Genomic DNA, 72,089 nt, shown 5'->3' on the forward strand with positions numbered 1-72,089 from the left:
ATGCTTTTTGTTGCTCTCTCCACCCAAGCACTCTTGTAATTCTCATTAGGAATCTATTCTAATGAAATGCCCACTATGTTCATGCTAAATTCCGCTACACATAAGATTTTAGGCCATTAAATGTTACATTGGTATCAGAGCTCAAGGTTTCTCTTTTCTTGCTCAAGAAGGGAGGTCCTCAAGCTAGCTACAAATGGTTGGTATTATTAATTGCCTGTGAATAAGTAGAATAGGGATTTTTCAGCCTTGCAGTGCGCCTGCCTTTGTGCAGTTAACGGGGCATCACCGTCGAGAGCTATGGTCTTAATAGTGGAGTCCTACGGGGCTTGCCTACGGCTTAACCACTATTGAGCTATTAGAAGCTTGACAGGAGCCGGTGCTGTTTTGGTGTCGAAAGACCCTCTCTTCTATTCCTTGCAATTAATGGTATTCGAGCCGCGGGTACAGTAGCTTGAGTGCTTTTTCTAAAGGGGTAAAGAGGAGTAGCAACTAGGGCTTGAAGTGCCAAAGTACACCTAAAAAGTTTACACCTAAAAGTTGTTAGAATGGCTGACAATATTAAAGAGAGTGAAATTAATGTTGATAACTTTGATTTTGCTCATGAGCAAGCTACTAATGATGCTTCAATGCTTGTTAATTATCTTGTTTCTAGGCTTCAACAAGCCATGGGCAATCCATCTCTCCAAAGTGAAGTGCAACGGCAGCTCCGTGCTCACGGGATTCTCCAAGCTCATCACCATGACGAGAGAACACCTAGGAAGCCTCCTTGTGAGACTACCAAAAGAGGTCTCTCTCCGATTCGGGAAGAAGAAGAGAATCCATATGAAGGGCTCAAGAACTTACTTCTTGATGATGCATCTCCTTCCCAAAGGAGAACTCAAGAGCCTCCACCGAAGGAACGAGAAAGAAGCGAGTCTCCCGCCACCTCGGCGGAGATGGCTCCACGAAGACGGCGGGCTAAACGCTCTCCATCACCACCAAAGCGGAGAAGACCATCACACTCTTCTCCACGCCATAATTCAAAGAGGGATGATAAAAAGCAAGAGAAGAAAAAGGCGAGAAAGAGGACACCCTCTTCTCCATCTTCTTCATCCTCTTCCTCTTATGAAAGCTATGGTGAAGACGACAAAGATCAAGACAAGAAAAAGGCGAGAAAGAGGTCACCCTCTTCTCCACCTTCTTCAAATTCTTCATCTTCTGAAGAAAGTGATGGTGCAACTTTTGAACCATCAAAAAGAAGAGGCCATAGGAAATCCTATGCCGCATGGAAGAGGTCATCCAAGCTGAAGAAATTCAAAGAGGGAGGGAAGAGCATCTCTTTCCTTACCTATGATGGCACCTTTGGTGCTACAGACAAAGTTTTGGCCTTTATCCAGCAATTCGATGCGGCGTTTGGAGATGAGGGCTTCACGGAGTCCTCTAAGCTACGCCATGTAGCTATGCACTTTCAAAAGTCCGCGAGACAATGGTGGTCTAGCCTACGAGCCAACGGTGAAGCTCCACGAACATGGAAGGCTTTAAGAGCTTCCATTATGAAGCAGTTTTTGGCCACCGATGCCAAAGACAAAGTACTCACCGAATGGCGAAGCTTAAAGCTCTCTCCCAATGAATCCATCCACAAATATGTAGACAAGTTTTGGGACCTACAACTCAAAGCCACTGTCTTCAAAAAGTTGGATTTTGGAGAGCAAAAGCAACAATTTTGTGCGGGCTTAACCGAAGAAATGGCAGAGTATGTCAACTCCCAAAGGCCACGTACCATATCGGCGGTAATACACCATACTATGGTGGCCTCGCGAATCAATTTCCAAACGGGGGGTAAAAGAAATAATAAGCCCCCGGAAAACAAGGGTTCCAATGAGCCTAAGGGGAAGGACAATGTCCAAAAGTCTCCTAAGGGCAATTCCAACAAAGCTAAAGAGAAGGGAGTTTACAAAGGAAAGAATAAACTCTCTCCTGAAGAGCTTGAGCGTTATCGTAAAGATAACCGGTGTTTCAAGTGCGGTGAACAAGGGCATGCGTACCGCGCTTGTCCCCAAAAGAACAACCGCCAAGATCCTCCTAGAGCTTCTTTGGTTGAAATCCAAGAGGAGGAGATTCATCAAACTCACCACAAAGGATCTCCTCTATGCCATGCTTGGGGAAAGGTAAGAGAACATGATGCTTTTATTCTCTTTGACCCTGGTTCTACTCACAATTTCATATCTATGGAGTTAGCCACCAAGCTAGGCATACAATCCTACGAGATGGGAGATATCCTACCCGCAGACAGTGCCTTCAAGGGGCAAGAAGCTTCAGTCACTCCCTTAATCGGGAAATTGAGGCTTCATGTCCAAGGCTATGTGGACAAAGAGGACTTCTTTATCTCTCCTCTCAAGCATGAGGATGTAATCCTAGGGGCACCATGGTTTGACCGCCTGGCTGCCCATGTTAAATTTCCTGAAAGGAGAATCTCCTTTAAGTTCAGGGAAAAGGACATGTATATAGATGCTAGGGAGATGGGTAACACCATCCCCATTGTACATACACCAGCTTTCAACAAGTCAATAAAGAGCTCTATTTCCGTGTACATGATTTTTGTTAAAGATTCTCAAAATGAACCTAATGCTTTAGCAAAAGAAAATAAAAGCAACCAAAAGGAATTAGAGTTATCCAATTTTCTCAAGGGGTTTCAAGATGTCTTTATTGATGACATCCCTTGTGAGCTACCTCCTAAACGAGGTAATGACGACCATGCAATTGAACTTCTTCCAGGAAGTTCACCGCCTAACAAACCTCCTTATAGAGTTTCTCAAGCTCAACAAGAGGAGATTATGCGGCAAGTGCATGACTTAGTTGAGAAGGGCATGGTTAGGCCTAGCTCATCTCCATTTTGCTCACCTGTGCTATTAGTGCAAAAGAAAGACGGCACATATCGTATGTGTGTCGACTATAGAGCACTAAATAGGATCACTATCAAGAATAGGTTTCCCGTTCCACGGGTAGAAGACCTATTTGATAAGCTACAAGGATCGACCTACTTCAGTAGGATTGACCTAAAAAGTGGCTACCATCAAATAAGGATAGTTGATCAAGACATTGTAAAGACCGCATTTCGTACTACATTTGGTCTTTACGAATACATTGTCATGCCTTTTGGCTTGACTAATGCACCAGCCACATTCAACCGCTTGATGGAGAAGCTGTTCAGGCCTCATCGAACCTTCACTGGAGTGTTCTTTGATGATATTATCATCTACTCTAATTCATTGGAGGAACACAAGCAACACCTCCAGGTAATATTTCAAGTTTTAAGAGAGAATAAACTTTATGTTAATCGAAAGAAAAGTGAATTTTTCTTGCAAGAGATTCAATATTTAGGTCACATTATCTCTAGAGATGGAATCCAAATGGATCCATCCAAGTTAGAGGTAATAAAAGGATGGCCTAAACCAAGGAATCTTCATGAACTAAGAAGCTTTATAGGTATGTGTGCATACTATAGACGCTTCATAGAAAAGTTCTCACAAATTGCGGGACCATTACATGACCTAACAAAGAAAAATGTTAAGTATACGTGGTCTGCTAAGGAGAACAATGCTTTCGAAAAGCTTAAAGAAAAGCTTATCTCTCAACCTGTGCTTACACTACCGGATCTCTCAAAACCATTTGAGGTCCAATGTGATGCTTGTGGTGATTGCCTTGGGGCTGTTCTGCTCCAAGAAGGGCACGCCATAGGCTATGAGAGTCGAAGGCTCGACCCTGTTGAGCAAGCTCTAGGCATATACGAAAAAGAACTCCTTGCAGTTCTACATGCCTTAGACTCATGGAAGCACTATTTATTGGGGACTCCTTTCATTCTGCGAACGGATCACCAAAGTCTTAAGTACTTCATGACGCAGACCAAGCTCTCCGACAAACAAATGAGGTGGGCAAATTTCCTTTCGCAATTTCATTTTCATATTGCTCACATTGCTGGCAAGCATAATCAAGTAACCGATGCACTCTCAAGACGCCCGAGAGTGAATGCGGTTTCCATAGCAACTCACAATGATCTATCTTTAATGATAGATGAGTATGCTATTGATCCCGATTTTAGAGATGTGATTTCAGCCCTTGCATTAGGGAAGAAAGAAGAACCATTTACTTTACAAGATGGTTATCTTCTCTATGGCAATAGACTATGCGTTACTAACTCACTACGTGAGAAAGTAATGTATGAATCTCATGCTCCCCCATATGCAGGGCATAGAGGGATTCAGTCTACCCTAAAGGGAATTGAAACATATTTCTATTGGCCTACCATGAAAGTGAACATACACGAGTATGTTTCCAAATGTGTGGTATGTCAAAAGACAAAATTTGATAGAGGGAAGCAACTTGGATTGCTTCAACCCTTGCCAATCCCTAATTCACCGTGGGAGAGCATATCCATGGATTTTATCTTTGGATTGCCTAAGTCTATCCATGGGAATACGGGAATATGGACGATATTAGACAGGTTTAGTAAACAAGCTCATTTTATACCTGTCAAAAAGACTATCAAAGCCCATCAAATGGCAACCCTCTTCATTTCACAAATTTTCAAGTACCATGGCTTGCCAATGTCCATAGTGTCGGATAGAGATCCTAGAATGACCAGTAATTTCTGGAAGGGTCTCTTTGAGAATTTAGGAACAAGGCTAAACTTCTCTTCGGCCTATCACCCACAAACTGATGGCCAAAGTGAAATAGCTAACCTAACTATTCTTGATCTACTAAAAGCCTATGTAACGGAAGTAGATCAAAGATCCCAATGGGAGAAGTACTTACCCTTAGTAGAGTATGCTTACAATAACACTGTACATACTTCTACAGGAAAAGCACCTTTCGAGGTAATTGAGGGAAGATCAAAAAGTCCCTTGCTACTTAAGGTACATGGGAAGATCTTCGCTGCAGATGAGTATAGCCGAGACCTACAAGAATCTTTCCAAAAGATTAAGGAGGCTATCTCTATCTCACAGCAAAGGCAAAAGGCTGCTGCTGACAAGCACAGAAGAGCCCAAGCCTTTAAAGAAAACGATTGGGTCTTGTTAAAGTTTCCTAAGGCTCGATTAAGGCACACGACGGGCAAGAATCCTACGGGCCACCAAAAGTACTATGCTAAACTAGCAAAAAGGTATTATGGTCCCTTCCAGATTCTTAGGCCAATCAATGAGATGGCCTATCAACTTAAGTTGCCCAATCATTGGCTCATACACAATGCTTTTCATGTGAGCCTCTTAAAGCCTTACAAAGGAGAGCCACCTCAAGAACCAACTATTGAAGACCCACCGGAGATCGAGGACCACGAGGAGGTGCTGCAGCCGGAGTCCATTCTCCGACATGAAGACAAGGTATTAAGAGGCGGTAAGACTATCCGACGATATCTTATTAAGTTTAAGAATTATCCTTTTGAAGATGCTAGATGGATGCAAGGCATACAATTAAAGGATAACCTAAACCTTGTCAATGCTTACAATGCTTCCCAAGAGTAAGCAAATGTACAAAATGTTAAAAATGAATAAAAATTTTTGTCTTATAAGACTCTCTTTTTCTTTATTTGTGCACAAAAATGAAGTAGTATGCATGCTTAGATCAAGTTTGCGGGGACGACGTCTCCCAAACACCAAAGTAGAGCTTGTCACTCTACTATGGAAGACTGATAGGACTAATGTGCAGACATGCTTGCGGCAGCCTCAGGCTCTCAAGCGCCAAATGGACTAGTCATCCATTATGGAATGATGTCGTAGGGTAACATAGGGATCCTCTACCCGCTAAGAAAAGGACTCATGCATATGCTTTATCTTCTCTACACCATAGTCGAGGACGACTATGATTTCAAGAGAAAGGTAATGTCATAATAATCAATATCTAATTCTCCTAAATGATTTTCTCATATTAAACTGATCATTTAATGTGGGGAAGTGCCAAGGGAGAAAAAGCTAGAATATTGGTTAAGTTAGCAGACCGGCCACAGTAGGGATCCAAAGGAGGGAAAATAGGGATCCAAAGGGGGGCCATCTGCAAAAGAGCCATGTGAAACAATGGGCCAAAAAGACCCTAAGGTTCAGCCCATTAAGACTTCCAAAATGCTAAGGTTCCAAAATTCAAAGGTTGTGTCCAAAGGTCAACCCTAGGGAAAATTGGATGCTTAGTGTGTGCCCAAAAAGTCTTTCTACATCCCTACATGGGAGGGGGCGAGCCCCAAAGCTAGGGGATGAGAGAGAAAGCCACACACACACACACAGGCTCCCTTTACACAAAGGGAATGAGGGACACATGTCAGCTCCCTAGGCCAGATGCCCACAAGGTGTGCCCAATTCCTATTGGAAGACCCTTGAAGTGGACCAATGAGAATTAAGCTAGAGTAAATCTAGTTTAATTAATTTAAAAACATTTAATAAAAGAAACCAATGAGAATTAAGTCCCTAGAAGACTATTGGGCAGTCTCCCAAGGGGTCCAATGAGCATTCAGGAGCCCCATGGCTTGCCTGATTCCTATTGGCCAGGAGGCAAAGGGGTCCAATGAGAGTTTAGTTTAATTATTTAATTACCTAAAGCTCTCACAAAAGGGGAAAGGGGGACACATGTCTAAAGGCTATCACTTATGCTGCTTAATCCCTATTGGCTTGACCTGGGGAGGTCCAATGAGGCAAAAGCCAGACTTATTTAGCAGCTAGGGCTCGCCCAAGAGAGAGGGGGGGCTGATTTTTGCTTGGCATTCACACACACACTCTCACACTTGACCATGTGTGAAGGGAAAATACTCTATCTCCTCCCAAGCTTTAATGGAGAGCTCATCACCTACTCCAAGCTTGTGAGATAGAAGCCTACATCAACACTCTCTTGGCATGTGGATGCAAATCCAACCAAGAGCCAAGCTTCAATGCATGCTCATCTTCTCTACCAAGCTAATTACTAAGCTAAGCTATGCTAATATGAGTGATTATGTGAGGAGATGTACTTCTTTCTCGTAAGATACTTCTTTTTCCTCTCAATCTACTCTCATACCCTGCTAGCTCTCACCATCTTCGAAGGTGTGTGAGGTCTTGGGTCTGAGAACGGGGATAATTCAAGTTGTGTTTGATTAAGTGTTTTGCTTGGTGTATGAAGCTTCCATCTTCATTGCACTAGCTAGTCTTGAAGGAACACAAAGAATTGTATTGTACAATGTCTCTCTTGATGGGAGAAACCATAATACAAAGCCTTTTGGAGGGGGGACCGGCTCCATGCAAATCCGGTCCTCAACTGTTGTCAATAGCTTAATTGCTCTCTCTTTTGAAAGTATTGTCGATGCTATCTAACTAGGTGTTATGCTTTTTGTTGCTCTCTCCACCCAAGCACTCTTGTAATTCTCATTAGGAATCTATTCTAATGAAATGCCCACTATGTTCATGCTAAATTCCGCTACACATAAGATTTTAGGCCATTAAATGTTACAGATGGAGAGAGGTGAACAGGTCAGGAGTGTGAGGTACGCTCATCACAAGAACTGGACCCTGTTATGTGCATTACATAATACACATAAACAATTGGAGCATGAATATGAACAACCCAACTTGTGTGAGGTATGCTGAACACAAGTCCTGGACGTTGTTGTAATGCTGATTTATAGTTTAATCAATCCAACCCCTAATGAAGTGTGTGGAATGCACAACACAACCATCCAACGAACAATTTAAAAATCTCAGATTGTGGCCTAACATCATACATATTTACATCTAAGACAACACCAAGTCATCTATTGATGAGTGGCGTATCTATGGATTAGAAAGTACAAGGGCAAGGCGTGTCATGCTAAGATGAAGAGGGCATAGGTATGCATCTCTCCACTCTTAGGTAGACGAACGTATCCCTCATATTTTTATGTAGTAAGAACGATGGTGTGACTTATTCCAATCCCTGATGAAGTGTGCGGAGCTCACAACACAAACAACAGCGAACAACTTAACAATCTCAGATGCATGCCAAATATTGTATGTATCTACATCCAAGACAACACCAAGTCATCTAGTGATGAACAATGACGTGTCTTTGGAGTTCAAAACACAAGAGTAAACAATGCATCACACAGATATGAAGAGGGCATAAACTATGTATCTCTCCACTCTCTGTTTGATGAGCATAACTCTTGCATTTCTACGTGGTACAAACGATGATTTGAGGTGATCTAAAATTAAGAAATCTATATAGGTCACTCTGAAGTGAGAGGTGTAGCATCATGCCTACTACACTCCACGAGTCAACCACTAAATTCTAACTCAACCGTGTGGTGAGAGATAGACTATTGTACCACACGAGTGAGAACATAAGTCTGTCCTAAAAGCCTTCTCTGCAGTGAGCCAAGTGGCTGCACAACACAAGAAAAGTGACTTGTTTCTACTCACTTCTGGAGTGAGCCGGATGGCTACACACCACGTAGTGGCCTATAACCTGCAAGCCAGCTCTATGGTGACAGAAAAACAATTGCACCACACGAGTCTGGCACAACACACAAAAACAAGTTAGAACAAATGGTAACAACTTTAAAATTATACCTCAAGCTCTAATTGTCTGTTGCTCTTTCTCTTGCAGTTGCTGGTTTTGATCGAAACCAGTGATGGTTCTTATATAACTATATTTTTTTATAAAAAAGGATTTTGATCTAAAGATATGTTGATAAAAAAGAAATAAAATGCCTATTCGGTGATTATTCAAGATTTTGGTGTATAATGATATTTTGTACGTATATTCTTTCGATATGGGTGTATAAATGCAATGCAGGTATCAAAGTCCCTGACCTCTTTTGCTCAGATCACTCTCACGAATGTTGCCACATGGTCTCTAGGGTCTCTTTTCCTTGAATATTTCTTGTTAACCCACTTTTGGACTTGAGAGGGTCTAACACTTATGTGGTCTGGTTTTTAACTAGCTGTGAATCACTTGGAAGAACGCAAGGCCCGCTACTGTTGCTCGCCCCCCCCCCCCCCCCTTTTGCTGTTGCGCCATCGCTCTCCTCCCCCTCCCTCCCTCCCCCCGCTGCCCCTTCGCTGCCCCCCCCACCCCCTTCAGCCCCTACGCACTGCCTCCCAACCCACCTGCTGCCCCCCCCCTATCTGCGCGCGCTGCCCCATTAGCTGCTGCAGCCCGCTGCCCCCCCCTCTCTGCGCGCTGCCCCTTAGCTGCCGCAGCCCACTGCCCTCCTCTCGCTCTGCCTTCCCCGCTCCATCCCCCCCGCTCGCTGCTGCTTGTGCACCCGCACATTGCACAGCTGCCCTCTTCGCCCTCGCTGTCTCCTCATCACCCCCCCCCCCCCCCCCCCCCCCCCCCCCCCCCCCATCCTCTTCGCTCCCGAAGGCCCTCTGCACCTGGCTCGGCAGCACTTTCTCTTCGAAAAAGTGCCCGGCTGACTTGTTTGCAGGTTTCTTCTTCGCCGCCCGCTTCTTCGACTCAGCAGTAGACACAGATGGAGGCTCCAGCTTCACCTCAGAGGGACTCGCCTGAAGCCCCTTCGCCCGACCCCGCTGAGCCCACCATTCGACTTGCTCTTACGCCGGTAGAGCAAGCGAGCCTTGCCACAGAGGTAGAACGCTTGCAGGCAACTTATGTCATCTGCAAGGTTCTCGGCACTCGTCCCAGCAGAGGAGAGCTGCGAGACCTTCTCCAGGCCCGCCTCCTCGCAGAGGTGGGCAAGATCCTAGATGTTCAGATTCTCGGACGGGGGTACTACCAGATTGAGTTTGAGACTTCCGAGATGGCCTCCAGGGTCATAGCTATGAGTCCATTGGCCATCCGAGCATCACGCGCCCACTTTCGACAGTGGCGACATGGTTTTGACCCGTCTTCGGATGTGCTAGTAGAGGAGGCGGACATCCCCATCTCAGTCTGCTTTCCGGGTTTACGGAGGGAGTACCTTCCACTTCTCTCCAGGATTGGCTCCGCCATCGGAACTGTCCTGGAGACACCTCATACGGCAGCATCAGTAGCTGCCAAGGCGGCTGGCATCCCTTCAGTTCGAGTTTTGGTCAAAGATACCCACACGCTCCCGAAGGTCATCCTTCTGCCTCGGGTGAGTGGGGGTTGGTTTAGACAGAGTGTGGAGTACTCGGGTCTCCCGAACTAGTGCTTCATTTGCAGACAGATGGGCCACCTAGCGAAGGCCTGTCCACGGAGGAGACCAAGACCCGCACCCCAGCCTCAGCCCCAGCCTGCCAAGGCTGGGCCGCAGCCACAGCCAGCGACACAGAGCACAGATTCAGCGCCACCCTCCGAGCCTGGGGCTCCAGCGGAGGAGGGGTGGCAGCAGGCCCGTGGCCGTCGACGCCAGGGGCCACAGCGACAGCCTGGCACTCAGAGTGGCCCCCAGGTGCCTACTCAGCAGCAGTGGGTTCCCACGGGGAACCGCTTTGGTCCTCTTGAGCAGGAGGAGCCCCCTACGCCAGCCACCACCTCCGCTTCACCCTCGCCAGCCGCTCCGCCTTCCGATCTCCCCTCCTCCTCCTCATGCCCTCCCCCGCCCTCTGCTACCGCTCACTCCCCACCTCGCCCCCCCCATGTCTCTGCCGCCCCACCCCGCTTCTCCTTTCCCCCGCCCCCCCCAGCCCCTTCTCCCCCTCCTCCTGCTTCAGTACCACAGTCGGCTCAGGAGACTGGACCCTTGCCGGCGGCCAGGAGATCTCTTGGCAGCGCCTTCGCCACGACTCGCCTAGCGAGAGAGGGTCAGCCCTTCATGCAGCCCCCACTGCAGATTCAGACATCTCCTCTTGTAGCTATCCCTCGTGGTTTGACGAGCTTTGACCTCCGACGATGCTGGGATTTCTTCGATTACGGGTTTACTCGTTTTCTTGGCGATTCCGCAGCAGACCACGAGGCAGCATGCTTCAGAGTCCACGCTTTGTTCCTCGCCGCTAGGGGGACAGAGGCCTTGGACTCAGCAGTTGGTTTCTCCTTCCCCCTCTATGGCAGGACTGAGATAGAGTGGTCCCTCGACTCAGTGGTGGGATGGTTGCATACACAGGTTCTCGAGTTCTCTCACCACATGGGAGAACTTGGCGTTACAGATTTGCTGCAGACTTTGTGGCCACTGGCCAAGTTTGCGGTGACACCCCCAGATTCAGCATGATGTAGACACATTGTGGTGTACTTTTTTGCTGATACGCAGTGTTTGCCTTGCTATGTATTCATTCATGAGGACTCCTGGACAGAGGAGGTTGCTTTACGCACGGCTCGCTCTACTTGGGCTTGGACCAGGCACTCACTGCAGTCTCGCCTATCTAGAGGACGCTCGGATGCGGATTACTCCCCATCCAAGCCTGCTTCGAAGATAGCTCGTCTTGCTGCTGCGGCAGCATCTGTTCTCTCTCGCTCCCCATGAGGATCGTCTCGTGGAACGTGCAGGGACTATGTGGGCCCCAGTTTCAGCGACAGCGGGGCCGATTGCGTCAGGAGCTTCAGCGTTGCCTTGTGGGAGGAGAGATTGATCTCCTTATGCTTCAAGAGCACCATTTGTCTGAGAGCCGCATTCGGCGATGTGGTCAGATTTTGCGTGGACGCTATGATACCTTTTGGTCAGCTGCTTTTGGACCTGGAGGCATCCAGGGTGGGGTATGTATGACTATTGCGGACTCATTACAGCAGGCCATTGTGGGCAGAGGGATTATTGTACCAGGCAGGGCTCAGTGGATTACTATGCAGGTTCAGGGTAGCCTTGTGGGTTTCCTGAACATCTATGTGCCCAATGTGGCGAGTGCTCGTGCAGAGTTTTGGTCACAGATTGTTGAGTCTTTGCCACAGGTTGACCAGTGGTGTGTAGGAGGGGACTTCAACATATTGGAGGACCCTTATGACAGGATCGGAGGCAGCCATGCTACTTTGCATGGAGTCGAGTTAGCAGCTTGGGAGAGGTTTTGTATGACGTTGAGGGTCTCGGATACATGGCAGCATTCTGGCTTTGTGAGGCCTCCAGAGAGTCTTGCCTTCTCTAGATCGGACCGCAGAGTGGGAGGAGTGAATCTATCGCGCATAGATCGCTTCTACACTAGTGACCACTTCAGTGACTTGGGGGGATCAGCGGGCATCCTGGCAGGGACATCCTTCTCGGACCATGCACCAGTGATCCTCACAGTGGCAGACAGACAGAGGAGTGGGAGCACGATGCTTCGCATCCCAGAGCGGGTCTTGTTGGACTCAGCACTCAGAGAGAGGGTCGAGGCTCTATGGACAGAGGGCATGGACAGCCAGGATCCTCCTACAGACAGAGTGGCCTCAGGCCTAGCTCAGCTTAGCCACTTCTTTCTCCAGGAGTCTTTGGCTCGACGGGCTGCAGCGAGAGAGGAGGAGCAACGTCTCAGACGAGGCATTGCTTCACTACAGAGGATGCAGGATCAGCATCCAGACAGTCCATGGTTGGAGGCGCAGCTACAGCAGGCTCGACAGGAGCTTGCTTGCACAGAGGAGAGGCGCCATGAGTTTGCCTTCCACCGACAAGCATCTTAGTGGACTCAGGTGGGTGACAGAGTGACAGGTGCTTTTTTTGAGACAGTGGGACCTCATCACTCGCATGCCAAGGTAAATCAGTTGAGGAGACCCGATGGGTCAGTTGTTTGTGAGCCAGAGGATATGCGTGCAGTTGCTACTGTCTTTTACCGTGAGCTACTGTCGGCTGAGCCCGAGTCAGAGAGACAGGATGCATGCAGGGAGCAGGTTTGGGCACAGATGCCTTGTCTTGTGACTGAGGAGATGCGGCAGAGGCTTGAGTTACCTCTTCAGCTTGAGGAGCTGCACACGGCTCTTAGGGCCCTCCCTCGTGGTAGCTGTCCAGGTGAGGATGGGCTGACTTTCAGCTTCTTCTTGGAGTACTGGGACCTGCTTGGCCCAGATCTTTGTAGTGCCTTTCAGTACATTCTGCACACAGGAGTGATGCCGGATAGCATGAGTGAGGGCCTGATTTACCTCATTCCAAAGGAGGGTGGCTCCTTGGATGAGATTCGACAGTGGCGCCCCATCACCATTCTCAACTCAGCCTACAAAATTCTTGCCAAGGCTCTGAGTTTGAGGATTCAGCCACTTTTGGAGAGCCTTATACATGGGACTCAGACAGGTTTTGTCAAGGAACGCAGTATCCTTGACAACATCTTCACTTTTTGGGAGGCTTCTGCCCTTGCACGGCTCCGTGGGGAGGACCTTGTGATTCTTCTTCTCGATTTTGAGAAGGCATACGACAGAGTTGACTGGGACTTTCTAGAGGGCACGCTACGCAGGATGGGCTTCTCAGAGGCTTGGATCAGAGGGGTGTCAGCTTTGTACAGACAGGCCCAAAGTCAGGTGCTTTTGGCAGGAGGTAGAGGTGAGCGCTTCATGCTCACACGATTGGTCAGACAGGGTTGTCCTCTTGCCCCCTTTCTCTTTCTGTTCTATGCGGAGGCGATGAGCAGATTTTTGGTGTCACAACAGGTTGGTTTGAGGGGCTTAGCACTCCCTATACGGGGAGATGAGCTTCTGGACGCTGAGTTTGCCGACAACTCAGCCTTGTACTTAGAGGGCCAGGAGGCCAATTTACACAGATGTGGGCAGGCTTTGGAGACCCTCTGCTATGCATCGGGCGCACTGATCAACTGGAGAAAGATAGTGGCTTTCTCAGTTGGTAGTGCTCCTGTGCCAGATTGGATGCCAGGAGAGGGTTTCAGGTAGATTCCTCCAGGGACTACAGTTCGGTACTTGGGTTGTCAGGTTGGTTTGGATTTGTCCCCCGAGCAACAGATTGCTCCTCTTCTCCTGTCCATCAGGAGAAAGCTGTTACATTGGAGCTCAGCACGACTTTCGCTGGCTGGTAGAGTAGTAGTTGCCAACCGGGTGTTGTTGGCGACTATGTGGTACATCACTTCTTGTTGGATCTTCTCGAGTTCTTGCATCAGCCAGGTAGAGAGGCTGATCAGGAACTTCCTTTGGTCTGGTCGCGACACTCAGATTGCCCGAGCCAAGGTGGCTTGGTCGGTCATCACACTTCCTTGTTCTCAAGGAGGGCTTGGGATCATTGATCCAGCACAGCAGAGCAGAGCCCTCCATGGGAAGTTCGTCGTCAGAGGACTTCTTCCAGGCGAGGAGCCCTGGAAGGAGTTCTTGTTGCAGAGGCTTCGTGCCAGGGTGCCTCAGTCAGGAGGCCCTTGGCAACCTTCGACCAGATGGATCTTTACAGAGTTGCGCCGAGTTGGTTTGAGCAGGAGACTGGAGGACCGATTTGCTGTGAGTTTGCTTCGTTCTTGGGAGCTATTGCGGCGTGGCCTAGAGCAGCGACAGCCGACGTGCACGGAGGAGCGCCTACGGCAGCCCCTCGTCTGGAACCCCATGGTTAGCACTCAGAGAGGCCACTTGGTTGGGAGTAGGCCTCATGTTTCTTGGGGTCCCATGGCAGCAGGTCCAGCGCGCTCTCTAGGTGACTAGCTAGAGTTCACAGGTTTGTCAGAGGAGGTGCAGGTTGTCCAGCTACAGGGCATGAGAGGGGTTCAGAGCATGTGTCAGGACATCTCAGAGTCAGTTCCAGCTGATTGGCTCACGCCTCTCGAGCCAGTAGCACCCCGGTGGATGGGAGCCTTCACACGACTGGAGGTTCTCATTTCAGTCAGGGCTTGCTCAGAGACTGTCCCAGCCCTGTTCTTCGAGCTTCAAGGTGGGGGACGATTACAGAGAGTTGCAGTAGAGGCCCTGCAGGTAGCAGAGTGTTTTTTCCAGAGGATCCGAGTTGTGGGCATCTGTGGGAGGACTTGCGTCATAGACCCTGACCCAGCAGCTCTTGAGACAGGACACTGGAGGCTATGGGCTTGGGAGTGCTGTCCACTGGCACGAGTACAGTGGGATCCTAGTGAGTGGCTATGGAGGGACCCATTCTCTTCTGCAGACCGCTCAGGAGTCCCTTTCTTTCAGTACACTATTCGGCTTGGACGTCATATACTTGCAGCACAGAGAGAGGCCCGCCCCGCTGCAGCACGTCATTGGCAGGAGGAGGGTCTCACAGTTGAGTTCTTGGCAGCTTTTTGGCAGAGGCTGTGGGACTCCAGACAGCCGAGGCGCGTCACCTTGTTCTAGTGGTTGGTTGCACACAGAGCCACAGCAGTAGGGAGCTGGCTTGTACATAGTGGTCTCTCGGCCGCATGTACAGCCTGTGACCAGTTGGTGGAGAGTCAACGACACTGTCTTTGGGACTGTCCCTCGGCCCAGCAGGTGTGGCTACGAGTTCTTCGGCTGATGCCTGCCCTCTCCACGGCTCGACAGTACACTTGGGGGGCGGCGGCTTGGTCCACCCTCACGGGCCCGGCACTTCAGTTTGAGCTATGTTCCACCAGCAGGATGATAGTGATACAGGGGGGTCGACCTACACTCCAGCCTGCTACAGACCTTACTCCACAGGAGTGGAGCAGTGAGAGAGCGGAGTGTTGGGAGCTCATCAGCGGCCTAGCTCTCTGGTTCATCTGGCCGGCCCATTGTTTCCGCATCTTTAAGGCTCGCCTTGTACCACCAGCAGAGACTGTTCGTGACTTTTGGCTAGAGCTGATCCATACTCTCAGAGGACAGCTTGAGGGACTACAGGGCAGCTCCGACCGCATGCGGGAGCGCTGCGAGGCTTTCCTTCGTCTCTGGCGCCCTGGGCCGTTTTACTCCATGGTCCAGGGGGTGCTCAGATGGCACTACTGTCCACCTGTGTGGCTTTTCCCTCCTCCCATCTCTTGATTTAGCCCCACTGTATATATGCTGTTTTTTCATTGGGAGAGTCTCCCCATCATGTTTGTTGTAGCCCTCTCTTGCAGAAGTGGATGTAGCCCTATGGGCAGCTTTCATTAACTAATAGAAGGATATTTTTCTCGAAAAAAACACTTATGTGGTCTACCAGCCTTACTGTAAAATCTCCTCATCCCTATCCTCTTTCAGGTCCTCGTTCATATCTCGATCTGGTGTCAAATGCTTCTCCCAACCCATATCCTCTATAGGTTCTATCAATAGGTGGTTCCACTGTAAATCTTCTTTCCATCTTGATCCTCTCCATATAGGGGAATCCTGCCATGGTCAACATCATTATTGGTCCTTTTCCCTCCTTGGGATAAGGGTAAGAATAAGTGGGCGTTGGTGATACTATGGGAGTCACATATGGTCCTATTGTGATAGGGACTTGTACTCTATAGAATTCATGTTTCCTCGTCACTGTGAGTTGCAACCAAGATTGCAAAGTTTCATGGTTTGGGTTCAGATATGAAGGAAAAATTGGCGTTTCAACCACTCTAGCTTGACTAGATGGAAACCATACAGTATCTTCCACTTCTTCAAAGGGATTTGTAGACTTGTTAGGGGTAGGGTTTTGAGTTGCAACTGGATTTGTTGGAATCACTCTTGTTCCTATCATTCTCTCTACTTTCATTTTTTCTATCGGCATATACTCTCGTCCATACTTGTCAACATATATTATGAGACTCCCTTCACCTGATTCGTACAAAACAAGTATAAAGTCTTTTTCGTGCTTAACTTAAAAGTGTAGGGTGCTAAACACCTAAAATATGTTTTGGCCCTACCATTTTTGTACTCGTAGATTCCTATCACTCCTTGGTTTTTCATTAATTTAGTCACCTTATTGTCAAACACCAGGATGGCGTTAGGAAGATCTATCCAAGGAGGCATTTCTGTCATCTCAGAAACCTTCTTCCCTTTTGCAACATTGTCCTTGTATTTGTTATAGTTCTCAGGGTCCATAACAATGAGGTAATGTATTCCCTCATCATCACGGAATCTGTCTCCATTATCATACACTAGAAGGGCTTCCACTCCATCGACTGCTTTTTCCTCTATACATATGCTTTTACATCCCCTTGCATCAGCATATACCAGAGCTCCATGGGCATTTGGTCCTTCCAAGTAAAGGGTTGTATACCTTGTGGTCTAAGTGGGATTCCTAGAGTTGATACCACTTTCCGCTTGGTTCTATTGGTTAAAGTGATGTTTTGGTCATCCATGAGGTAAAAAGATTTCTCCAAAGAGGTGTCACTCTCACTACCATCCTCTATAGCTGGTGCTAGTGGATCAATCCTTGCCTGGTTCACACTCTCCTCAGTTGACACTAAGCTATCTTGATCTGCTACCACGCTCTTCTCTCCTTGGATGCACCTTCCTGATCTCAAATTCATCAAACTCTATGCTAAAACGACTATCAATCCAAACCTCTTACCTCAGAATCCTACTTGCAATTTCTCCTTTGTCTGTTCTCTCTTTGTAGTTGCTTTTCAGAATGGTGGAGTACTTGGCACTCCCAAATGACTATCAACTTGAGGGATTCTTGGTTCTAGGTGTCTACACAAAACTTCAGATTCTACAAATCTTGGTTCTGTGTGTCCTAGTCTTTGATCCGTCAAGGCAAGTGGAATGCTATGATCACAGAGAAGACTCCTAGATTAGCAGATTCCCAATTGAAGCATTAAAATTTCATGTAGACATCATACTTGTATGATGCCTAAAGTCTTAGTTTTTACATTAACTTGACCCCCAAGATTATTCTAGGATGCTTGACACCCTGCTGAGCTCTGTCGTTAGGTTTGGACTCTAAAATTTCTCTTGAGAAACTATACGCGTCTTTTAGTCCATAATGGAATGAGTTTTATCCTAGAGGTCCTTCACTACACCCTAAACTTCCAGAAAGCCTCAATTCTCAATTCTAACATTCATCTTCTACATTCCATTTCAGATCTTTATAAGCCTCTATGTTGCTTAAATTTCAATGTAATTTTGCTTATTTGCTTTCTTTTGGGGTGCACTATGTAATCATGTTAGTGTATAACGTGAGTTCGAAAGGAGGGGTTTTAAAATGCAAAAATTTAGGCAATTTAGCAAAGATACATTAAAATAAGGGGCTTTTATATTCAATTTTGAAAAATTTTCCTAAACTAAGGGGTCATTTTATTCATTTAGACATGTTAAAAGAGGTTTTTTTTAAAATACCCCATGAACGCACGTTATATATGGGGTATTGATGAATGGTGAACCCCCCAAGTTTGTTTTGGAGTGGTTCTTAATCAAAATGACTTATTGAGATGAGACCTTTTTGCTCAAGATCTGGCCTTTAGACATTATACACGTATAATGTCTCTTTGCTCAGAATGGAGTTCTGTTTTTGTCCCAAGTACCCCTTGATGTTTACAACATTCATGCGTGATCATAGCAATATTTGGATAACTAATTTACACAATATCCTCACTTTTGTCAAGGAATTTCTTGAAAAGAGTAAAACTCTCTCAATACTCGAGCTCTATATTCTCAATTGAAGTGAAACTTGGTTTATGTGTTGCACTCAACTTGCAGACTGTGGGTAAGCTATCAAAAGTTTAATTTACCTGCTAATTCTACCCTAGAGACATTATACATGTATAATGTCTACTGGTGAATTTTTGTACAAAACTCATGCACAAGCATCCCCTAGTCTCTAGTATTGCTTTTTACCAATCTCCCATGCAAAAATATGCACAAATTCACAAGTTTACCAAGTTTTTTCTTTTGACTCACAATTTTTGTCTTTAGGGGACTAAATGTTGGCCAAGGCTCTAATCTCAAGGTGTCATTAGGGTATAACACCCCTTTTGAACACTTTGGACCAGTTTGTTTTGTCAAATTTGGTCTCTGACTAGGGCCTAGACATTATACGCGTATAATGTTTGCTGATGAAAAATTGCACCTTTCTCATCCAGATCTCTTGCATATGTGTTCTTTTATCCCAGCAACACTCATCCATGCCAAATTGTCTACTAAAGCTTGTTTATTGCATTTATTTCCAAAAATATACTTTTCTAAGATTGTAAATGCAACCCATCATGAAAGCAAAAATTTCAGAGATGGACAACTCTAGATCATAATCACTTGTCCTATTTACAAGTACTCCTCCAAAACAAGTATAAGGACTTGTATTTATGAGTGGAGAAAACACTTCACCGTCTCTTTTGGACTTGTTAACTCTTGTATCTTCTCACAATTCACTCATAATCCAACCAATACTAACTAAGACTAATACTACCTATGAAAAAAAATCCCGGGCAAGACACACGCTCCCTAGCACTCCCCTAAGATCCAAAGAGTCCCACTCCTCGATTCTTCCTAAAGTGAAATAAAACATTACTCTGATAACCGGAGGTACTTTTACCTCATAGGACTTGTCTAAGGACACCTACCTAGGGCTCTCATCCCCAACCGCGGTGCCAATGTTGTCGGGCAGACACATTGCTCGCAATCGCTAGCAAAGCAAGAGCTAGGATAAACAACAAGCTGTCAACCAAGAACAAAGCTTCACCCATAGGTGCATGAAACAATTAGATGGTTCTCAATCACCTACTCGACCTTCTAAGACAATCACTACCAAAGGAAATCAACCGAAACACATTAAAAACACGCAATCACTACCTTTCTTATCGTCGAATCGTCACAAAACTCAAGGACTTACCTCTACACACCTCGAAGACACTAGCCTATGGTCTCTAGCCCAAATTACTACCCATGAACACCCAATGCAGAAATCACGTATAAAAACATGCCAAAATTTACAAGTCACTGATTCTCAACATGCTTATGTCTAAGGCGTAGCTCATCCCGTAAAGGTCACGATGACATATAGCAATCACTAAACGGATGCACGGTTGGAGAGAAAGTCACCTCGAAGCTCGTGGAAGAGCTCTTCGTAAAGAGACAGCCACTGCACAAGCTTGATGTTGAAGTGTATCTCTCGCTGTTGCTAACACAATGGTGAAGTCGCCTTCGCAATGTAGGCACCATAGAGCACCGTAGAACACGTAGGGAGAAGAACAAGACCTCGCTCTCTCTCTACACACAACACGTAGTCACGTGTACTCAGTGGAGCTCAAAATTTGATTCCTTCAAAAATTGTATTAGGTTTACAAAAATTGGCTTTTATACCTTAGCTTTGGAGGTTCGAACTCACCAAGATTACATCCTACCATCTACCGTGGGGTTAGAGATTCCTCATACTTACTAAATTACTATATGGAAACTCAATCAAGTCTCAAAATAATTACAACGAGTTTGTCAGAATAAGTTTTACAAAATTTGGGCTCTTCCTATGTGCTAGCCATAATCGTTAACAATGATTGGCTCTAATATGTATGGAGCCTTTCTTTACCACAATGGTGAAGTCAAATTTCAAGAATGTTATGCACCATCTCACAATTCTACTAGTGCTACATGGATTCTTTGCTAAATAGAGTAGGGCATGGTGGCCTACAAAGAATGTAAACTTGTTGGCCAATGGATAATGCCAAAATTTCTTCACAAGAGCTATCATCCCTAACCATTTTTTTCAGTGATGGTTTTGCTTTTATCTACAATATTTCTTGGAATTAGTGTTGTAGGAAAACACACACAGTTTGTAGAAGAGGAAGGAAGCTCAAGGCACACAACATAGAGTGTATTACTTAGTGTGCAATGGAAAGATAAAATAGCCCTAGAGTGATGGCTATATATACAATGCACGTAGGAAAAACCCTCCTAGTGAGGGAAAAAATGCCCCATGCAGTCCTAAGTGTGTTCACACACATCACTACCACACATATACAATAACAAATTCCCCTTTGGGAGAGACGTTGTGAACGAGAGTACATAGAGTATATGAAAGTGCCATGCCCTGAGGACATGATCCATCCACAAAGAGGAGTAAGCCCAAAGCTTTGCAAAAGATTTGAACTTCTCACAAGACAATGCCTTTGTGAAAAGATCTGCAAGGTTGTCCTGTGTTGGCAGATGAGCCAAGCTGATCTCTCCTGCTGAGAGCCTCTCCCTAACATAGTGGGATAATGCACCTCAATGTGCTTTGTGCGAGCATGGAAAATTGGGTTCGTCACAACTACCAATGCACTCTGATTGTTAGTGTAGATAGTGTTGGCAATTCCTGTCCAACACCCAAATCAAGCATAAGGTGTCTGAGCCATACAAACTCAACCGTAGCTGTGAAGATTTCCCTGTACTACTCAGGTTGACAACTAGAGGTGTCCATAGTAGGTTCCTTCTTGCTCAACGATGATATGCATGAACTACCGAGCATGAAACAAAAAACACTTGTGGACATTCATGTGTTAAAACAACTAGCCCAATTTGAGTCCAAAAAAGCATGCAAATCTGGCGGCAATGATCCCTCCTTGGGATAAAACAAGTCAAGATGTAAAGTGCCACTCAAGTAGCACAAAATACTCTTGACAGCCTGCCAATGCTTATACCCCTGGCTATGCATGAATTTGCTGACATGTGAGACTGCAAACTGAATATCTCACCTCATGTTGCATACATAAATAAGGCAACCAATATCAATTTAGTAAAGAGTAACATTGGCAGGATCACCAACATCATGAAGACTCTATTTCAAACATGTTTCCATGGGAGTGGCAATATGTTTGAAATCCTCAAGTTCAAACTTACATAGTAATATCTCTATGTAACTTGTATGACACAAGGAAACACCACCATCACACTGCTTAAACTGTATACCCAAGTAATGATGCAACAATCGCAAATCTTTCATCTTGAAATTAGCATTCAAATCAGCCTTAAGCTCAGCAATATGTCTCTCATTTGGTCTATTGATTCGCAAATCATCCACATAGAGAACGACAATGAGAAGTACATCACCCTCACACTTTACATACAATGTGCTTTCTGTTGGACTGCTACGAAAGCCTCGTTTGACCAAATGAGTGTCAGCCTTCTCATACCAAGCATGAGGAGATTTCTTCAACCAATACAAAGCTTTCTTACATTTGCACACTTTATCTTCCTACCCTTTAATAACAAAACCACAAGGTTGCGTTATATAAACTTCCGCAAATATGTCACCATTCAAGAAAGCAGTAACAATGTGACCGATGTACATGCCAACCAAAATGAGCTGCTAATGTACATAGAAAACACACAGTAGTCACACAGTAAGTGGGAGCAAAAGTCTCTTCATAATCTATGCATTTTTGCTGTGCATAACCCTTTGCAGCAAATCGAGCCTTATAGCGATCAATCTCACCATCCGGCTTGGGTTTCAACTTGTAAACCCACTTCGTACTAATGGATTTTTACCAGGAGGCAACTCACATAAAGTCCATGTGTATTTTCTATGAGTGCATCATATTTTCTGTGAGTGCATCATATTTTGTTGCATGGCAGCCATCCAATTTTTTGAATTTTATGCTAATTCAAAAGACAAAGGCTCGTCAACATCACATAAGCTAGACACAACTAAAGCATAACAATCTGATGCATAAGATGCATGGTGAGAACCTGAATGAGTACAACTAGACAAAGGTGCATCCAATTTATTGTCACGCAAAGTATGCACCAACCATTTTGGCATACCTCTAGCTTGCTCATTCTCACACCTTTCCTCATGAAGTACATCATGTACATCTGCATCAGTAATAGGACGATCTGTAACTTTTTCAGAAACCCCCATAGGATGTACATTTGCTTCATTGGAATTTACATTCAAACTTCCACCACTAAAAATAGGAAACAAAGTGCCATAAATGTCTTGTGAGCTTACATTACTATCTCTAGTACAGAACAACATGGGCTGATCAGAATCTTCCACAAACACAACATTCCATGAGACCCAGATAAGCTTTGTTTGCGGATGATACAACCTGTAACCTTTTCTTTCAGCACTATAACCAACTTATCATCCAATTTTATGCGCTGCTCTTGTGGCACCAAAGGATATGCCAAACAACCAAAAACATGCATGTGCTAATATGCTTTCTATCCTTCCATGCTTCATATGGATTCATAGATTGTTTATCTTTTGGAGGATACCTGTTCAGTACGTAAGTGGCACACATGATGGCCTCAAGCCAAAATGACTGCAGAAAAACTTGGCTTTTGACCATAGATTGTGCCATTTTCATACGTGGCCTGTTTTTCCTCTCAGTAACACCATTTTGCTCAGGCATAAACGACATTGTACATTGGTGTTTTATCCCATGACTAGTCAGAAATGCATTAAATTTATGAGACATATACTCCCCCCCTCGATTTGAACGGAGGGTTCCCATACTACATTTTGAGACATTTTCATCCATAGCCAGAAATTGTTTGAAGCAAATAAACAATTCGGACTTTGCTTTAAGCGGATACACCCATGCATGCCTGCAGTAATAATCAATGAAGTCACAAAGTGAAGGTAATTTCCCAAGAAAGAAGTTTGCATGGACCCACAAACATCACTATGCACAAGATGCAACCTGCATGTGGCCCTAACTGAACCATCCTTTAGAAACTTTGAACCCTTCATCTTACCCAAAATACAGCCTTCAAAAACATGTTTGACTGGTGCTTCAAGAGGCGGCAAAGAAGAAACCATATTAGATTTTTGCAAACGTAGCAAACTGGCCAAATTTAGATGTTCAAAATGTGCATGCCAAAGTTTTGCATCTGAAATAGCCTTAGAACCCACAATTGCATTTGCAGAATCCTGCCCACACTTGTCATACAAAGTGAACTTATATAGCCTACAACATAAAACGCCTAATGCATCAATCTCATCATCAAAACTAAGATCATGAACTATACATCTGTCATCCACAAATTTCACAACAAGAGCAAGTCTAGCAAGTGCAGATACAGAAAAAATATTCTTCTTGATCCCAAGTACATAAAGTGCATCAACAAGTGTGAAAGAACTGCCATTTGCAGTAGTAAGCACAATCTTTCCAACTCCCTAAACCGGATAAGAGGCATTGTTGGCACAAGTAACTGAATTCCCATGAGGGATAGACTCAAGAGAGGTAAACAAATCACGATGTGAGGTAATGTGCTTTGTAGCACCAGTGTCAAAATGCCACACATATGAATCTGCAACAAACCATGCATTATGGACAACAGGATTATAGGTACACTGCACTAAAAACCCATTATGCATCAGCATCAGCCTCACAGTATCCTTTCAACAAAAGACTCAACAATAGCTGCACTTGTAGTGGAACCAACCTCTTTCTTCTTAGCCTCTTTTGCCTTCAATTTTAGACACTCCTTGATCAAGTGATCATTAGCTTTATAGTAATGGCAACACATCTTCTATTTTTCATTCTCACCAAAATTCCCAAACAAATTGCTTCTAGCAAAAGCATTAGAATAGGTGATTTACCACTCATAGAACAACCATGAGAAGTGGCTAAATTGATGTTACCACCTTTTCTTTGAGTAGCAATAAAGGCCTGCTCAACTGCACATTGTTTAGCCCTGTTTTTTTCTAGAAAGTGACTCTTGCAACAACAATGTGCATAATGCATCAAATTTGACAACTTCTAGGTTTCCTTAGGACATAAGTCTCCAAGTATTTGCAAAAGTATGGTAAGAATCTGGCAAAGCATTACGAACAGTGTGCACAAGGGAACTGACAGAAATGACTTCGCCTGCAGAAATAAGTTACTCATTGAAATCCTTGACACTAGCAAGGAAAGTGTCCATCTGATCTTCCTGAAGCATAATCTTTGACTCGTACTCTTTATGCAGCAATGCAATTTTAGCCTCATTGCGACTTGCATAAAGAACAGCTCGAATATTCAAGCCTGTTTTGCAGATTTTGTTGAACGAATTTGAGGAGAAATAGTGCGTTTCAAAGACAACACAATCAAAGAATGAGACTGGGCATCTTTTATATCCCAATGAGCTTGCTCAGCCGTAGGCAAACCAAATCTAATAGAAGAAATCCTGCCACCAAAACCTATAACATTCTCAACATCGTCTGCATCCTTAGAACCAGAACATATCAATATCCTACACAATATTTGAAATGCTCTTTGACACAAGGACATGTTGCATCATATAAGCCCACATAGGGTAACTGTCCCCATCCATCTATCCTCAACAACAAACATCTTGAACACATCTTTGTTGTTGTCAATCATGAAAAATGTTGCACTTGATGTGAAAACTGCCCAAAACGAGAAAAAATCAAGTGGGAACAACACGTGCTTTGTAGCACAACCCATAGAAGATTGTAAGAGACTTGTTATGCAGAAAATGATACTAACAAAAATTCTGCAAAAAATGACAAAATAGCATGTGCAATACTGCCTGTTGTGAACTTATTTTGAGAAAGTGACTATGACCTTATGCAAACTACTACCTCTTATTTTGAGAAAGTGACTATGACCTTATGCAAACTACTACCTCATATCTCTCTCTCTCTCTCTCTCTCTCTCACATCCGTAGAAGAGTTACCAAGATGCAAAGCAAAAAATATGCATGACTAGTTTCTTGGATTTTTAAAACTAGGGGTGCCCAATGACCTTCAAAGACGCTTGAAGGGGCATTTTTGGGCGGGGGGGGGGCGCAATATCAACCGTGAAGGGGGTATGAGTTGAATAAATGACTGAAAATGAGACGTTGGTGGTAAGGTCACGGATAGGAGCGGGAAGGATGTTTGACGCGTATAAGAAAGGTGGAGAGCGGCTGGTAGGAGACACAATCCTGCGCTTAGCCTAAAAGAGAGAACGATGGCAAGGTTGTTTTGCATGCTTATGATTGTAGGAATATCCCTTTTTTCTAAGGCCGGCTGCGACGCCAGCAATACCACCTTCTGTGCGGGAAAGCCCAACGGGCCTTACGCCAACCCTAGCAGCTGCTCCTCCTTTTGGGCCTGCTGGGACAATGGCCTCAAGGGGGTTCTCCTTCTCTGCCCGCCCAACACCCTCTGGCACCAGCCTTCTCTCTCTTGCACTCACACTGATACCCGACCCAACACTACGATCACGTCCACCTCTACCCCACCCGCCTCCTCCCTCAATCATTCTTCTCCTACCACAGCCCTGCCCGCCCTCTCAAACTCTACTCTCTGCAGTACACATCCAAGTCGCCATCACCTTCATCTTCCCATCTGGAGCTGGGACGGCTTGCTCCACTGCTATGGCTATGGCTGCCTCATTAATACACGTAATGTCCTTGACAAGGTCGACATAGGGATTCCATGCGGAGCTGCCCAAGAGCTGATAGCCATAGGTAGGAGGAGTACGCAGGCATGGATGCCTGCGCCCCATGAGGTTGCAGAGGGGGATGTGGGCAAGGCAGGCGGGCAGCATTGGAAGATAAGGTTTGATGATGTGAAAGGGGAGAGCATGCTGAAAGCCACAGTTACAGACTACAGCCCGGCTGAGAGGATAATGGGAGGATGGCAAGGGGGAGCAATGGGGGAAGCACTGCAATTCTCATTAAGAGGTCCAAGAGACTCGAAGGCCCAAAAGGGCAATGGTGCGTGCTACTATGCAGTTGCTCTAGAGAGCCCCGCTTTGAAAGGGATGTGGAGAGTCTTTGCAAAAGACTTGGTACAAGAGAGCATTAAGAAGTCGAAGAGGAACTCGCAAGCCAAAATGGCCCAATTGGACGACTTATTTCCTATAAATTGGAAGAAGAGGCACGTTCACACCAATATGCTAGACTGCCTCAGGAACATTCCCTGGCCTAGCCTTGTGGCCACTGCTCTTTGCTATGCTTCCAATGTTGGAGGAGGACTTCAAGGAATGAGCTTATGTGCCACTGATCTCCCCTCTACAGACCTCTTTACTATTGCCAATTGCTTTGCCTCCCTCTTGAAGATCAACTTTGACCTTGGGCTTTAATCTATTCTCTTCTCTATCCTCGCCCATCTGTAAAGGTTCTCTAGGTCATTTCTCTTAAGAGTACAAGATCTTTACTTTCAATTTGTTTGACATATCTTTTGTTTTATAGCATGTATGCTCACATGTATCTATCTATCTATCTATCTCTCTCTCTCTCTCTCTCTCTCTCTCTCTCTCTCTCTCTCTCATGCGGTTGGCATTATGTTAACCATAATTGAATTCCTCAGGTGCTTAGAATAGTAATGCTAACCTAATCTCTCTCTCTCTCTCTCTCTCTCTCTCTCTCTCCACCTCCACACACATTGTCAGGCCTAAGGTAGGTTTGGATAGTAGGCCAGGGGTTGGGACATTCATGTGGTTTAGGGGGCTATATTTGGCAGGCTAAGGGTCTATATATAGCGTGGTTGGGTGAAGAGTTGCATGTACCAGTTCTTAGTCTCCTCATATTGGTATCAAAGTGCATGAGTGTCCCGGCCCTTGGCTTATATATAGAGTGATTGGGTGGAGAGTTGCATGCGTCAGTTCTCAATCTCTTCATACACACACCCCTCTCGAGGGATTCACCTCTTAGATATGTAAGTTACCACATGAGTTCAAATGAAATAATTTTTTAATTGGTAATATAATTTTAACAAGATTATATTAATAGAAGAGGTTTTTTAAATCAATTTCAGAGAAGAACCCATAATTTTTTAAAGAAAAAATGGGTAATTTTATTACCTTAAGCGTGTAAGTAAAGGGGTTTTTTTAATACCCTTTGAAAACACATTACATGGATAGTTTCTTAAAGCTAGGTGCACCCCCGAGGCACAGATGCACAAACACACACACCCATGCACACACACTCATTCTCCTTCCTAATGTAATTGAGGTATCCCTCCTACTAAGACTAGTGTTTTGATTGGAGACTGAATCCTATGTGCTAAGAGTGTTACTAAAATTGACTACAAGATACAATGCAGTAACCTCAATAATTAAAACTACACATGACTACTTGGGGAACAATAAAGGCAAAGCTATCGTGTCACTTTGCACCCATTTGCATATCTTACTTCAAAACCCCACGAGGAGAGGCTATCTTCGAACATATGTAAGGGACCCTCTGAAGCTACTTTGCACCCATAGAAAATGTTTGTATCTGTCTCTCTAGCAAGAAATTTATTCTTGATGAGGATACCCCCCGCAACACCTTCCAAGTGAATATCTTCATTGTGCATGGCCATTTTACTTCCCAAAGGTTGTTTATTGTTTTGAGCCACCTGGACAAAAGCACATCGACTTTGACAATTTAGCATGTCCATGGACATTGTTAGTCGGCATAAAATTACAAAGATGTCTATCATATTATATACCATTAGGCCCCCTTAGCCAATGCACTAAGGGTGAAATATTCACACATGATCCATGCAAAAAGACATCTATAATATTTGTACCGAAAAATATATCACCCAATGACCATTGATAGTGCTTATTTTTTCACATGTATTATTTTCTATCTATTTATTAGACTAGAACTAACTTTTTCATGGAAATCATTTTCGCTCTAATATGTAAACTGGTAATTTTGACAATGATAATTTTTCATGCCTAACATTGTTTCATGCTATAAAATTTAATACCCTCTAATGTTCTGCATATACATTTTTAATACCCTCTAATGTTCTGCATATACATTTTTAATACCATAGAATATTTGCACCCATAAAGTTTTTCCCATGAGGATTATTCATTATTTAGCCTCTAATTTTTTATACCTGCATAGAATATTTGCATTCAAAAGAATTTTCCCATGAGGATTATTCACTATCTAGCCTCTAATTATAATATGAATCTTTCATACCTGTCACCATTCTTATGCTTGTGCCTATGAAAAATGACTCATTTCTTTATGAAGATTTTTTCCACTTAGCAATATTTCATGCTATTAATATTAATAGTTGCTATTTTTTTACATGCATATTTTTTATGCCATAAGTTTTTTGTAGCCAAAATATATTTTCTATGTTTATTATTCACTCTTTAGCATGATGTCTCTCTAATTATAATGTAAATTTTTCATACCTATAATATTTATTACCATGTTTGCACTCGATGCCCAAGATTTGACGCATGCTAAATTATTCGCTACTCAAAACAGTTTTTCATTCTATAAAAAGTGGTGTTAAAACTCTTTTTTTTTCAAATGACAATTTTGTCTTTTTCATTAGAATTGGGATATAATCAGTCACGGCACCTGTGAGTATGTCAACACTGTTTTTTTTCTATTGATACTTTTACCACGATGAAAAAGAGGAATCTTCTATGAAAATATTCACTAATGAATTCTTGCTCCAGATAGAAAATTTCATGATGAAAAAATTCTATTAAATACAATAAAAATATTCTCTTAGTTTGTTTCAAAGAAAATATGTTGCTACCTCGATATATCATATTGAATATGATCCAAAATTTGGATATCCTGATTGATACATGCATATAATCTGATATAGTTCAAGTTATAAACTTTGTATACATAATGCTTAGTCTTCTACATCGAGAAAAAAAGATCTTTGAAAAGATTAAGAGCATAAATGGTGTTGCACAATACTTCTATCACATGCACATATGACATGTGTTTTGCTCGCATTTATTACAAATTAGTTATATTTGATTCATCTTCATAAAATATGATATCAAGTGATAAAACTATAAACAATCACAAAATCTTCTTGAGACATGTCTCACAAAAAGTGGTTTGTCTACGACAAGGAGCATGTACTTGTTGGATACATATTTAAATAACAAAAACTCAAAAAATAGAGTAACATCCCAAAATTTCAAGTATCATCCCAATAAGAGTTTGCTAGTGAAGCTAAATCTGAAGTACTTCAACTTCGTCTTGATCAACGTCTTCTCCTTTGTCCTTAGCGAGCTTCACTTTCTTGCATTGGAATGCCCAACTCACCAAAACATCCAATGTCTCGAGTCCTTTGCGCGATTTCTTAAAGTCAAATGATCCCTTAGGAGTTTTCTCTTGAATTTCTTTCAAAAAGTCATCAAGTCCTTTGTACATCAAGTCTACATTGTCCTCTCCCATAAGCTTCAAAGCAACGGCTTTCTTTGTTGATTGCTTTATGTTATTGATCTATTAAAACCAACCACATATCAAGTAAATCTTTAGCTCAAAAGAAACTTACAGTATACGTTCTTTGACATTTACAAAAGGCCCAAGGCTAGGTATACATGAATTCACATACATGAGTTAGTGTTTTGATTTCTTGACGAGAAAGATTCATGTTCATCTTTCGAGCAATTGGAATCTACAAAATCAATAAGTCACATAAGTTTGTTAATGAGCTCAAGGGAATAAATATAAACAAGTTAATAGTAATATACCTTAGAAGAGTTCTCTTTGTATCTTGTAGGGACTTTTCTCTCCCTCTTTGAAGTTCCATTTGTCTTGACAATAGTTGTACTACATGGTTGCTCGTTGGAAACATCCTTAAGAACCTATTGAATACATATATTTATTAAAGAGTGAGTGGTATAAACATACTTTCTTTTTCAAGGGAACGCTCTTCTTTGTTTTGTTTTTGCCCTAGCAATAGGACCAAAGAAAAAACTTCAATGAACTACCAGACAAAAATTGCATTAAAGTATTCATGTTAATGATTTTGCGACACTCACCAATAGTTTACTCACACAAGCAACTTTTTGCTTCTTATATTGTGCATTGTTGATGGGGTTATCATCATCCTGAAAGACATACTCAAGTTGAAACAAACATATAGACATTTAAATACTTGAAGTGTGGTAAATGTGCCATTTCAAATGGTTCTATATCACTCTCCTCATCATTTTCCAAGGGATGCTTTGCAACCTGCACATAAACTTCCATTAAATAACTAGAACATTTATAATTACCATAATGCTCAGAAAATATACCAAAGGTAGTCTCACAAATTCTTGTATGATAGATATAGAATGGTCTTCAGAGGGCTTGGTCAAGTCAAACATTTTCCATGTATGCTACAATAAAAAATAAATAAACTTCAAACCTTAGAAAGGCATATGTTTTTGCTTGCTCAAAAATGGTTTAAGGAGTGTTACTCTTTTGTTTTCATCGACGGTGTTTTCCAAATCAATGCAATATCCTACACTCAAAGGTGAGCTACTTGCCACAACATCGATATGCTAAAGTATACTTAATTTGTGTAAGTAAAATATACTACAACGTGATGTATTTGAATTTCGAATAACTTTAAAGTACCTCTTTGACTTTCTTGTTTGGAGTCCCAATGCCTTGGCCATTCACCTTTGAAGAAAAAACTTTTATTGAAAACAAAACTCGGTACGAGTGAAGAACATCTTAGTGGCCACATGCTAGTTATACAAACCTGATCAAGCATGTTTGAGTACCAAGTATCATCTTTTGTGGAAGAGGAGGTCGATTTTATATATGAGGATGATCCATGCAAAAATATTTGTCACCTATGAAAACATGTAGATAAATTATTCCAGTATTCATGGAGATAAGTTCAAGAACACACTTTACAAATACCTGTCTTGAATGTCCCAAATCATATTCAGGAGAAAAATTTGTAGGTTCCAAGTAAGTGAAGGCCCTGTTTGGAGTGCCATTTTCCTTGAAAGCACAAAATTATACATAAGAAACTTCTCTAAGAATATATTTAAATGTTATGTAATCGACCAACCTCCAATTGAACTTCACAAATATCTTTCTTCCCTTCTATAGTTGAATTGGCACTAGACATTTCTTGTAAAAATGAGGAAAGACATGTCTCCTTGCAAGGTTGTACCTAAAGAGTTAAAATGTCACAAAAAATTAAGCAAAAAATTAAAAAGTATAAGAAAACATTCTTACAAACTCTTCGGAAGTTGTTTTATTCTTATTCATACTTAGATACAGAACTGGAACTTTTAACTTGTCCCTAGATTCAAATATACCAAGGTGAGTTACTAATCAATCCAAAAATAATCATATCAAATCACACAACATAAACTCAATCATTACTCACAATCTTCAATGATGATACTTGTACGAGGCTTCCGAGAATATAAAGTTTAATGGCATCATGATTGATTGATTCAATTTGAACCCTCCATTATTTCCACCACTTAGATTTGAAAGAACTACTTCTATGCCAACTTGCTTCGTGTTTGCATCAAGAAATGGAATAAAGAAAATCTGTTGTGGCATACGTTGAAGAAACGATCCACATCTACATTGGATATTCTCCTCTGATATGATCTTGGATGACCCATGATAGTCACCTTCTCTTGTAGTACACTTGCTGGAACATAGCAAACATCATGCACGGTTGGTGTATGCAAGGCTTCACTATCATTTCCTTGGCTTGCATCTTCGCTATCCAAATGGACCATTATTGCATCCAATTTGTCACCTTCAGTGATTTCTCTAGATATCTCTTGGTGGAGCTCCTTCTTTGACATATGATTGCCTTTACTAGTGCTTGGAAAGATTGGCCCTCGTTTGAGCCTCATATACCGTCTATGTTGATTTAGTTTGAGAAAAATTTGTCGCTTTGTCATGTAGTCACTGTCTTCTAGTTCTTTCTTGTTACGCAAAGGAGACAATGTCTTAAATTTTTTGATGGATGAACTTTTCAACTGCCTCTCTCATTTTCTTGTCCTTAGCCAAGCCTGCATACATGAAATTTTTAGGTGAAAATAAACCAAGTCCTTGCTTAGCCCACCTGCGAATTCGCTCCAAGTTTCTATTATATGCACGATGCTTCAAAAGAAATTGTCGCAAAGAAAGGTTTTCTCCTTTGCGGTCGTTGGAAAGATTGGAGTCTTGGATCCTGGCATAGACTGAAGGGTGGTGTCACTTGAACAATGATTTTCTTCTTTCTCCTCCTCATGTGACATTGAGGATGATTGAAATGTGCATGGTGCTCAAGCATAAGGCTTTACATGAGAGAGTTGGCTATGAGAGCTTTCAATATGATAGAGAGAAATATTTGAGATACGGAGGTTAAGTATCAGGAGGGAGAGTTGTCCCATGGGTTGAGTGTGAGTGAGAGATATCCTCCTTGAGAATGAGGGAAAGATTTGGTGGTTTGGCTATGGCCTCTATATTATGAGGGAGAGAGAGTACTCTATCATTTTGAGCATGAGGCTTCCCCTTCTTTGTCTCGCTCAACAAACACCTCTTCGAAGCTGTTGCAAATGAGTCCCATCAAAAGTGTTGATACCCTAATTAGAGCCCCATGGGTTGTTCACTATTGCATGTAGATGTCCATCAAGGCTGCGGGCAATGCATTCCTGCTAGATGGGCGCATGAATATTTACAATGGGATCAAAGCGGATGGCTTTCCGTTCTAAAAGTTCTTACCGGTCATTTTGAAAGTCTTCCCAAGAAGTTAAATGGTGTGGATCATGGGCAAAAATCATATTTTTATCCCTCAGCAAGCGGCCCACCTTCCACCCTCATACTACCTGCAATGCTTACTTCTTCTCTAGAATTCCCCTCCATGCGGATAGCGCCTCCCACTTGAGTTCTTTTACCCTATATATATAGGTTGTGCACCTTCATGTCTTTTTATATGCTCGTGCCAAGCCTTGAATTCCTCCGACTGTAGTGCCACCATCAGTTGTTCCCTAAGTCTCCTGACGGCCCTCTACAACACTTGTAACCGCTTACGTAAATGGCTTACATGAAACACCGGATGAATGCGAGAATGCGAAGGTAGTAATAATTTGTAGGCAGGATCACCTACTCGCTTGAGTATTTTGAAAGGCCCACAATATCGGGGAGATAAGTTAGGTGTCAGCCCAGTTTTTAGACTTTCTGAATGTTCTGGCCGCACACGTAAAAATACTTCCTCCCCTTCTTCGAAGGTAACTTGCCGACGTTTCTCATTAGTGTACTTCTTATACCGATCCTGTGCTTGCCGAACATTCTGACGAGCAAGTTTCAGCATATCCATGTGGTCTTGGAGAAAATCCTTAACCTGTTGGAGTTTTCTAGTTGCCAACCCCACCGTAACTAGTGACCTAGGTTGAAACCCATACATGAGTATGAAAGGACTAAAATTTGTGTTGTAGGAAAACTCGAGAATAGGTAACTATTCTTCCCAGTCTGCCTATTTTTTACTGACGTATGCTCTTAGCATATCCTCTATCACTTGGTTAACCCGTTTCGTTTGACCATCTATTTCTGGATGATCAACTGTACTGAGGTTTAGTTGTGTACCCAATTGTTTAAATACAGCTCTCCAAAAGTGGTTGTTAAACTTGGGATCGCGGTCACTAACAATGTTACTTGGCAAACCATACAATTTGTATAGATTGTCCACAAATAACTTGGCTAGTTCTGGTGTTTTAATCGTTGATTTGGTCGGAATAAACTTACATAGTTTAGTCAACCTGTCTACGACCACCCATACCGAGTCATGACCTCGTACATGTGGTTGGTAAAACTACAATAAAATCCATAGAGATGCTTTCCCATTTTCCATTGGGAATCACCAAAGGATGTAAGAGTCCTCCTGCTTTCAGGCGCTCTGCTTTGTTAACTTGACATTTTTGGCAATGCAAGAAATAAGCTTGAACAAAGCCATGTAGACCTGGCCAGTAAAACTGTTGTCGTACGAGAGTATAAGTTTTTCTAATTCCCGGGTGCCCTGTACTTGGACTATCATGACATTCATAAAGAATTTGGCGCCGAATGTCTGCGTCCGTCGGTACACAAACTCTCTCCTTATGGAGTAGGTACCCAATTATCGATGGTAAAATGCTTCCATTGCTGTAGTTCATCACTTGATAAACGAGAACTAGGTGTGGAGGTTAATTGTACACTACTGTCGTTGGAGTGAGAAGGATCCCTCTTTTGAACATGGCTCCACACTTTGGAATATGCTTCATCATGCTCATATTTGCCTTTGAGAGAATCTAAAAATTCACTACGAAGTTCCGTGAACAAGAGCGAATTGATCTCTGGCATTCAACTTAGAGTGTCTGCCACTACATTATATCGGCCTTTGCAATACCTTAGCTTGGCGTCATATTCCTGAAGGATCTTGGCCCACCTAGCTTTTTGACCCTTTAAATCCATTTGTTGTGTAAACCATTTAATGCTTTCATGGTCAAACACAATCTCAAACTGAGCACCATACATATAATACCGCCATGTTTTTAAGACATACACTATTGCATAGAGTTCGCGTTCCTAAGCAGAATAGTTTTGTTGAGCTGCATCAAGCTTCTTGCTTTCAAATGCAATCGGCCGTCCGTCTTGTAACAGGACTGCTCCAGTAGCATGGTCACTAGCATCCGTTTCCAAAAAAAATGGTTTCAAAGGATCTACAATAGCCAGTATAGGAGCTGTAGCTAATGCATCCTTGAGCGTATCAAAATTGTGTTGTTGAGTGGAACCCCACTGAAAAGCTTTACCTTTGCCTTTTAGTTGATCCATCATAGAACAACAATTTGAGCATAGTTTTTAATGAACCTTCGGTAAAAACCTGCAAATCCTAAAAATATTTGTAATTCTTCCAGATTTTTAGGAGGAGGCCATTTTTGGATGGTATCCACTTTGGATTGATTCATGTATAGCTCGTTAGCTGAAATAACATGCCCTAAATAATGAATTTCATCTTTTAGAAAATCACCATTTTGATTCCTTGGCATATAACTTGTTTGTGCGTAACAACTCAAACACTTGCCTGAGATGTTGTAAGTGTTCTTCTTCAGAAGCACTATAGACTAGGATGTCATTGAGGAAAACAATGACAAATTTTCCCAAATATGGCTTCAAGACACTATCCATAAGTGTCATGAATGTTGCGGGTGCATTGGATAACCCAAAGGGCATCACCAAAAACTCGTAGTGTCCAAACCGTGTTCAGAATGCAGTTTTAGGTATATCGGCAAGTCGAATACGGACTTGGTGATATCCTGACCACAAGTCTATTTTCATAAAAATGCAAGCATGAGTGAGCTTATCAAACAACTCATCTACTCTAGGCAATGGGTATTTGTTCTTAACTGTAACTGCATTTAAGCCATGGTAGTCTACGCACATGCGCATATTGCCATCCTTTTTCTTCACTGAGAGGATAGGCAAAGCCCATGGTGAAGAACTGGGTTGTATAAACCCTCTTCTAAGGTAGTCAACAAGCTGACGTTCCACCTCAGCAGCTTCTGAATAACTCATACGGTAAGGTGGTTTACTAACAGGTTTACAGCCTGCAGCCACGTCAATGTTTTGTAATTGACTAGCAACGTTTGCTTGTTTAGAATTAGCAATTGGTGGAATAGAGGAGAGAGAAGCATGCGACGTTGAGGAATGGTCAACAGACTCAATGTTAGAAAGAAAATGAGACAGTGAGTAACACAAGAAAACATGATCTATTTCATTATCAAAAATGAGCTGCATAAGCTCAGCGGTACAAATCAGTGGTGATGATGAAGGTATATCTTTTTCTCCTAACAAAAACACATGTGCGCCATGGGATTCAAACATCAAGCTGTTGTGCTCATAGCTACGCTTCAGTGATGGTCCTAGGCTATGCAACCATTCCCTACCAAGAACCACATCAGCCCTTTCCATGTTCATAACCCGAAAATCCAAACATGTAGAGTACCCTTATACTTCCAATGGAACAGCTCGGCATTGAGTATCCCATATTTCAGTATCATGTCCATTCATCATTGCTACCTTGTAGTGGTGGGTACTTCGAGTTTGAGGCAGTTTGAGTTTTTTCACCAATCCGTAATTGATGAAATTGTGAGTAGCATTGTCATCGACCAAGATGCACACCTTGTGCCCTTGCGGATATCCGTGCATACGTACTAACTCATGTGGTCCAAAGGTTGGTTGCCACATGGAAGCTGTGAGACAGCATTCATGCACCATCTCAGTGTGTGTTACTTCCACTGAAGAGAATCTTGAGGAAGAATCAAGAGGCAGCAATTTCACCTTATACACTGCTTTCTCCTTGCCCTGAGCAGTAGATTTCCCCTTGGGACAATCCTTTTTTCCATGACCTCTTCCTAAACATTGAAAACATAATTTTTCTTTCTTGGCTTTATCAAAGTCCTCAGGAGAGAGAGGACCCCTGGACCCCTTGGGTTTTTTAGATGCATCTTAATTGGCAACTATAAATTTTCTTTTATTGTGCCCATATTGAGTGCGTGTATTACCATGTATATTAGAAGGCACGTGACTATTATGTGTTTTCTTCTCATTAGGATCATCATGAATATGTGCTTTCACTATGGCTTCCTCAAGTGTTTTAGGGTTTTGGGTCTTGACATACTTCTTAAGCTCGGGTGTCAGACCTCGTATGAACCCCCGTACTTGTTGAAAGGTATCTAAGCCTTCCAAATTGAGGATAACGTCCCGATAGTGAGAGATATATTCAAGGAGTGATGTGTATTGGTGCATGGAACATGTGTCCCAAGCCGTTTTTCGATTGACCTTGTCTGTAGGCAAAAATTCCTTGCTAAACATTGCTTCAAAAGTTGCCCAACTCTGTGGTATGATGTTCTTCTCCTTGAGAGACATCCACCATTTGTAGGCCTTTCCTTCCAGAGTTAAGCTCGTTTGCAGAGCTCTGACTGCATCCGGAGCGCTCCGTAAGGCATGAATTCCATACCACTTGGTGAGAAAGATATTCAATGCATCCTTATTGCGGTCTTGGTCTTCTCCCTTAAACATTGGTGGTTTGGTGTTCTTTAACAATTCATCCACCTCTTTTGCAGTGAGAGTATGCAACGTATCAGCATTTGGGCCTTGCCCTAGATTAGAAATGCCCTGCCCTTGTATGGCAACGTGCTCATGCATGTGCGTGTTAGCAGGACGCTTAGACTACTAATGCATTAATTGAATTAGTAATGTGGATAGTTTAGTAACATTTTCATTTAAAGCTTTAAAATTTTCATCCATGACTGTCATGCGTGTCTGAAGTGCACGAAATTCTTGAATATCGAGCAATTCATAAGTATCTTCACCTGCCGTAGCGTTGCGGGTACTCTCCTTGAGAGGATCCGGCCGCAGGCCATCATTGGCAGGATCATGAGTACTTTGCTCAAAATCAAATGTCATATTGATATCCGAATCCATGGCTACACAGTGTGGTGCAAGGAGTATTCAGAAAAAATACTTGATATTGAAAGCACTTACAAAGTATAATGAGCCTTGCTAACTCCATCAAAATCGAGAGTAGTCCGGTGGAGAGTGATTTGAATTTGTCCGCCGTATATGGAATTCCACAAGTTCTTGATAGCCGAACCAATTAGGCTTGAAAGCGGTAATTGATTTCACCAAAAACTTGTACTGCAACTCCGCCAAATTGGTGGTCTTGAAATCTCTGAGTTTCTGCGTAATACGCAAAAAAAATTTGTCGGAATGTGTGCCCGCTTCATCGATGCTGTCCTTTCTGGCCTTGTAGTACTCGCACGTAGAGTGGAGTAGGGGGGGTGGGGTATCCACTGTGGGTACCGCCCCTTATGCTTAATTTTTTTGTGTATGGCCACTACCCCTAAGGGGTTTAGGCGCCCTCAAGTGGGAAAATAAGCGTAGCTATGGCCGTGAGCAGGTAGCACGCAGGTGCTTGGAGCGCCTGGGGCGGATGATGCCATGCAGGAGGGGCTTTGGCCCTGTGTCGAGAAACGCCAAGCAGGCCCTTGTGCCTCTGATGAGCCCGCGCACCGTCAGTTTGGTGCTCCTGCACCTGACAGATCTCCTTGCCAAGCTCGCGTACCCACGGGCTTCTTCTTCATCGACTTCCTTAGCAAGGGGTGATCCCAAGAGAATTGGACCACGACATGCAAGGCTTGTGTGGCTAGAAAGCACTAAGAACCCTTGTTTGCCACAAGGGTTCTTACCCACACCCTGTCGGCTGTCGGGTGCCTGCCATGGGAACGAGAGAGAGAGAGAGAGAGAGAGAGAGAGAGAGAGAGAGAGAGAGAGAGAGAGAGAGAGAGAGAGAGAGAGAGAGAGAGAGAGAGAGAGAGAGAGAGAGAGAGAGAGAGAGAGAGAGAGAGAGAGAGAGAGAGCATACAAACTCCATGCGAGACCTCCATGGCCGACCTCCATCTCCCCTCTTCCATAGCTCCCTTCTTCCTCCTCCTACCTTGCTCTGATACCAGTGAAAGGACAAGGGGACTGGAACATGCTCATCACCACCCAGCCATGCCCTATATAGGCCCTTGGCATTCTAAATATAGGGACCCCCTTGACTGCATGTCCGTCGTGGCCCTTGGCCGTGCCTGGTCCTACCATTGTCCTGACAGTTGGCCGCTTAGGGCCAAGTACTAAGGTATTTAGTTGCTTAGTTGTGCCGCTTAGTTCCACCTGCTTTGTTATTTAGCCGTTTGACCGCTGAACTAGGGCTAGCCGCTTAGGGCAAATCAATATTCATACCCTTAAGAATTATCACTTAGGGCTTGCCGCTTAGGTTAACAGTCTCTTTGCCAAAATGTTTAGGCCCACTCAGTTTTTTACTTAGGTATGGCTAGTCGCTTATGTGTTTGGATGTACGAAGGTGCTAGGTTTAGTTGTTAGGATATAACTGTGTTTCAATGGTTCACGATAAAAATAACACAAATAGACTTAATTTTAATAATGAAAATGGACTTCCAAAACGGCTTGTGTACTTCAAAAATGCAAACCAACACACTTGACTTCCCCTTTGGATCAAGCAAAACAGGTGTTGCAGCAGGTGATGGTGAATCCACTCTTGCACGTTTAGCCAAACACATGGCTTGCACGACCGCAAACTCCTCCTCACCTCAGAGACCTTGGCCTGCTCGGCCGCTACCACCTCGGCTTGTGCAATCGCCACTGTGTTCGCCAAAGTATTCCCCATGGGCAGTAGGAGATCATCGTCATGGGAGGTGGTGGTATCAACCTCAAACTTTCCATGGGCATCGAGAATGGTGAAACACTCATCCATGCGAAGCTCAAAGGATTTCTCCAGATCGTGCATAAACACAAACTCCTCCCCACCCACCACAATGGAGGAGAAGCGGGTAATCTCTACCTCAGGAATGGCATCCCGAGTGGTGGCTCCTTCTGGCGGTCCCGAGGATGAACCGACAGATGGAGAGGCCTCCAAGAAGCCTTGAATCCCTACAAGGTAGGTCAAGGCAAACGTTCTCTCCTCTGCGGATGTGTCAATGGCCACGGGCTTGGGGTCCTTCACATCAGCCAGTACCCCGCCGATCTGCAAGTGTGGTAGCACTACGTTAGGGCCTGCTGGGCACTCGTGAAGAAGGAAGATCATTATGGCCTGGACAGAGAAAAAAGTGTTTCCGATCCTTCCCTTACTCATTGCTCGCACATCATCAGCTTCAAGCCGCACATATTGTTTGGCGGGTTGTGCTATGGTGGCAAAGCATGCAAGCCGCTGATGAAATGGCCTGTCGACACCCTTGGTAGATGTGGTGCAGAAGGCCCTTAGGGACCCATTGCCCTTGCCGGTTTGGTAACTCAACAATGAATCTCCCCATGCACGTGGAAATGTATGAAGTAATGTGCTCAAGAGATTGAGAGTGGACGGTCAAGGTGGTTTCCAAATTGGGTTGGGTTGTGAAAAATGCTTGAAGCTCAGGGCGATTTGCATGCCCAGCCTCAGTAAGGAATGCATCTAAAGCACTAGTAGCAGCCATGTCTTCTCTTTGCGTGATTGGGTATGCTAGGTCTCTTTGCAATGCTGGGATGAAAATGGTGAGATGAGGAGGTGGTCCCCCTTACATAGACATATTCCATCTCGAAAAAAATTAAAAAATATGCGTTTTAAAAATAAATTTACACAACACCTTAAAACTCAAATACAAAATTAAGTACAACACCTTAAAAATTTTCAAAATCTTTAATAAAATATCCAATATATAAACGATTAAAGTTACAAGCCAATTCACTTAGACAAGATGACTTCGTCTGTAGCCCAATCTTTGTAAACAAGCATAGTGGCCTCCATCTGCCTTCCAATCTACACAACCAAAAAATGGGCAATCAAAATACAAATACCCACAAAAATTAAGAAAAGGTAGCTAAGCAAGCACAAAGCAGACCTTGCGTTGTTCCAGTTTGAAACTTGCATTGCCGACATCCTCGAATCCCATTATGACAAAGTGTTCCCAATTGGCAAGAGTCCAATGCGGATTCACTACAACCACCTCCACCTCATTATTGGGCATGCGGACACGAATTTCAAAGGATTGAACCTCTTCGGCTGTCAGCTGCAAGGGTATCCATTTGGCACGTTTGTGCATCCACCTTTCGTAGCTAAACCGTGCATACAAGGTGCACCTTGCTTTCAAATATCGAAGGCAAAGCTGTGTGGGGGACACATTGCACTTGTAACAGTCACCATCATGCAAACCGTTAACATGGCCCGAATTGACACCTAGAATGGTCTCCATTGCATCTATGTCAACTTCTTCGCAAGCAAACATTGTCGGTGTTTCTACAATCGGCAGAGAGCGGAATGCATGCACAAACAAATGAATGGGACAATGCCAAGTGAGACCCACCGATCTGGTTCCCTCACCAAACTTTAGGGACCCTTGGAAATCTTGCAGCACCTTGCGCTTGAAAGAAAGCAAGGCCCAATGGTCTGGAGTTGGCCATTCTGCACTCTGTAATGAGGGTGTCTCCACGGCTTCTAACCTACCATAGCTTTGGCTTGACTTCGGCACCACGTACTTGTGGGAGTACATGAATATTTGCTGCTCGGTAAGTTTTTTCGATGAGACATTAGGAAACATAAGCTCCCCAATGTGAGCATGTACAACCATGAACGTGCCTGAGAGGCACTCAAGCGGCTGATCCTCAACTAAGCTGGATGGAAAAACATCTTTACAAATGCCCTTAGTCAAACATAATGATCGCATGCACGTAAACATGATATATGCATGGGATAGCTAAACCATGAGGACTTACAATGAGGTGCAAATTGAGTTGAATCTCTCTTCAGGTGGATCTCAGCTGCACTGTACACGTGTTGCACAATGGCCACCATTCCGGACTTGGTTTCTTTGAATGCCAATAGTCTTCCCTTCCAATGGCGTTCCAATACGCCTCGACATCGTACGCGATGAGGTCCAGCACTGAAGGGTTGCATGTAGACCCATGAACCCTTCTTGAATACTTGTGGGATCCATCCCCCCTCTGAATTTTTTGTGTTGTGCAACACAATCTCCTGTATCTCTGGTTTGGGCCGTCTATGCGTGTTAGCGGTGGACATGCTTGGGAAGTTGGGCTTAGGAAGGGATTGGAAATGGCTGGGAGGAAGGTGAGGGAGAGAAGTGGGCAAGGCTATGGGCTATTGTGTGTGGGTACTGTGGAGAGAGAATGAGGAGCTGAGGGGAGGCCAGGGTGAGGTGAGCTGCCTATGGTGGCTATGGTGGCTTTGACAGTGGAGATAGAGAAAGAGGGGAGGAGTGAGAGGTAGAGAGGATAGTGGAGATGTGGGCTATGGGGTGTGGGACTGTAGAGGGTTGATGGAGGTGTGACAGAAGGGGGAGCTATGGAGAGAGGAAGAGAGTGGTGGAAAGATTTTGGCTATGGCTGCCTTGACTATAGAGAGAGAATGGGAGAGTGTGGGAGAGAAAAGTAGTGAGGGAGGGAGAGAAAAGTGGATTTTGGGGGAGGAAATTGACTTTTTGAAGTTAGTTTATGTTTTGGAACAGTTTTGGAGGCAAATGAGTCAATTTTGACACTTAATTTTTTTTTTCATTTTTTAGGGTTTTTAAGCCTGCACATTTTTTCTTTTGGAAGGTCCCTCCCTCTTTTATGACACCTCTTTCCCCCCATTACTCCCCCCCCCCCCCCCCCCCCCCCCCCCCCCCCTACCTAGCCTCCCTCCCACCTCTCTCTAAGAAACAAGCATTGAAGAGGGAGACAATTAGGCTGCACCCCTACCATTCCTCCCCCTCTAGGTGATATCTCAAGAGCCCTCTCATTGGTTCTCCCTTAAGCCTTCACTAATCAAAAAGGCCCAAGGAGAGTCCATATTTTTCCTAATGCAACGAAGTAAAATAACGTAACAAACTTCAAAAAGCAAATAGACTTCAAAAATATAAATGGATTCAAAAAAGGCAAATGATTTGCGGTTTGTTGAGGATTGGTCCGTATTGGATCAATCCATTTAAGTAATCCGCAAGTACTAAATTAGAGTTTGTACTGGATCTACGTACATGCATTAATTGTCATGTAGTTATGGAACATCGAGGGCCTTAAATATAGGAATTGACCAATAAAGACGAGATTATTACCCGATGGTTTTGATTTTTGTGCACCTCTAGATCGAGGTGTGCGGGGATCGAACATGGCTAGAGAATGTGCAGTAGATAGAGCCAGTGAAAAATGGTAGAAAAATCGCAAATGGTCTTCAAAACCGATTTTTGTACTTCAAAAACGCAAAAAAACTTCAATAACACACATAGACTTCAAAATTTGCAAATGATCTTAAAAAATAACAGTCTGTTAACGATCAATCCATATTAGCTCGGTCCATTTAAGTAATCCGCATATATTAGATTATGGTTTGTACTAGATCTACGCACATGCATTTTCATGTAGTTATGGGTGTGTACTTATAAAACAAGAGTGATTTGTATATTGTTGCATCATTGGTAGATAGAATACGGATGATAGGATGGCGTGTCCTTGTGCGCGATGCAAGCATCAGATCTTTCAAATACAAAAAAATCATACGCAATAACAATCTCTTTCCCATAGAAAAACTACAAGATCTACGTTATTGATCTCATGGTCCTGAGACAGTAGATCAACCATTAGGAAGGGAATGGGGTATAGGAGGGCCTCTTTATTTGGCAGTTTTAAGGAAATGCTTAAAGCTTAAGCCAAGTTTGACCAAGCCTAAAAGAGAGGGCAAAAAGGCATATACTGAGATTTTTAAAACTACTATTTGTATATTTTATATTTGAAAATAGGCTATTTTAACCCAAGAGAGAGGTGGGTAGCTGGATTTTAAAATGTTTTTTCTCCATCTCCCTCCTCTTTTTCTAGCATATAAAACACTCTCTCACTTAGTTCTCATTAAAAGAATCACTTTTCAAGTCCCCCTGCCAAAAAAACAAATTTTGCATATTCTCTCATTGCATTCTCTCTCTAAAATGTGAGCCAACTCTTTCTCTCCATCGCCCCTTTTCTCTCTTGTCACTTCCACCTCCCAATCATCAAGAGGACATTCTATGTTGCCTACATCTGACAAAAAGTGCAGATCCTCCAAGGTTGCAAATCTACTCTCTCTCCCACTCTCTTTCTTTGATCTCTCTCTCTGTCTCTCTCTCTCTCTCTCTCTCTCTCTCTCTCTCTCTCTCTCTCTCCCCCCCCCATGCTTCTCCCACTCTAGCTCTACGTGAGAGCAATGGAAAACTCCAATACCTCTGCGTGAAAGAGCATTTCTCTCTCTAAAACTCTCATGATCAACATTTTGAATTCAAAGGAGATTGAGCTACACTCCCGCTCTTTCTTGCCTCCACAACATAATTCTTTTCTACTATCTCTGAGTACTCTCCACTTTTTTGCTCTATAACCAACTTTTTCTGCTTGCAGCAGTCACCATTACACATTCTCTCTCTAATTTGCTTGATTAGCTAATGAACATGTCATTCAATTGCCCTCCATCGAAAGAAATTACTAATAGGCCAAAATGATATCGATTAAATGCTAATTTGGAGCAAGATTATGCTACTGTGCGACTTGGCACATCGAATTTCAATGTTGCAGATCAGCTATGAAGCATTGTATACAAGGCAATCAACATACGGGTTGATGGCCACATTTACCCTGGTGATCCAACGATTAATGCACCACTACCCTTTTGTAATGTCACTGAGCTTCTGCGTTTTATTGGAGATAGAAGAGACGGACTGTTCGACTAGTACTGGAGATTGTATTCAGCTTTTGTCAATGAAAGAGAAGCAAGTAAACATCTCTTTGCTGCCTATTCATCATTGCAAGATAAGTCCCTGAAAGATCTATAGCAAGTTAGAGAGGAAGCCAACCAGAAGACGAAGCAACTAAATGATGAGATGGCGAATCTCAATGAAAAAGTAAAAAAAAAAGAGGAGTGTCGACTAGACAATTATATTCAACTACAACACACTTCACAAAATATGCATCGGTGAATCAATCATCTCACACACGTTCCCCTAGGCTACCACATTTGTAAGCACAAGAGACAAACAATTTCCTTTCTATCCTCAAGTGGTGAGCTCAAAAGAAACGTGTCTGTCAAACTCGATAAGAATATAGATGCAAGATTATGATTTCCTACATGTTCTATAGGTTAGTGTAACGCTAATTCAATATGCAGAAACTTGGCTCGAACGATGATGGAAATTGATTACGATGCTCAAACAAGCGGACATGCTTTGCTATCGCATATCATCAAGCCAAAGGACCTGGTTGAGCTACTGGATGATCCATCCAATGTTGGTATTGCTAATGTTTTGCGCCAGAAGTATTTCAGTGAGGTAAAGAGCATTGTGTCGCTTCAATAGATGATGGAGGTGTGTGACAACTCATGAAAAAGTTTCAAAGCCTATGAAGCTTTGTATAGAAGTGTCACACTCGATCATCAAACAAAAGGTTTGTTTCGGTTTCTGCCAACACCTTACAGTGTCAGTGTTGCAAAAAAGTGCGCCAATAATGATGTTGCAGCTTGTTGGGCGGATTTTAGTATGTGGAGGATGACATGCCATTAGAAGACAACAAATTCTTCCGCTACAATAAGTTTAACAATGTGTATGTTGACTTGTTGAAGCTCCAAAAGTCAATGATAAGATTTTATGGGTTGACACAAAAAGAGTGTGATGGCAAAGTGATATTTGTTCCTAGGAGACTCACTGTGTTTTTCCGTACGGTACCGCGTGAGTATACAATGGTGGTGTTTTGGATTTTGTACATAAGCTTATACAATAGGGATAGCCTCTCATTGGCCCCTCATTATTTCATACTCATATCGTATACATAAGGGAGGGGGAAGGGCGGGAGAAGGGGGGTTACATTGGAGCTACATTCAACTACCAAAGCCACCTTAAATACATTAGTGAGACCCCCCTCTCCCCCCTCGTGTGTGTGTGTGTGCGCATATCGATAAATACTTTGATGGCGTGGTGAAAGTAAGGACAAACTTGAAATTCTCTCATTTTTTTGTTCAAAATTAGAAGCTTTTGTTGGTAATTACACCAAAACCTATGTAAATTTCCTTGTTTTCTTAAAGCCAAGCTCAAACCCCTCTACTTTGTCAAAATTCCCAAAATACCCTTTAAATTTTTAAAATTCCCAAAGTACCCATGTATCTAATTTGGTTGGATTGATCAAGCTTTTCTAATTTTTATTCTTTTTTGACAATTGAGATGCATTTTTTAGTGGTTAGCATGTAATTTGTCACAGATTACCTCACAAGACAGGCTATTATGTCTAAAAATAATGAAGCAATTCATCTCCAAAACCTACATAACTAATTCAAATTCTAGTTTTAGCATCTTGTATTGATAGACAATCACTCTTCTTATGAAAAGCAAAAAACTTTTTAATCTTTAGAGAAATTTAATCTCACGATCAGAGTTATTTTGGGAATTTTGGAAAATTTGAAGGGCATTTTGGAAATTCATGAAAAAATATTGCGGGTATTTTGGAAATTTTTAAATTTGAGGGGTATTTTTGGTATTAAAACTAGAATTTTAGTTGGTTACGTTTTCTCGCTCAAGACGCAAACTCCATATTCTCCCGTGCATCTCACTTTCTCTTGCTCTCGAGTCTCTGTTGTTTACTTTGTCTAGACTCCATGGTGGGGGTCGTCGGAGTCCTGACCTGAGAGATCTGCACTTGAAGGGATCTAATTGAAGTTGCCCTTCAACTCCAAAGGAAGATAATTTGTCTGATCCGTCATCAGAAGGGTTGGCCACTCAATTGCCCTTCAAAAACCGACGCTAAAGTAAACTATAGAATTGGGGATATTTTGCTTATGAGATTCAACTTTTGAAGTTTGAAGTATGGGCACTAGGTTTGTCCAAAATCCATGACTATGTGAGGTAACAGGTTTGAACGCATACAAGTTAGGTTGGTTACACACATCAATGGGTAGGCACTGGCCGGAGTTTGGAGATGGGCGGGCGTGCTTTACACATCAGCTAGTCCAATTTTGAATAAAAATTAAATAACCCACCAGTTTTTTACCAAAGCTCACATAGCCTATTGGTTGTGTCAATTGATTGAGGACGTCGCGACAAAGGATCCACCCCTGCTCCATGATGGATAAGGGGTTTTGACCGACCCTGTTTCTGGGCACTGGATTTTTGGCTCGACTAATCAGTATTCGTCGGCTGAAATCCATGCGAGCGCACCCATCGTTGGCCACATGATGTGTAACAACCCTTAGAAGTTCCAATGATAGTTTTTGAAGCCCTTTTGCCCTTCAAACAACTGCCAACCTTGCGTAGGAAGGGTTGACTGGTGAAAAACCTGCACTTGAAGGGATCAAATTGAAGTTGCCCTTCAATTCGAAGGAAGGTAATTTGATCAATCTCTTATTAGTGCCCTTCAAAAATCGACTCCAATATATATTGGGGACATTTTGAAGATTTTTGAAATTTGAGGGGTATTTTGCTTATGGAGGTTCAACTTTTGAAGCTTGAAGTCTAGGCGACGGCCCACGGGCGTTGGGGTTTGTCCATGGCCATTGGCCGTGTGGTTTGAACGTATATACAAGGTTGCAACTTACAGCCCCTAATTTCTTAAGGCCCAAGGACATTTTAAGTAATATTTCTACACGCTGTAGCCTGCGAGTCATGAGTTTTGCTCCCGACTCCTCATTCCCTTCATCTCTGCCTACACCTCTTCATTCCTCCTCATTGGCTTAGTGCTCTTGACTCCTTGCGTCTTAGCTATGGACTCCGAGTTGCTGGCGCTCACATGCTTCATCCGCTTCTAACTCGTTGAGCCCGTCGCTGTCGAATCTGAGGCATGACTTGGTTGACTAACACCAGCATAGCCCAACCTATCACGCTAGCTCCAGCCTCTCACATTGCCTAGCTCAGGACCAGCCGTTGCCGCCTATGTCTTGTAGACAAAGCCTCAAGAGTTTGTTTGTTTTCGGAGTCGGGCGCGGGCCAAGCCCGGCCGCTCCCCTTAACCACCATAAAAGTGGACAAGAAGAACGACTAGGACTATGGCGCCCCGAGAAACCGAAGGCAGTACCCTCAAGAGTCAAGACTCGTCATTGGTCAAACATCCCGATGTCCTATTTTAACTTCTGGCATTGTGAGTACTTTGTGAGTATATTAATTTGTTCTCTATTTTTAGCTTCTCTAATGTGCAATGTGCATTGTAATTTGTGACTACTCTTTACAATTGTGAGTCAAGACACTTTGTGGCCTTTGTGCCCTATGGGAAATTGGGAATACTTATTGCTAGACGCTTTATATTTTTTTCAACCAAAAGGAAATCACGGCAAGTTGGGATTCGACAATTCTACTATTTTCTCTTCAAGGCAAGCTCAAAATCTTACCGAGATTTTACGATATTAGTCGGTTAAAATACATTGGGCCCCGGTTATTTTCCAACACTGTCAAGTTAGGAGTAAAATTGTAATTACTTCAAAGTTGAACGACCTTAAGGGTTAGTGCACATTGCAGAGCTTGCCATAAATATTTTTCTTATCCAAAGAAATTAGAGACAAATAATAAACTAAAAACTATCCCGATTTTTAGATCATAGTTTGAAGCATCTATCAATAATTACACTAAATCTTGCCAGATTTTGTCAATTTTTTTCAAGGCAAGCTCGAAACCTTGTCATGATTTTGCAAGTTAGTGATAGTCTATAGAATTAGACTGCATTATTTCAATTTTGAATGTCTATTAAAGAGCTCAACTCTCCACTAAACAATGCGAAATACATATATAATATATGTTGACTTTTTGTTAAATAACAACTTTATCTACCATACACTACAAAAGGTTGTGTGCACTTGTGACGTTTTTAGCTAAGACCGCCGCTAACAATGTCACTATAATCATCGCTATATGCGTCTCTATATAGAGACATATATAGCGACGGTTACAGGCTACCTATAGTGAGGCTCATAGCGATGTTGCAGAGCCATATATAGCAACACTTATAGCGACGCTCGCGAGTAAAAAATTCTAGGTGGCAGGGCATTCATCAATTATATTGAATGTTTCTATTATTGAATGTTTCAATAATAGAGTAAACCTAAATGAATCCAAGAAAAGCCCAGATTCACCTTTGAAAGAAAATGCAAGGTATAGACCCAAAGTAGTCGCCCACAAGACAATATAACCATTAACTCCATCATCCATAGTATTGTTTGCAGAATAAAGATACAAGATTGACAAAAGTAAATTGATGACAATTGTACACATCATAGGCAAAATAACTTGATTGTTAAGCTTTGCAAATGTAATAGTTACAACACCATTTTCATTATTGAGAAAATATACATGGTTTTCCAATAGTTACAAAAAGACGTATACACATCATCTCATTATACATGCTATGACAAAAGGAAACTAATGCTGTCTAGCTACGGCTAGATTGACGTCGTCTAATCAGACGTCTCATCACGTCCAAGTGGCAAATCTATCGGATTCTGCAAAAAAAAACAATAAGACAGCTTTTTGTAAGTATAAACATAAAATTTACAAAACAATACAACAAATAGAAAAAAGTAAACCCTAATACTAACCATGCCGTTGCGAGAACTCAGAATGTCCATCAGGACGTTTAAGCCCTTTCTGCCTGCGTATTCATGCTCGTACGATGTGGGGTCACGTCCTGTCATCAACCACTATTCAAAACATACAAAGAATCCATTATGTTAGAATTTAAAAGTATAAAAGACATAACTACCAAACCTAAAGAGCAACTTACAAAATCAGCCTCAAATGATGCCCACCCGTCAAGCTCCCTGCCTCTACTCGCGCTTTCGCTGCCTCCTTTTGTTGCTTCCACTTGTCAGGATTCTCGTGTGCTGCTCACTTTGCATTCTTCCAGTCTTCTTTGGCCAACCAATCTGATCTTTTCCACCCATGCTTTATTGCTTTTTGCACTTTAGAACGTTTGTGCTTACAGTATTTGTGCATTCGAACCTTCATCAGGTCTTCATTGAAGCACTCATCCCGTGTTGACACGAGAAACTCTTCATGCAGCATGCTGATGACTTTGTCTTTTAATTCACTTGGTACTTCACTCCAGGTGTTTAGTATGTAGTGTCTAAACACCTGAGAGCAAAGACCACGCATGCGTGAGATCACCTTCTTACCACCATCATCCAAGATGATGCCGCCACTGAAGTCGATGGAGTAGGGAAAGCCCTCTCGCCTGTGACGTGTGAACCAGGGTGTCTTGGTAGGGGTCTCTCACGGCGTGTTGATGGGGGTACGGACATCAGGTGTGTCCACTGGAGTCTGGGACCCGAAGCGAGGAGTGTCAACTGGGGTGACTCCCGGAGGAGTAGGTAGTGGTGTGTAGCCAGGAACGGCCAATAGCCGTGCAAAACCGTGCATAGATGGCGATGTCGTGGCTGGTGTGGGGGCGGGCAAATAAGGGGAAGGTAAAGAGCCTCGTCGAACATAAGGTGGTGTTGAGGAATCAGCGGTGGCTTCTCTACAACAACCACTACCGCCACCACTAGAGCGTCGGTGCCTAGACGAGTCTGAAGATCGTCTCGTCGACATCGAAGCTTCAGAGCACACTGCATGCTCTGAAACAGGGGGAGACGCTGAAGGAGTAGAACGACTTGATGGTGCTCTAGAGTGATGACGGTCCTCGTACCACTTCCCCTAGGGTGACAAAGAAGAAAGAAACTCATCATCATCCATACCTGCATTAAACACAAGAAAATTTAATCTTAATATTGAATGAATGGAGAAGAAAACATGGACAAGTAGAGAGAGAGAGAGAGAGAGAGAGAGAGAGAGAGAGAGAGAGAGAGAGAGAGAGATAGAGAGAGAGAGGACTCATAAAGGGGGAGGGATTCATGTGTAGAGAGATTTCGTTGAAGTTATTGTGAATTTGTAAAAGCACTATGCTCCGAGTGCGATGGAGATTGAAGCTGCAATCGTAGAAGGAGGTGATCTGTGTCTGCTCACAGATGCTGCTCGCCCTACCACTAGATCTAGTTGATTGGGTGAAGAGACTCTAAGAAGCAGTAGTGGTGCTTCTTAGCATCTCTTTCACCCGATCAACTAGATCTGTGGTGGGATGAGCAACATCTATGAGTAGAGACAGATCACCTCCTTCATGATTGCAGCTTCAATCTCCATCACACTCGGAGCGCAGTGCTTGTCGTCTCTCCTTGTGAGAACATACCTGGAGCATACGTACCTAGAGTGGATGCAATGATGATTAAATACAATAACGCAATGATGCATATAGACAGGAATGGAGAAAAAGCCACGTGAATACAATATATATTATAAAACGGAACAAAATTATTCAAATACAATATTTATGGCTTTAAGAGGTCTCTCTCTCATCCTCGCATAGCTCAGCATAACTTACTATACCTATATAGAGCTCTTCGTTTAGACAGATGTTCGTCTGGCACCACTTCAATAGCAGCTTGATGCTCATCTGGCACCACCTCAGTGGCTTCTGACTGAGCATCTTCTCCAATCTCTTCCATTGATGCCGCTGTGATTGGCACATGGTAGCCCTTATACGTCCGTGCACTATGAGGGGCTCCCTCTATGACGTACCACCAGTTTGATGTAGACTTTGTAGGATGAAATATCACCTGCCAGATCCACATAGTTTAGATGAGAGCTTCCAAGCACATAAATTCTAAAATTGGATGCTAACTATTTACATACTTACTTGTTCACAATGCTCGGGTAGTACGAAAGTATCTCTTAGGTCAGTCCATTTCTTAGTTGAATCCACCTCAAGGAAACCAGACTCTCCTCTACGCATAGTAGCGTTGCGACCCTCCATGATTATCTTGAATCATTGCACGTTGAACAAGTCGACAAAAAATCCTCTATAATTGATCCTCAAAATCTCTTGTAGCGTGCCGAAGTAAGTGAGTTCTGCCACCATAGCATCTGCATCAAAGGACCGTCATCGACTAGACTGTTCAAATTTTTCCATGATTCCACAATCTTGAGTAACACGCTTTTTGTCGATCCGTTCCACCTAGAATGTCGACTTTTACACCATGCTGCTGTGTATGACTTATACTACAACCAACAAAGATTATGAGTGGCCGTTCAAACATCTAGAAAGTCACTAGTCGTACATTGCAAACTTACCTTGGTCGCGCAACCTCGAGAGTACTCCCACTCCTCCTCAGTCACTTCTTCACCGCACTGCTGTGCACTTTTCAATCGGTTGTGCAATCATCTTAAGCTCATGAATGTTGGTATGCTCTCTAGACCCACCGGATAATGCATCGCCGGTCGTCTTCTCCGTCTCCACTCGATCGGTGCCCTTTGTCTCTCTTGCTTTGCATCCTCCTATTGTGAAATCCACTTTTGCATCACTAGATTGTGAAGCATGCAGAATCGATTGATTTTATCCTGTAGATCTTCCACCATATTCTTCTCAACACCAAGATTGCACATGACAATCCTAGATATGCGATCATCATCTATGGTTCGCCATAGCGTGTCCCGGGTTTTATCAACTCTGTCTAGCTACTCTCCAATGTAAATTAGGGACTCTGATACCAGCCAACCTTCTGCCATGCTACCCTCCGGACGTGCCTTCTGACACACATATCCCTTAAGTGTTTTCATGAAACGTTATAAAAACATCTATTTGGAATGTACTGTGCCAGCTATTTCCACCTCATCAACTATGTGAACAAGAAGATGCACCTGAATGGTTAGCATGGTAGTAGGAAAGTGTTTCTCAAACATGCACACAACCTCCGCACTGTTTAGTTTGGCGAATGGTATGGAGTCTACATTGATCTCCTTTTGTGAGATCCATTGCATCAACTTCGCAAGTGTGTTACGGACGTCAAGAGACAAACATCCCTCAATGGCCACCGGTAAAATAAACTACGAATCATGTCTAGCAATAATATTAAAGTCCACACACAAATTTTGATCCATCGGATGCTTTCTGCGGCCAATATTGCTCCATACCATCCACATTTCTAAGGTCAACCCTGGCTCCCAAAGTATCTTTCTTGCTGGCCATGTGGTCCCACAACAAATTACCCACATCCTTGAATATGTGCATTTGATCAAGCAAGCGATTGATGATGAGTCAGGGCCAATATGGTAACTCGTACCATAGAGAGAGTCTCTTCATCCCTGGGGGCAAACCGTCATCACACATCTCCTTCTGCTCTAACCATGCTTGTGCAAACATCCTCGGTGGATCTCTTCCCAAAAAGCTGTCACGTAACACATGATTCTCTCGAAGATATTCTTAATGACCTTCGTAGATTTGCTTCCTCAATGAGGGTGCCCGTCGTGCATTCAGTCTAGGTCCACATGTGACACATGCTCTGTATCCGCTTGTTTGAGTCCATGCATGTATACACATGACAATAGATAAGCTTGAGAAAAACCAAGATTTACAGTGTTTGATTTTGAGCATAGATCACTTGAGCATTCTGTTAGTCTGGGATAGTCATGCATGGTCCACATTAGAATGCCTCTGATCAAAGCATTGTGTCGACCTGTGTGTCGGCTCATATCCACCACTTCTATGCCAATCCACAATTGTTGGTGATCTTCCAATAGTGGACAAAGATACACATCCATATTCTTCACTTTATACCGCCCCAACACAATCAAGCTTAGCCACAGGTGCCCCTTCTTGGTAGTCAACCACAGGGGAATGTTGTAGTTGATGATGACAACGGGCCATACACTGTAAGATACTGATCTTTGACCAAATGGATTTACGCCATCCATAGCCAGGCCTAGGTGCAAACTTTGAGCTTCCCTGGCAAAATCCGGCCATGTTTCGTTTATATGTTTCCAGGCTGCACAATCTGCAGGAATCCGTAGCACACCATCCAAAGATTTATTCTCCTCACGCTAGGATGCTACGGCGGCATGGACTTATATTCAAAGAAATGTTTGATGCGAGGAAGCAGAGGAAAATATCGCAAAACCTTTTGTGGAATTTTTTCTCCGTGGAGATCTACTCGATATCTCTCGGAATCACATTTCGAACACTTCTCCATGTCTATGTATTTCCCTCTTAAAAGAATGCAGTCGTTAGGACAACTGTGAACCAAATTGTAATCCATCCCCAAGTTTTCCAAGATCTTTCTTGCTTCCTCTTTGGAATTTTGCATCACATTATCAGCTGGCAGTATGTGCTCTTTGAGTAATCTGCACAGCGAAAAGAATGCGGTACACTTGTGTAAGTAATCTATCAGATCATTATACATCTAGAGTTTTTTATTAAAGTAAACACATTGTAATAGATCAACTGAAAAGCATTGTAACACTAGTGTCACTCCATCCAAACTTTGCTTGCATGTTGAGAAGAACCAGGAGCGCCTTCAATCTAGACACACGTGCTCCATCATACAATGGAGTATCGGCTTCACTTTTCATATAATCATAGAAAAGCCTTTCTGAATCCATGATTGTCACGATCATTTCATCAATATCGGGCTCAAACATTGCCTCATTTGGAATGTGGTCTGCATGATCATCCTCCGAGCTGTCAGAGGCTACACCTTGTGGCCTCACGTATGTTGCTTGACTAAAGCACGTGCAAGCACGTCTATTGGGTTGCAAGATTGCTGCATGTTGGCCAGCGTTAGAGTCCGACGAGTTACAATTGGCAAAAACTCGATCTATAATAGATGGATCAAAACTCGCCAAATTTGTGAATGTGCTGCAAAGAAATGCGTCTTGTCCGTCGCACAACATGCTTGCATTGATTACAAGGACATAAGATCCTTGTTGAGAGATAGGTGTTTCGGTTGGACAGCCCTACATCCTCGTCACTATTGATAATGAAGGTAAAATCCTTATAACCTCGACATAAATTTAATCTTCTATTGGAATCCTCTGTCTTTTCTCTCTCTCCCTCTCTCTCTCTCTCTCTCTCTCTCTCTCTCTCTCTCTCTCTTTGTTCACACTGTAAACTACCTCACATTCTCTAGTCATGTCCAATCCCCACACACCTCGGTCTAGAGGTGCACACAGATCATAACCACTAGGTTATAATGTCGTCTTTATTTCAGGTCAATGCCTATATTTGTGGGTACAAAAAATCTACACACCCACGTCTACATGATAGTGCATATAGTGGACAAAACCCCTTTGCCTCTTCTCTAGATGTAGCAATTCACACCATCTTAACATCTCTTCAGAGCATATCTTTGTTCGAAGGATTACTTAGCACATTACATGTTGGCCTCCAATCCGAGTATCATGCCGTTGAAAGCTTTCCAACTTAAGGTCGTATCCGTAGAGAGGGATCACCGTTTACCTAACTCTAATTTTTTGACCGTAATCCATAATGTAGACTTTAATATATAAACTAAATCCAAAATCTAACATAATTGAACATGTGGTGATTCGTGGCTAATTGAATATGGTTAATGTGTGAGTTAATAGGTGTCAGATTCTGATGGGAATATACATATTGTTGTGTAACTAGTGTTTTCTCTTTGGGCAAAGCGCGCCTTCCTTGACATGCACTAAAATCTAAACTAAATCTAATCTAATCTTAAATCAAACATAAATCTAGATCTAATCTAATCTTAAATTGAACATAAATCTAGATCTAATCTAATCTTAAACTCAAAATAAACCTAGATCTAATCTAATCTTAAATCTAACCTAAACCTAAATGTAACTTAACTTAAATCTAAATTTAATATAGTTAATCTTACATCTAAATCTAATCTAATATTAAACTCAACATAAACCTAAATCTAATCCAATCTTAAATCCTAAACCTAAATGTAATCTAGTTCACTACAACATAACACCAAGATTTCGACGCAGCAGATTTTGACGGCCGTACCTTTCCACGCGTTTTTCGACGGACTTGCAGCCCATCGATATACACGTCGAAAGGGGTGTCGAAATGCACGTGGAAAAGTAAATATTACCACGTGTATTTCCACAGGTATTCCCACGCGTCTTTCGACGGATATTTCGATGACAAAAATTGGAGGAAAAAAAGGAAATTCGCGCGCAGGCGGTCATTTTTCCCTACGACGCGCTGAGATCTTCTCTTGGCCGAAACCTACTATGCAAGTATTATGAGCTCTCTCCCCCCCCAACCCCTCTCTCTCTCTCTCTCTGTCTCTCTCTACATCGCGCGCGTGTGTGTGTAGGAGAGAGAGAGAGAGAGAGAGAGAGAGAGAGAGAGAGAGAGAGAGAGAGAGAAGTGTGTGTGTGTGTGTAGGAAAGAGAGAGAGAGAGAGAGAGCGGAGTGTGTGTGTGTGTGTAGGCAAGAGAGAGAGAGAGAGAGAGAGAGAGAGAGAGAGAGAGAGAGAGAGAGTGGTGTGTGTGTAGGAAAGAGAGAGAGATAGAGAAGTGTATGTGTGTAGGAAAGAGAGAGAGAGAGAGAGAGAGAGAGAGAGAGAGAGAGAGAGAGAGAAGTATGTGTGTATGTAGGAAATCAAGAGAGAGAGAGAAACATGTGTGTGTAAGAAACTAAAGAGAGAGAGAGAGAGAGAGAGAGAGAGAGAGAGAGAGAGAGAGAGAGAGAGGAAAATAGAGAGCGAGAGCGAGATCGAGAGAGAGAGAAAGAGAAAGAGAGATAGCGAGAGCGAGAGACGCAAGAGAGAGAAAGAGAGATAGTGAGAGCGAGATCGAGAGAGAGAGAGAAAGAGAGATAGGGTACGCAGAGAGAGAGAGAGAGAGAGAGAGAGAGAGAGAGAGAGAGAGAGAGAAATAGAGGGAGGTAGGAAAATAGAGAGAGAGTGAGAGAGAAAGAGAAAGAGAGATAGAGATAGATAGAGAGAGAGAGAGAGAGAGAGAGAGAGAGAGAGAGAGAGAGAGAGAGTAGTAGATAGAGAAAGTCGGCGTGAAAGAGTTAGGTTGGCTGACCAATTGTGTGAAAAGGATAGAAACTCTTTCTATCTCTCTCTCTCTCTCTCTCCCTCTAGAAGAAACTATGGAACTAAAAGAGGCAAAGGGGTTTTGCCCGCTACATGCATTGTCATGTACACTTGGGAGAGCATGTATGTGTCTACCCATATAGGATTTGACTAATAAAGACGAGATTTTGACCCAGTGGTCCTGATCTCCGTAGACCTCTGGACCGAGGTGTGGATCGAGGTGTACGGAGATCTGGCAAGGTTAGAGAATGCAAGGTAGTTTACATTGTGAGGAGTATATATATTAAAACAACATTCATAATCATTGTAGATGGCAACGTCATCAATTAACATGGAGGAAAAGGTTGCATGCTCGTGCATGCTCTGAAAGTATCAAATTCTGCGCAAGCGTAGGATATATAATGAGCATGTGCACAAGTACGGAGATTTTGCTAGAGAAATCGTACAGACTCTACGATACGACTCCTAAGGAACGGGCATTGATTTTAGTGACATAACACCTACATCTGAGAGAGAGAGAGAGAGAGAGAAAAAGGATTATGCGTGAAGGTCGGACCAATATAGAGCCAAGGATGGAAGCAGAAAAGGGCTTAAATGCAGAAGATGATGGCATGGAGGAAATGATGGATGCCTTCTTCTAGACAAGCGAGGAGAACACTAACGAAGCAACACCAAAAGCCGTGCGCCTATCTCCTGAAGACATGTTGAGGAAGTTGGCACGTCAACCAATCTATGAAGGCACCAAAATATATGTGCTTCGTACTTGTCTGACATTTTTGAATCTGCAGTCAGTGTATGGGTGGTTAGATGCAAGCGTCACTGCTTTGTTTAGGTACGTAACTTACAAAAGAGATTTTTCGATTGCAACGGTGACGTGCTTGGGGAGCTTTTTAATTTAATATTAGAATGGTAACAGGACACTTTTATGTCCTTGGACACTTTTGTGTCTTGTTAAGTGACCATTTTGCTTGAATTATTTGAAGAGTATGAAAATGAATTTCTAGGTGATATATATCCACAAAGTTGCCTTATGAGCTGAAAAAAACTTAGCATTTTTTTTTGAGTATCGATCTCACCATTAACCTTACTCTTGCACAACATTTTTGAACCTAAACTGTGTGAAAAAACGGGTCCTGTTTTTGGCTTTTTTTTCAAATTTTGGCAACTATACCACTCTAAACTTCATGTTTGTGAGGTTTAGATGGCCAGAGGTTAGGCCTTCATAGTTCTCAACATGTTTTGATGCTTGTAGGGAGAGCTAAGTGTTAAAATTGAAAGTTATGACCAATTTACAAGAATTGCATAATCCTGTTTTTTGGCCAAAATTAGCACTTTTATTATTTTTTTGTTGGCTTTCTTGATATCCAAATTCAATTTTGATTGTGTAAGTGTAATGTATAACATAAAGCTAATCTTCCTTGAGTTTTGGGGGACCTAATATGCTATATAGCATAGTATATGATGATGGTTGAGTTTTTTGATTGCTGAAGAATACTATACATTTTAGAGTAGCAAGTATAACTTTCTCAATATTGCTAGTTTCTTAGGCCAATTGTATGTATTTTGTAGGTAGTAACCATATCTAATCATAGAATACAAACTTGGCTAGATATTGAGTAGTTTCTATGGATTTCTAGAGGTCATAATGCTAAACCCAGTTTTTTCATGTTTGCTGTATTTAGCATTTTATCATTGCCCCCAAGGTTCCAATTGTAAGAGATCCATTATCCTTTTGACATGCTCCATGGCTCCTTTTGAATCCAAATGCCCAAAGGGAACTAAGAAAACATGTATATAGTATCTGTATTGAGCGTGACTATAGAAACTTTGATGATAGGTCTACAGAATGGAAAAAATGCAACTTTTTTGTACCTAATTTTTTTGCCCAAAAAACAAATAGTGAGGTAAAAGCAACCATATGTTTTGGTCACTAACCCATTGAAGTTAACGGACACTACAAGAGGCTATTCATATTAGCGACGCTCGCACAACGACGCTCAAAAAAAAATTCCCGGCGTCGCTATGAGCGTCGCTATAAGCGTCGCAAATTTACAAAGAAATTTGCGACGCTCATAGCGATGCCGGCTGGGGTAAAAAATTAACCGAGCGCGCCCAAAAACTCAGATCTCAGATCTGAGTTTTTCGGCGCCCTCAAGCAAGGAGCAGGTAACGCTCTCCCTCACTCTCTCTCTCTCTCTCTCTCTCTTTTTCTTCTCCACACACACACACACACACGAGGAGAGGAAGGAGAGCCAGGTATGCTCCTTCCCTCTCCTCATTCTCATGTTCCCTTCCCCTCTTTCTCTCTCCCTCTCTCTCTCTCTCACACACACACACATACACACACACATAGTGTTTTTGAGAGAGAGAGAGAGAGAGAGAGAGAGAGAGAGAGAGAGTACAAACAAAAACAAAAACGCACACACACATACATAAACAAAGAATGCACACACACATTGAGAGAGAAAAAGAGAGAGAGAGCATGCATAAACAAAAAACGCACGCATTGAGAGAGGAAAAGAGAGAGAGAACATGCATAAACAAAAAACGCACACATTGAGAGAGGAAAAGAGAGAGAAAACATGCATACGATCCAAAAAAACGCACACACATTGAGAGAGAAAGAGAGAGAAACTAATTTAACGTCGTAGGAAACTAATTAAAATTAAAATACCTAAAGATCTAGCCGACGAGGAGTTGAACTCAAGACCTATTATTCAAGAGGGAAATGGTATAATCAATCTATCATACTTGGCATGGGTGATAGAAAGGTTATACCATTTATCTCTTTTTATTGGCACACACATCCACACACGCGCACACACACAAGAAGAAGAGAGTTATAACGTCATAGGAAACTATCTTAAAAGACGTTAAAGATTAGGTTATATGTAGACTTACATTAAATTAGATTTAGGTTTATTTTTAACTAGATTTACGTTTATTTAAGCTAGATTTAGATTTACGTTATATTAGATTAGATTTAGGTCTCCATAGACTGCGATGCCTGCATGAAGCGGGTGAAGAAAGCCCTCAATGGAATATAGGGTATTGCTGCCTTCACTCATGGTGGGCTCCGTCGATCCAAAAGTACTGGTGAAATGTCTTCAGAAGATAGGGAAGAAGGTGGATCTTCAGGGCGGCAAGAGTCAGTACATTCTCGACACAATGACCATCTAGACAACCTCTAGTCATTAGACTTACGTTAAATTAGATTTAGCTTTATTTTTAGTTAGATTTACGTTTATTTAGATTTACGCTTATTTACGTTAGATCGAGTCCACGCAAGAATTACTTACGGTTTAGGGTTTAGAGTTAGACGAACAGTGAAAAGATCTACTGTGAAAAGATGTTAAGATGCTGTGAAGTGCTACAGCTAGAGAAGAGGCAAAGGGGTTTTGTCCACTACATGCAGTATCATGTAGACGTGGGTGTGTAGATTTCTTGTACCCACAAATATAGGTATTGACCAATAAAGACGAGATTATAACCCGGTGGTTCTGATCTCCGTGCACCTCTAGACCGAGGTGTGCGGGGATTGGACATGACTAGAGAATGTGAGGTAAAGAGAGAGAGAGAGAGAGAGAGAGAGAGAGAGAGAGAGAGAGAGAGAGAGAGAGAGAGAGATAAGACGAAGAATGCCAATAGAATATTAAATTTGTTGTCCAGGTTATAAGTTTTTTATCCTCATTATGAGTAGCGACGAGGATGTGGGACCGTCCAACCGAAACACCTATCTCTCAACGAGGGTCTTATGTCCTTGTAATCAATGCAAGCATGCTATGCGACAGACAAGACGTGTTTCTTTGCAGCACGTTCGCGAATTTGGCGAGTTCGATCCATCTATTATAGATCGAGTTGTTGCCAATTATAACTCGTCGGACTCTGACGCTGGCCAACAAGCAGCAATCTTGCAATCCAATAGACGTGTTCGCAGGCGCTTTGGTCAAGCAGCATATGTGAGGCCACAAGATGTAGCCTCTGACAGCTCGGGGGATGATCATGCAGAGCACATTCCCAACGAGGCAATGTTTGAGCCCGAGATTGATGAAATGATCGAGACGATCATGGATTCAGAAAGGCTTATCTATGATGATATGAAAAGTGAAGCCGATACGCCATTGTATAATGGAGCACGTATGTCTAGATTGAAAGCACTCCTGGTTCTTCTCAACATGCAGGCAAAGTTTGGATGGAGTGACACTAGCGTCACAGCGCTTTTCAGGTGATCTATTACAATTAGTTTACTTTAATAGAACTCTAAATGTATAATGATCTGATAGATTTTTACACGACTGTATCATATTTTTATGTTGTGTAGATTGCTGAAAGAGCACATACTACCAGCTGACAATGTGATGCCAGATTCCCGAGATGAAGCAAGAAAGATTTTGCGAAACTTGGGGATGGATTACAATTCTATCCACGCTTGTCCTAATGACTGCATTCTTTTCAGAGGGGAATACATAGACATGGAGAAGTGTCCGAAATGTGATTCCGAAAGATATCGAGTAGATCTCCACGGGACAAAAATTCCACAAAAGGTTTTGCGACATTTCTCTCTGCTTCCTCGCATCAAGCATTTCTTCGAATGTAAGTCCATGGCCGCCCTAGCATCATGGCATGAGGAGAATAAATCTTTGGATGGTGTGCTACGAATTCCTGCAGATTGCGTAGCGTGGAAACATATAGATGGAACATGGTCGGATTTTGCCAGGGAAGCTCAAAATTTGCGCTTAGGCCTGGCTATGGATGGCGTAAATCCATTTGGTCAAAGATCAACATCTTACAGTGTATGGCCCGTTGTCATCGTCAACTACAACATTCCCCCGTGGTTGACTACGAAGAAGGGGCACCTATGGCTAAGCTTGATTATGCCAGGGCGATATAAAGTGGGGAATATGGATGTGTATCTTTGTCCACTATTGGAAGAGCTACAACAATTGTGGATTGGCATAGAGGTGGTGGATATGAGCCGACACACAGGACGACAGAATGCTTTGATCAGAGGCATTCTAATGTGGACCATGCATGACTATCCCGGGCTAACAGAATGCTAAGGTGATCTATTGCCACTCCTCACTCAGACACTGTAAATCTTATTTTTTCCCATAGTTGATCTATTATCATGTGTATACATGCAGGGCTTCAAACAAGCGGATACAGAGCATGTGTCACATGTGGACCTAGACTGAATGCACGTAGGGCACACTCACTGAAGAAGCAAATATACGAAGGTCATCAAGCGTATCTTCCAGAGAATCATGTGTTACGCGACGGCTTTTTGGGAAGAGAGCCACCAAGGATGTCTGCACAAGCATGGTTAGAGCAGAAGGAGATGTGCGATGACGGATTGCCTCCAGGGATGAAGAGACTATCTCTATGGTACGAGTTACCATACTGGCCCCGACTCATGATCAATCACTTGCTTGATCCAATGCACATATTCAAGAATGTGGGTAATCTACTATGGGACCATTTGACCGGCAAGAAAGATACTTTGGGAGCCAGAGTTGACCTTAGAAATGTGGATCGTATGGAGCAATATTGGCCGAAAACAGCGTCTGATGGATCGATAAAACTCCCTAAAGCACCATGGATTTTCATAGGAGCCCAAGAATGCAAAGTAAAAGAGACCATTCGATCTTTGCGGACCCCCACTGGCGTAATGCACTCGCTCCGAACGTGTTTTACTAAAGAAGGAAAGCTTACCAGTTTGAAGTCACACGATTGGCATAAAATGTGTCAGGTACATTCATAGTGGACTTTAATATCATTGCATAAAATGTGGACTTTAATATCATTGCTGCACATACTTTACAGCTTATTTTACCGGTTGCCATTGAGGGATGTTTGTCTCTCGACATCTGTAACACAATCTACAAACTTGCAAAGCTGGTGCAATGGATCTCACAAAAGGAGATCAACGTAGACTCCATACCATTCGCCAAACTAAATGCTGCGGAGCTTGTGTGCATGTTTGAGAAACATTTTCCTACTACAATGCTAACCATTCAGGTGCATCTTCTTGTTCACATAGTTGATGAGGTGGAAATTTTTGGCACAGTTCATTCCAGATGGATGTTCTTCTTAGAGCGTTTCATGAAAACGCTTAAGGGATATGTGCGTCAAAAGGCACGTCCGGAGGGTAGCATGGCAGAAGGTTGGTTGGTATCAGAGTCCCTAGTGTACATTGGAGAGTGGCTAGACGGATTTGATAAATCCCGAGACACGCTATGGCGAACCATAGATGATGAGCGCATATCTGGGATTGTCATGTGCAATCTCGGTGTTGAGAAGAAGACGACGGAAGATCTAGAGGCTAAAATCAACCGATTTTGCATGCTTCACAATCCAGTGATGCAAAAGTGGATTTCACAATATGAGGATGCAAAGCAAGAGCGACAAAGGGCACGAATCGAGTGGAGACGGGGAAGACGACCACCGATGCACTATCCAGCGGTTCTAGAGAGCCTACCAACCTTCATGAGCTTAAGATGGTTGCACAACCAATTGAAAAGCGCACAACAATGCGGTGATGAAGTGACTGAAGAAGAGTGGGAGTACTCTCGGGGTTGCGCGACCAAGGTAAGTTTGCAATGTACGACTAGCAAGTGACTTTATTTATAAACGTTTGAACGGCCACTCATAATCTTTGTTCGTTGTAGTATAAGTCATACACAGCAGCATGGTGTAAAGGTCGACATTTTAGGGTGGAACGAATCGACAAAAAGCATTTTACTCAAGATTGTGGAATCATGGCAAAATTTGAACAGTCTAGTCGACGACGTTCCTCTGATGCAGATCCTGTTGTGGCGGAACTCACTTACTTCGGCACGCTGCAAGAGATTTTGAGGATCGATTACAGAGGATTTTTTGTCGACTTGTTCGATGTGCAATGGTTCAAGATAATCATGGAGGGTCGCAACGCTACTGTGCATAGAGGAGAGTCTGGTTTTCTTGAGGTGGATTCTACTAAGAAATGGAGTGACCTAAGAGACACTTTCGTACTACCCGAGCATTGTGAACAAGTAAGTATGTAAATAGTTAACATCCCCCTTTGACAAGTTATGTGCTTGAAAGCTCTCATGTAAGTTATGTGGCTCTGGCAGGTAATATTTTATCCTACAAAGTCTACATCAAACTGGTGGTACGTCATAGAGGTAGCCCCTCGTAGTGCAAGGACGTATGAAGGCTACCATGTGCCAATCACAACGACATCAATGGAGGAGATCAGAGAAGATTCTCAATCAGAAGCCGCTGCGGTGGTGCCAGACGAGCATCAAGATGCTACTACTCTATATGGGGTGCATGCAGAGGAGCTACAAAATGAAACAGAGGATATGTGTTTAAACGGAGAGCTCTATATAGATATAGGAAGTTATGCTGAGTTATGCGAGGATGAGAGAGAGATCTCTTAAAGCCACAAATATTGTATTTGAACAATTTTGCTCCGTGTTGTAAAAGCTCTGGCTCTCTAAGTACCTTCCATGGTGTATAACGCTCTTTTTTACTCGCGCTCACATCTTTTGATTGAAAATTCTGAGTTTTTGACTTGCCTCTTCTATCACTCAATTCATTGCGTCATTGTATTTATATGCGTCATTACGTCATTGTATTTAATGGTCTTTGCGTCATTGTCTACTCTATTCATTCAATATTAAGTTTAAATATTCGTGTGTTTAATACAGGTATGGATGATGAGGAGTTTCTTTCTTCTTTGTCACCGCAGCAGAGACAGTGGTACGTGGAGCATCATCGCTCTGGCGCATCATCGCACGTTCCTACTCCATCCGCATCTCCCTCTCTTTCGGAGCATTCGGCGCGCTCCGAAGCTTCGGCGTCGACAAGACGAGCTTCACACTCGTCTAGACACCGGCGCTCTAGTGGTGGCGGTGGCGGTTGTTGTGGGGATTCCACCACCGATGCCTCCACACCACCTCGTGTTCGACGAGGCTCTTTACCCTCCCCTTCTTTGCCCGCCCCCACACCAGCCACAGCATCGCCATCTACGCCAGGTTTTTCACGGCTGACTGTTCCTAGAAGCTACACACCTCTACCTACTCCGCCAGGAGCCACCCCACTCGACACTCCTCGCTTCGGGGCCCAGACGCCGGTGGAGACACCTGACGTCCGTACCCCCATCGACACGCCGCTAGAGACCCCTGCCGGGACACCCAGGTTCACACGTCACCGGCTAGAGGGCTTGCCTTACTCCGTCGACATCAGCGGCGGCATCATCATGGATGATGACGGCAAGAAGGTGATCTCGCGCATGCGTGGTCTTTGATCTCAGCTATTTAGACACTACATACTAAACAAATGGAGTGAAGTACCAAGTGATTTAAAAAACAGAGTCATCAGCATACTTCATGATGAGTTTCCCGTTCCAACACGGGATCAGCGCTTCAATGAAGACCTGATGAAGATTCGAATGCGCGAATACTGCAAACACAAGCGTTCCGAAGTGCAAAAAGAAATCAAGAATGGGTGGAACAGGCCAGATTGGCTGGCCAAAGAAGATTGGAAGAATGCGAAGAAAGCAGCGCGCGAGAATCCCGACAAGTGGAAGCAACAAAAGGATGCAGCCAGAGTGCGAGTAGAGGCAGGGAGCTCGCACCACTTGGGGAGCGGTGGATGGGCATCATTTGAGGTCGATTTTGTAAGTGTTTTCACATTGCTCTTTATGTTCGATAGTTTAGGGTTTATGAGTTTTTTAGTTCTAACATAATGAAATCTTTGTATGTTTTGACAGTGGTCGATGACAGGACGTGATCCCACACCGTACGAGCGCGAGTACGCAGGCAGGAAGGGCTTAAATGCCCTGATGGACATTCTCAGTTCTCGCGGCGGCATGGTTAGTATTAGGGTTTACTCTTTTTTATTATTTGTATTGTTTTATAAATGTCGTTATATGTTTATACTTACTGAAAGCTGTCTTATTGTCTTTTTTTGCAGAATCCGACAGATACGCCGCTTGGACGCGATGAGACGTCTGACTAGACGACGTCAGTTTAGCCGTAGCTAGATAGAATTAGTTTAGGGTTTCTCATAGCTTATGTATCATGAGACGGATTTTATACGTCTTTTTGAACCATGTATATTATTACATTTGTCACCGCAGTTCCTTTTGCCAATCAATTCTTTATGCCTATGATGTTGTACAATTGTCATTATTACATTTGCCAATCAATTCATTTTGCCTATGATGTGTACAATTGTCAATTTTGCAAACAATGCGTCTTGTGGGTGACTATTTTGGGTCTATTATTTTTCCATTGCACTTTTTTAAAAAAGTGAATCAAGTACAATATGGTTGATGGGTGGCAGGGCATTCAATGCCCTGCCACCAAAAAAAAATTCTCTCGGGTGTCGCTATAAGCGTCGCTATTTATGGCTCTGGAGCGTCGCTATCAGCGTCGCTATAGTCTTCTGTGTAAACGTCGCTATATGCTTCGCTATAGGCGTCGCTATATGCGTCGCTATGAGCGTCGCTATATAGCGACGCATATAGCGACGCCTATAGCGACGCTCTCGTAGCGACGCTCATAGCGACGGTTTTAGCGACGTCGGGGGTTATAAAAACCCAATGTATTTCCGTCGCTAACAGCGTCACAAGAGCGCACAACCTCTTGTAGTGGGAGCATTTTATTTCATGTCCTACAAAAATCCCCACTCTTATTTATATGCAATCAACCGTAAGAAATTGCTGTTTTGGGCAAAATGCATTGGTCCATCAACTTTGGAGGCATGTAGTGACCAAGGGATGAGAAAAATTACAAGTTTCTCATTTTTTCCATATGTAGTAGTTATTGAACTATAAGATCATGAAAGGATTTTTCAAAATGAGTGGATCTACTAAGATCAACAGGTTGTTGCGGGGGAAACTTCTCCCAACTGGCAATGAAATGGCCCCCTCTAGGCCAGACGCAAAGCGACTATTGACCTCAGTTGGCTTGGACTACAACAAGATTCATGCATGTCCAAATGATTGCATTCTTTTTCGCAATGAATTTGCAGATTGTCTGTCGTGTCCTAAGTGCGGAGCAATGAGCTACAAACAAGATACGGTTGGCGAGATAGTGCCAGCTAAAGTGTTGCGGCATTTCCCTATTATTCCGAGGATAGAAAGCATGTTTCATTGTGGCTCCATTGCAAAGTTGATGCGGTGGAATTCTACGAATAGATCCACTGATGCAACATTTAGGGTGCCCGTTGATTCCAAGGCTTGGAGGCACATTGAAGATACCTGGCCACATTTTAAGAGCGAACCACGCAATTTGCGTTTGGGCATGGAAATGGATGGAGTCAATCCATTTGGCTTGAGAAGCTCGTCATGGAGCACTTGGCCTATGTGCCTTATCAATTACAACCTCCCGCCGTGGCTTGCCATCAAGAAGGGTCATTTGATATTAGGCTTGATTGTACTTGGTAAGTTCAAGGCAAAAAACATGGATGTTTATCTAGCTCCACTAGTTGACGAGCTCTAGGAGTTATGGCAAGGGATTGACATAGCAGATATGGTTGAATCAGCAAGACAACAACATGCAAGGATCCATGGACTTCTTATGTGGACTATGCATGATTGGCCAAGATACGGTGAACCTTCTGGTAATGATTCTTGATTTACAAAATTCTCGCTATTCGCAAACACTTTGCCTTGGCCTGAATCATGCTTTAATATATGCAGGGCTTACAACTTCAGGATACAATGCATGTTCAATTTGTGGACCGTCTTTGGATACGCGCTATTCTGCCTCGCTTCGAAAGATAATTTATCAAGGCCACCACCGTTATCTTCCAGATGGCCATCACTTGCGCGAAGGTCAGCTTGGTCGCGTCCAATGTCGTCCTATGCATGTACAAGAGTGGCGTCGCCGATGGGAGAAACATGAGGGGTAGCCTATTTCAGGAATGAAACGTTTGTCCATTCTCCATACGTTGCCGTACTGGGGTAACCTACTAATTAACCATTTGTTGGATCTAATGCATATATGCAAGAATGTGGGAGAGCTCCTCTGAACGACAATCATGGGAATGAAAGACAATCGAGCTTCACGAAATGATTTGCAGTCGGTTGGAAAGATGCCAGAGCTGTGGCCTTTTACCAATGCAGTTGGTCAAACAAAACTTCCAAGAGCGCCATGGGTATTGCTAAAAAACGAAGAGCGACAAGTGAAAAGGGTGATTTCAGAGTTCAGGACGCCAACAGGATATATGCGATGTGTCAAGACAGCATTCACCCGTGAAGATCAACTGTCAGGGTTGAAATCGCACGACTAACATAAGTTCTTGCAATTCATTCTTCCAATTGCGATCAAGGGGTGTTTAACGGAGGAAGTGCGGACCTGCATATACAAGATTTCAAAGCTAGTGCGGTGGATCTCTTCCAAGGAGATACGGGAGGAATCTATTGCAGTCACAAGGGCTAACTCCATTGAGGCAGTTTGCATGATTGAGAAGTATCTACCCACGAGCTGTCTAACTATCCAAATGCACTTGCTCGTCCATGTAGTAGATAAGGTTGCAGTGGTTGGTACATTCCACAGCCGTTGGATGTTCTTTCTAGAGCGGTTCATGAAAACACTTAAGGGTTTTATTCGCCAAAAAGCGCGTCTAGAGGGGAGCATGGAAGAAGGATGGCTGGTGCAAGAGTCTGTTGCCTTGACAATCGAATTTCTATCCGTTTCTGACCCAAAAATGCCTCGACTATGGAGCGATGAGGAGGATGCAAGATTGGTGGGAGAGGAGCCGCAAGGGCAAGGGGTGCCGAAGAAAATGAACGACGCCATGCGAGAAAAGATCATGAAGTTCTGTATACTAAATTCACATCCGATGCAAAAATGGCTTGAAAGGTACGAAGAAGAGAAAGAGAGAGGCAATAGGGAGCGACACGATTTCAGGCGAAGCTGAACGGCTAGAGACTTACCCCTCGACTTGGCTTCTGCTGCTCTGATCATTTGAGCAAGACAATTTACAAGGATCACGATAGATTTTTTCTTAAAGGACATGAGCTACGTGGAACAAACATATACAAACACAACATGAATCCACTAAAAGTGAACAAATATTGGAAAAACATGTGGCTAGAGAGGGGAGATTTCAAGCCATCCGGCACAAAAAGACTTTCTAATTTTCCATGAACTCTTGTGTTGGAGTGACCTACTGATAAATCATCTGCTCAAACCAATGCACATTTTTAAGAATGTGGGGGAGATCTTACGGAAAACCATCACTGAAAAAGAGAGAGAAAGGCCCCAAGAGATGACCTATAGGCTGTGGGTTGAATTTGAGAGATGTGGTCTCAAGTTAAACCCAATGGAAAGCTTGCTATACCTAAAGGTCCATGGCTTTTGAGTCGTGCAAAAGAGAAACAAGTGAAGAAGACTATATCTTCATTCAAGACTTCCACTGGGTGCATGCGATGTTTGAAAACGGCTTTTACTAGAGATGATAATCTTAGTGGTCTTAAGTCCCATGATTGGCAGAAATTTTTAGAGTTTATCTTACCAATTTTCATAAAGGATTGTCTGACAAATGACATTAGAAGAACAATCTATAAAATTAGTGAGTTGGTACGTTGGATCAATTCAAAAGAGATAAGAAAAGACAACATAGATGAAGCTCGCTTAAATGCTATCGAGGTAGTGTGTAGAGAAGTACTTCCCAACAAACATTCTTACCATCCAAATGCATCTACTTGTGCATATGGTCAATGAAGTTGCAATTACTCGGGTAGTCTATAGCAGGTGAATATTCTTCTTGGAGAGATTCATGAAGACTTTAAAGGAGGATCCTTCGTCAAAGGGCTCTCCCCAAGGGTAGCATGAGTGAAGGATGGATTTTGAATGTGGACTACTAAGGTCAACGTCAAGGTGACAGGGGACGAGCCACAGGAACAAGACATCATTAGAAAGATGGATATCGCAATGCGAGAAAAGATTATGAGATTTTGTCTCACTACAACACAACATGGAGATATCGATGCGTGTATATCGATGAAATTAGCACGCGTCGCTATACGCATCGATATACGCGTCTCAATGTACGTCGATATACGCGTGGAAAGGCTTTACTTCCCATGCGTATATCGACGCCTATAGCGACGCAAAAAAAATTGAGGAAAAAAAGCGAAACTCGCGAGCAGTAGGGGCCATTTTCGCCTACGCTTTGCTCAAATCTTGGCCTCCACCTGCTGCGCAGGTATTATGCCCCCCCCCCAACCTCTCTCTCTCTCTACATCGTGTGTGTGTATGTGTAGGAAAGAGAGAGAGAGAGAGAGAGAGAGAGAGCGGTGTGTGTGTGTGTAGGAAAGAGAGAGAGAGAGAGAGGTGTGTGTGTGTGTGTAGGATATATATATATATATATATATATATATATATATATATATATATATATATATATAGAGAGAGAGAGAGAGAGAGAGAGAGAGAGAGAATTAATGTATGCTTAGGAAATTAAAATTAAAGAAAAATAATTCAAGAGAGAAATGAAATGAAATGTTATATTAACGTCTTCGAAAGGCCAAAGTGACCTATGAGACATGAGACAAGAAAGTTACAATGTGATGGATCTGATACAAAGTCAGAGTAAGAAGATGACAAAATAAAATATTATGGAATCCTAAACTGTTGTGTATGGACTAAACGGTTAAACCAGCTAGCTAGGATAGGTAGATCATAGGAGATCCAACAGCTATCACTGGCGGATCTCATCAATCTCCTCCATGGTCAGTAGTCTGACCGGGCATTATGCATGTCGAGCCAAAGTGACCTAGCTAGATCCTCTGATGCAGCCTCTGTCGATGTTGTGTAGTCCTCCCTAGCTCAGTCGCTCGTTCGATCAGTAGAGAGATAGGGAAGTAGAGAGCGAGAGAGAGAGAGAGGTAAGTAGAGAGAGAGAGAGAGATATGAAATAGAGAGATAGAGAAAGAGAGTTATATATATATATATATATATATATATATATATATATATATATATAGAGAGAGAGAGAGAGAGAGAGAGAGAGAGAGAGAGAGGTAGGGAAGTGAAGAGTGAGACAGAGAGAGAGAGAGATAGGAAAATAAGGAAATAGAGAGAGAAAGAGAGATAGCGAGAGTGAGATCGAGAGAGAAAGAGAGATCGAGATCGCTTTTTTGAGCAAGAACCATGCAAGGCTTCTGAATCTTTCTCAAGTTGCTCATCCATCTCCACATTATCTTCTGGCTTGGACATGGAGGCCCCGTCCGGTTTACAATCAGGTAGAAAACTTTCATTGGGATGAGAACTTCCATGGCTTGTGCTTTCATCAAGTGCGGCATTGGAAATCTTTCTCTGAGAGGCTACCTCGGAATGGAGGCAGGTGGGTTCGTAGACAGAGAAGAAACTATGGAACTAAAAGAGGCAAAGGGGTTTTGTCTGCTACATGCATGCATTGCCATGTACACCTAGGAGTGCACGTATGTGTCTACCCATATAGGATTTGACCAATAAAGACGAGATTTTGACCCGGTGGTCCTGATCTCCGTACACCTCTAGACCGAGGTGTATGGAGATTGGGCAAGACTAGAGAATGCGAGGTAGTTTACACTGTGAGGAGTATATATATATATATATATATATATATATATATATATATATATATATATATATATATATTAAAACAACATTCATAATCATTGTAGATGGCAACGTCATCAACTAACATGGAGGAAAAGATTGCATGCTCGTGCACGCTCTGCAAGTATCAAATCCTGCGCAAGTGTAGGATATGTAATGAGCTGTGCACAAGTACGGAGAGTTTGCTAGATAAACCATACAGAATCTGCGATACGACTCCTACGGAACGGGCATTGATTTCTGCGACATAGCATCTACATCTGAGAGAGAGAGAGAAAAAAGATTATGCGTGAAGGTCCGACCAATATAGAGCCACGGATGGAAGCAGAAAAGGGATTACAGACAGAAGACGACGGCATGGAGGAGATGCTGGATGCCTTCTTTCAGACAAGCGAGGAGAACGCGAACGAAGCAGCACCAGAAACCGTGCGCCTATCTCTTGAAGACATGTTGAGAAAGTTGGCACGTCAACCAATCTATGAAGGCGCCAAAATATCGACACTTCATACTTGTCTGGCATTTTTGAATCTTCAGTCAGTGTACGGGTGGTCACATGCAAGCGTCACTGCTTTGTTTAGGTACGTAATTTACAAAAGAGATTTTCCGATTGCATCGGTGATGTGCTCGGAGAGCTTTTTAATTTAATGTGGCTTAAATAGGTTATTTCGGGAGAAACTTCTCCTGGCTGGCAATGAAATGCCCCCCTCTAGGCCAGACGCAAAGCAACTTCTGACCTCAGTTGGCTTGGACTACAACAAGATTCATGCATGTCCAAATGATTGCATTCTTTTTCGCAATGAATTCGAAGATTGTCTGTCGTGTCCTAAGTGCGGAGCAATGCGCTACAAACAAGA

General features: G+C 43.1%; 1 protein-coding gene and 2 pseudogenes across 1 annotated transcript; 1 reads left to right on the top strand and 2 right to left on the bottom strand.

Annotated features, from left to right (window-relative positions):
• The first annotated feature begins 25,458 nt into the window (after positions 1-25,458).
• LOC147429775 (uncharacterized) lies at positions 25,459-26,708 on the top strand. The gene has a single exon (XM_086495353.1). The coding sequence runs from the start codon at positions 25,488-25,490 to the stop codon at positions 26,604-26,606; it is 1,119 nt and encodes a 372-aa protein (XP_086351479.1). The 5' UTR covers positions 25,459-25,487; the 3' UTR covers positions 26,607-26,708.
• Positions 26,709-29,818: 3,110 nt separating this feature from the next.
• LOC147429776 (uncharacterized) lies at positions 29,819-33,105 on the bottom strand (annotated as a pseudogene).
• An 18,872-nt stretch (positions 33,106-51,977) lies between these two features.
• LOC147429777 (uncharacterized) lies at positions 51,978-53,136 on the bottom strand (annotated as a pseudogene).
• Between the last annotated feature and the right edge of the window lie 18,953 nt (positions 53,137-72,089).

Source organism: Adiantum capillus-veneris, chromosome 22 (assembly GCF_014529385.1).
Source record: "Adiantum capillus-veneris isolate H3 chromosome 22, ASM1452938v2, whole genome shotgun sequence".
NCBI classification, from domain to species: domain Eukaryota; kingdom Viridiplantae; phylum Streptophyta; class Polypodiopsida; order Polypodiales; family Pteridaceae; genus Adiantum; species Adiantum capillus-veneris.

Coding starts and splice junctions, on each gene's coding strand:
- LOC147429775 (XM_086495353.1), top strand. CDS start 25,488: ATGGCAAGGTTGTTTTGCATGCTTATGATTGTAGGAATATCCCTTTTT.